Source organism: Rutidosis leptorrhynchoides, chromosome 5, assembly GCF_046630445.1.
Source record: "Rutidosis leptorrhynchoides isolate AG116_Rl617_1_P2 chromosome 5, CSIRO_AGI_Rlap_v1, whole genome shotgun sequence".
Taxonomy (NCBI): domain Eukaryota; kingdom Viridiplantae; phylum Streptophyta; class Magnoliopsida; order Asterales; family Asteraceae; genus Rutidosis; species Rutidosis leptorrhynchoides.
Window position 1 is genome coordinate 40,417,491 of NC_092337.1, and position 72,089 is coordinate 40,489,579.

General features: G+C 32.9%; 2 protein-coding genes across 2 annotated transcripts; both read right to left on the minus strand.

Annotated features, from left to right (window-relative positions):
- Positions 1–599: 599 nt before the first annotated feature.
- Positions 600–2,089, minus strand: LOC139848004 (NAC domain-containing protein 83-like). Its single transcript, XM_071837742.1, has 3 exons — positions 1,815–2,089; positions 1,205–1,512; positions 600–998 (listed from the first exon to the last, which is right to left on the minus strand). Exons 1-3 carry the CDS (start codon positions 2,041–2,043, stop codon positions 723–725), a joined length of 813 nt encoding a protein of 270 aa, XP_071693843.1. The 5' UTR covers positions 2,044–2,089; the 3' UTR covers positions 600–722.
- Positions 2,090–4,156: 2,067 nt separating this feature from the next.
- On the minus strand, positions 4,157–10,058 carry LOC139846597 (probable protein S-acyltransferase 7). Its single transcript, XM_071836073.1, has 5 exons — positions 9,869–10,058; positions 9,374–9,556; positions 6,802–7,098; positions 5,319–5,552; positions 4,157–4,894 (listed from the first exon to the last, which is right to left on the minus strand). Exons 1-5 carry the CDS (start codon positions 9,971–9,973, stop codon positions 4,457–4,459), a joined length of 1,257 nt encoding a protein of 418 aa, XP_071692174.1. The 5' UTR covers positions 9,974–10,058; the 3' UTR covers positions 4,157–4,456.
- Positions 10,059–72,089: the final 62,031 nt, after the last annotated feature.

Sequence of the window (72,089 nt, forward strand, 5' to 3'; positions counted from 1 at the left end):
TACTTACATTATATTTAACTACTAAAAACAAGGTATTTTTACTTTAAATGACAATTTTTTTATTTGATTTAATTAAATATATTGAGAAAAATATTTACATATTCAAAATTTTGGGCCCTTCTAAATTTTGGGCCGTAGGCGGTTAACTATCTTGCCTATGATCAAAGACACCACCGCTGGTGGGCAGTATTATGATTTTAAGCATACTTTAAAAGTAAATTTTTACAAGAGATCTCAATAGGTAAGTAGATGTCATGAGAAACTTTAGAGTTTGATATTGGATTTTTGTATTATTCTCTCCGTCCGAAAAAAAACTGTCTTCACTTTTTAAATTTTTTTTCCTTCAACTTTGATTTACAGTTGGTATGTTTTTATTATAAAATAATTCATAATTCATAAATGTAATAGAATAATAAATACATTTAAAACTCAATTCGTTCATATAATCTTTATCAAATATTATATCATACATATAAAAATATCTAAAGTCAAAGTCAAAGTTAACAAAAAAAAATACCTCAAAAGTTAAACTCATACAGTTTTTTGAGACGGATGAAATATGATTTATCAAACAATATGGAAGCATAGCTTACAGTTAAAACGAATTTATTAATATCTTCTCTAGAAAAAGAGAATATCATCATCTAGAATCTAGAATACCATATGAAATTAACCCCTAAATGCATCAAATTATACAATAAAAACAGCACTGATCGTGTACATTATTCTTGATATACGTCTTCATTATCTAATAACCTTTTACATGAAGAAACCTCTTGAGTCACCGCACTTGAACCACAAGATGACGATGAAGAAGATGATGGTTCATGTGTCGCATTCATCACATCATTTCTCATCATAAAACCATGATGTAGAAGCTGTTTCTGTGGAGTTAAACCACTTGATAATGGCTTCCCATCTTCACCTCCTATTTTTCTACTTCTTGTGTTAAAAAAAATGTGACATAGAACCCAATTTCCCATTTGATTCCAAGCTCTCTGTTAAAACATACCACCAAAACATGAAGAAAACGATTAGAATTACGCGTATCTGGTTCATAAAACTAAGTAGTAAGTACATTCTGAGTGACCATCCTATTCGCGATGAGTATGTGTATTAGCATAATTTCATTTGATATGAAGTAATGAAAAAACGTATTGTTTTTGTCCAAAATGCAGATGCTTAATGACTAAAACACAATTACCTTATCGTTTGAGCTAGATTTTGGCGAGCAAGATGAATGAACAAGGCGATATTCGTGCATAACCCAACACGTTCGTGTGGTTGACTCCCCACGCATGGGCTTTCTTTTGTGGAAAACAAGTGTTTTCTTCATACCTGTTATGATTTCTCTTTTTCTTGAATTCAGATTGTTGTTACAACACCTTGTGATTTGTTTGTCGAAACCAGTTGCTTTCCAGTATCCGTCATCACTTGCTCTATTCGATCTATTTCCATTACCATACTTGGCCTCATTTTTGCTGAAAAAATACCTATCTTGTTCCCAATCTCCTATTTTAACATAAAACTCAACAGTTAAAGATAATAACATGAAAATATGCGGTCTTTTCTCATTTTTCGTTCTGTTTGTTAAACAAATTTTTCTAACACCCCCCCGATTAACGTGCTTAAAATCGTTGTACCGTTCAATAACTGTCACTTTAAAGTCAATGTGTATTTGCTATGTAAATAATTTTAAGCGCGTTAATGATAACCTATAGGGTTGTCGTTAGAAAATTCTAAAAGTACGGAAGCAAATAGCACTCAAAGTTCATTGTATACTAAAATAGAGCCGAAAGTTTAAATGTACTAACCAGGCAAGTCCCACGGGTTAAATTTGCAAATATTGACGATTTCAGGAACAATTGAAGCAGGAAGAGGACACAAGAAGACTTTACGAATCAGATACTGAAATACAATCTCTTGATCAGTTGGCTGAAACCTGAACCCGGGTGGCAACCGAATGGCTCCATCTCTAACAAAATTGAGCTTTGATACATCTATATTAGCCTTTTCTCCATGCTTATTTTGATAAGTTGACATCAAAGCAAAAGGTAGGTAGTTTTATATAAGGAAAAGGAGAAAAATGGTTAAGTCATAAGTTGAAGTAGTGAAGATATATATACTAGTGGTTATTCAGAATCAAACTAAAAGTTTTTTCTTTTTATCAATTTGGAACATATACCATATGGTACGTATCCCTTAAGTTATGTAAGCATAAATTAATATGCATATAGCAAACTATCTCGTAACAATATCTTGAATTATTTTGCAAACTATGTATTGTGGTGTTAAAGTAAAAGTAGAAATGTTTCATTACTTTTAACTTAGCTTTGGGATTATTGTTTCTTTACAAGCATGCTTTGAGTCATTTGCATTAAAAATGTCTCACAAATGCAATTGCCTTAGTCCTAAGTAGCAATAAAGTTATTGTCTTTTTGGCCCCTTGGTTCTTGAATCTCTTTTACATCTTTTGATAATTTATATTGTAAAAGATTTGGCCATGAAAATTGTTAACATTTTGGAAGCAAACGGTTAACATAACTTTAGGACTTGAGTCGAATCTTGTTAGGGTTTATGATACTAATTAACATCATAAAGTCCGAGTCGAATCTTGTTAGGGTTTATGATACTAATTAACATCATAAAGTCCGCAAACGTACATCATTCGTGTAAACTAGTATAGACAATAATATTGTATTTCTTTGGACATTCATTAAACTAGATTTTATTGGTAAGATGTTTGTTGCTTTCAGATTGAACAGGAAGATATAAATTATCATAATCAAGTTTTAATGACTTAGATGAGTGTAAATGTAACGATAAACGAAAAAAGATTAAACCTTTCCAAGTCATGACATGTTAATCACTTCTTTAGATCGTGTTAAGATTTTTTCTCTTTAAATTTGACTTGTATTTGCTTGCTTTTTGATAAAAATGGCTTTCTTACTAATGGATATCTGACATAAAAGAGGGATTAGTCCAACAAAGACTTATTTCCTATTATTATTATTATAATTTAAATTTCAAAATAAAATCTTTTGCAAAGGTTTGATGAATTACGATTTAAATTAATTAATTAAAAAAGAAGGAAAAGTATGAACAACTTTGAAAAAATAGAAAAGAAGCAAAGGTGAAAGGCCTTAAGGGAAAAGCATTGAAGGATTAACAAGTAATAGAAGCATAAGAATTGATATTGTCAATGGTGTTTTTGAGCATAGGTGCTTTCCTTACTCCAGAAGTTGTACCTTTTTTTCTTAGCCTTTTTATCTATTTTTTAATTTGATGCAAGTTTTTTAGGACTTCAAAGCATGACATGTATACTTTTTTGATGAGAACCTTATACTCTCAAAATCAATGTATAATGTATTCATATTCATATTCATATTCATATTCATATTCATACTCATACTCATATATATAATAATAAAGAAAATTGAGTGTTATACTATTGAGTAGGGAGTAACTATAAAATGGGTAAACCACGAATATTTCACTATTCAGTTACTATTCAGGTACGGGTTATCACGTATGATAAACGTAATTAATGCCGCATAATCCTAATTGATTCTATTGGTTATTTTAGGTATATGTTAAATCAGTATCTTGTTCCATATAAAATCAAGACAAATCTCAATGTACTTATCGATCTCTCAAAATTTTATCTTCTTATTCTCTTGTCAAATCAAGAATAAATTACTTTGTTTTACGTGATTTATGTCGAAGAAATATAACCAATTATTTTTAATCAACAAAAACGATTCGGTATCATCTGTTTTACGCATAATAGAAATGCTTGTATTAGAACTATTGACGACTTTTAGAGATTATGTTCGATTATATTATAAACTAGTTTATAATAGAAATGAAATACAATATATGTCAAAAGAATACTTCAATCTCAAGCAACACCAACTTCAAACGCTAATCACTCCCCTTTAAATCTTTCCTTGAAGATTCTTCCCATCACCACCATCCATGCACCATAAATTTTTAGTGATAAACAGATTACATTTTCTTATTCGCAAAAAGCGAGTATTCATTATGTATACAGCCTAACCGGATTATAAAGTAAATTTAAATTTTACAAACATTTCCATGACCATTTAAAAATGTGTTGCAGGTAAGGTTTGAAAAACCAACCACCACTAGACAATGTAAAAAAATATACTCTTTCTAAAAAATTTCATTTGAAAGTATCAAACTATTAGAAACAACTGCGAGTTCGAGTCTCGTGATGGACTATTTGTCTACAACTTGATATGTATTCTGTTTCCTCAAGATAACAGGGTTTTAAGATTAGAAAAGATATTGTTTTAAATAATAAGTTGAATATTACCCATAAAGATTAATGGTTAAAAAGTATACACAATGTATTTGATGTAAAGGCTCCAACTATAGCTATACCCCAGCTTTAAAAGGGTACAAACTCAATTACAGTCAAATCTGATTTTTATCATTTGACTGCCACATCCCAACTGTCACCTAAGCTGCCACTACTTCCAACACTGATTCGGTCTGAGTATCCGACCCCACCTGATGCGATCGAAGCAATTTCATTTTGTAGGTTCCAGCTTCCGCTCCTTCCCCAGCTAGACTGTCGGCCACCACGGGTCCCACCACCAGTGCCACTGTCGTATTCTGTCATGGCCTCGTTTTTCCAGGTGGGTTTCAGACTACCATGTTCAACGTCGCTTGGGATTTTCTCTATGTTTACATAACTACCAGCTGCAACTCTGGTTGGAAGTTGAGGCGCTTTCTGCACAAACGCCCTGAAATTGTTCTTAGAAGGAGGAATGCTGTTCCAGAAAACCTCTTTTAAGTTTCTAAAAATGCCCCTGTTGTATGGATTCTCGGTCCGGTCATATCGGTATCGGAAATTTTCGTATGTCGACTGCAACATCAGACGTAAACAAACAGAGTTTCAAAAAACAATTTTCTGAAAATTCCCATGTTGTATGTGCATCATAAGGGAGGCAATTTCAACCCATTTTAAATGAATCAATTTCGAGAATCTCATCCCTAACGAATCAAAAAGGTAAAATAGGAAAAGAAAAGAAATAAAGTGCAAAACCGGTCAATGGGTTGTATCCGTTATAAGTCACCCCAAGTGTATTATAAAAGTATAACACGTCCTAAATAGCTTGATTTAAAACGGGTCATAAAACAGAGCATATCCTTGATTATGAGAGAATAGAATACGTTTGCAAATCAATCAAACACGGCCCAACCAGTTAAAAAAAATTAACAAACTTGATTTGAATATTTTAAATTCGCCATGTTTTAAAGTAGAAACCTAAAAGGAAACGATTTCGTACCTGGTTTGTGCTGATGAGATATAAATGGAAGATGGTGAGGCCACCAACAAACCAAACTGATAAAAAAGTATAAACTATTAGCACAATTGATGCGGGAGTCTTAATCAATGCTCTCCAAATCGATGTGTTTTCGTTGTGCATGATCCTTAAGACATACACCCAAGAAAAGGAGAACACGTAAATACATAGCAAAGTTGCAGAAAACACGAACATGAAGAAGAACCGGTAGTTACGCTGCACAAAGAAACTTAATTATTACCAAAATGTGTTAATCATAATCAACATCAGAATCAGACTAAGGTGCCGTTTGTTTTTTAAGATGTTTTTGTCTAAAGATCTGCGAACCATGTCTCTAAAGAAGATGTGGCCTAAAGTCGTAAAGGTCTGTATGTATGCTGAATAGTAAAGACAGTTTTTTTATTTTTTTTTTATTTTTTTTTTTTTTTTTCGTTTGCAGCACTTAGAAGCATATTTTTAACTCCGCAAACGTGCAGACAGAATAAGACATTGTTTTATCTTATGTCTTAAGAAAGAAAAAAAAACAGTCTACCGTTGAAACGTCTACGAGCGCGCATACATAACACATACTCCCTCCGTCCCATATTAATAGTCCATAGACAAAACACACACCGTTTAAGGAAATGTCATATAAGTATTGTACTTTCTGTTTACTTTTCAGTTTTACCCTTATTTTTCTTTTTCTTTTAATTCTATCCACATACATTAAGGCATAATAGAACTTTATTTTATTATTCTTATCTATATATGGAAGTGGACTATTGATTTGAGACAACCCAAAATGAAATGCTGGACTATTAATATGGGACTGAGGGAGTAATAAGATCTGCAAACTGAAAAACAAACACCACCTAAGTTGTAGTGTTGAAAAAACTATTCTACTTTAGAAAAAGTGATGTTTGTTAGGCAACTTATAACCCGAGTCGGTCGCCCAGTCAGTGCTCACTACTACTCAGCTTGTAGATGTAGCAATAAGGGAAAACAGGTGATTGGATTTTCACAACATTATTTTAAACACAAATGCACAGTTACAAAAATGTTTGATTGCCGCATTTAAGAGTTGAATTAAAAGGCAACAAACCAGGCCAAAAGTTATTCAAAACGGTCAACAAGTAGGGGTTTCATCATTAGGTGCAAATGTACTCATATTCCTTTGTACAAAGACGGCAATTTCTTCAATGCATTTAGGTCTAAATTAGGTAGTGTATTTATCTCTGAAGTTTCGAGCAAATATATTTACGACAAACGAACAAGGCGTCGTGAGCTGTCCAAAAAATAAATTTATTTTAAAATTTTTATATATAATTCTTACAAGAAACGGATATTTCGTGATGTTAACCCTGGCATATACGAAAAGATTCCAACTTTCACATGTTACCCGTTCATGCGTGACCCACCCATTAGGCCACATCTACAATGAAATCAAATAGAGACAAGTTAAGGATGAATTAAATAGAGTGTTTACCCGTCCAATACATTGGCCGACCCATGGGCAGTGATGATCGAACCTTTCGACACAATTATCACATATTGAACAATGAGAACAGCGTGGGGGTCGATACAACATGCAAGTATCGCAGTATTTGACCTTTACAGTCATCCCGTTGACTATTACTTCTTTAACCCGGGGCAATCGTAATTGTGGAGTTTGACCGGGCCCAACTTCGATACCCTGATCTGTATTTTCTGGTTGTGGAGGATGTGCGTTTCGGGGAATTATACCCGGATCCCTTCCTGATGTCATTAAGAGCAGAACTATTACCTACAAAACCGTAGTACATATACCATTTAAATCATATAATGAATAATAATGATATACTTAAACGTATATTCAAATCATAAAATCATTCTATAGATTATAGGATTTAACACGGATCACAATGGTATGTGTTATGAATTAGGATCTTCTAGAAGACTTTAGCGACTATCAATAAATCAACTAATACTATATAAAAGACAATCAGACAGTAAGCAATAAGAGACGCAACCTAAATGCCTCAATTTTAGCTACAAAATCTAACCAGTTTCCGTAACAATACTAAGCCTCCAGAAAATCTTAACATATATATAAATTGTCTATACACTTAAAGAGATAGAACTTACTTTTGTAAAGATCATGCATGAAAGCCGAAGTCAAACAAATATCTTAGTCACCGTGTATTACCTATGTCCACGAATTTTAGAGATCCATAATTTAAATGTAACAATAAAGCAAACCTAAGAGACAACATAGTGCGACTTTTTTGGTCAAAAGTGAACTTCACTAATCAAATTTAGATTTTTGTCACTTGTCATACTACCGCAGTAACAACACTTTAATTTCCAAAGATACTCTACCTAAATAATATAATAGAATGCTATAGTTATCACATTTTGACTTAATTAAAGGGTTATACTAGTTTCTCTCTCCTGTGAACTTCGTATTTTGACAAAAAGAAAGAGTACCATTCAAAAATTAAGAGACACATAAGCAGTAGCTTAAGTTTATGACGAGGAAAGGGGTGAGTTCAATTGCTTCTAAGTCAACGACTCAAATATAGTTCAACTTTTGACACAATTTATCTATTCATCATAATTGAACTTACACTTCTTTCTTAACAATCATTGAACTTTACAATCTTTCCCATGTTAGAGACTTGGTACATACGAGCCAGAGCTTATAGCAGAGTTTAAGCTTATTTTAGAAGCCGAAAGCTGGAGTTCCTTATTTTTATAGGTGTTTGGTAAAGTAGTTGGATCTTAATATCTTATAGTTGTAAATTGACTAAAATGACAATAATAATATGTTAAATAATATAATAGAGGGCTATTTAGTAATTTTACATTCCATAAGCTCTACGTTTTTCAACAAGCTTGTGAGGACCTTATGTTTTAAGAGATTGTAATTTTCTTAAGCTCTATTTTTTTCTTCTATTTATTACCAAAAAACCTTTTCGGAGCTTATTAAAATCACAAGCTCAATCTACTATAAGTTCTCATGAGCTGCATGTCAAGCATACACTTGAATAAACTTTTTCACATAATTATACCTGATTTTAAGATATCCATTTGTTACGAGTGCCACCTATACCTTTGTCCTCTCTATCACTTAATGTAAGATGCGGTAGAAAAAGGTAACACAATAAAAGGTTGTTAAAGAACACCACACTCTCACCAAAGATCAGCCACAACAGCCAAAAGCTCAAACACAAAGTAATCATAAAATCATTCCCTATTATTTGTTGTTAATTACGTACATCGGTATCGTCAAAATGTATTTTAGAAGTCTAAAGCTAACATACTTAGAGATACTGAAATAGTAAAACCCTTGGTTGATAAATTAAAGCACTAAAGTTACTAAATTTACCTGTTAGAGCTTAAAATTCCTGAATATAAATACATATCTATATCTAAATTAGTTCAAAAATGTAGCCCACAAAATCCTAACCATATTGCCAAAGCCCCGACCTAGCATACTGCATATACTTGATGCTTAAACCCTTCTGTGTGCAAAACCAGAATCAAGATCAAGATCAAGATCCATATAAAATTTTAAGTACATACAATACCCAACTTCTCCTGAACATAGTTCCTAACATACAATAACAAGTCCAATAATTTGCGATGTGGTGAACTAATAAGCAAGAAAAATGTATGCTTTTCCTAAAGGTGTTTAGTAAGCACGAGTCATACGCTATTCAACCTAGTCACAACACATAAGCCTAACCCAAAGGTTCCATACAAATATTTATTTTTAACAGCAGTACAGGATCACCCAGGGAGACTTAACCACTCATGCGTTCATCTCCTGCAGTTGCATAACCCGCCTTCAACTGCTGCCCAGGAAGAAGCCCGGCCCAAACCGAGGGCATGCCCCCCCCCCCCCAAATAACGCAATGTGCGGAAGGCACCCTTGGGTGGAAGAATTCAAGGGTAAAGGGGCAACCTTGTGTGCAATGCTGCATCCCACAGGAGTCGAACTCCTGACCTCTCGCTAAAAAGGTTCCATACAAATATTGGCATAACAATTCATAGGTTTTTAGTTAAAGAAAACTTACATAGCATGTGAATACTATCGCCACGCCCATAATCAACTCTCCAAAATGATGGGGAAAATCGTCAATCAGCTTGCTTGCAACAAATGCACAGAAAACCGAAACAGGTGCAACTATCAGGAATATTGATAAGAATACAGATCTAACATCTGGTCCAAATATAATCCTTCCACCAAGAAAAAATATCTGCACAGGATAAAAAAAAATAAAAAAAATAAAAAAAATCAGAAAAACAAAAATCATGAGGCTAAAAAATTGCCAAAAATACAGGTCATACATAAAAACTTATTCTCCACATTTATCAATCTATAATTTTACTAGCCTACAATCATCAACTTCTCCATTCAACAACTAAAACCCTAGATTTGAAATTGAAAAAAGGATAAATTTTAAAGGAACAAATCAGTCAATTGCAAGTCATACTTTAAATTACACAATCACATCACAATATCAATTAAGAAAACCTAATTTTGGGAAAATTGAAGTGATTGAACATACGTTGCTTCCTTTCCAAGTCTGGTATGATCGGAGAAGCTCAGGCGAATCATCGTCGTCGTCAGCAGCGGCGGAATCAGACGGCTTTGGCGGATGTACCACGTGCATGTTTATTTTTATGTATGTATAGGTTTCTCTCTCTCTTGTTTATGAGTGTTGTTTTGTTTCTCTCTCTAAAAGGGAAAGAATGAGAAGGAGGTCAATGGGGACGGCTTACCGGTGGAAGATGTTTGACTCCAATAACGTGATCAAATGAAAACGTCAAATGAAACGGCCGACAAAATTAGTTAATTTTTTATTAATTAATTAATTAAGTAATTAATCGGAGGTAATTAACTATTTTTCGTTTAATTATTATCTTCCTTAATGATAATGAATTAATTAATTGTAAAAATTTAACACACCATAGACTCATAATCAAATAGTAGTATTTTTTATTCTTTATTCGTTTATTAATTAATACATCCACACATGTGTTCACACAAAAGTAAATGGGCATATTAAAATTGTTACTCCCGTCCCATAAATTATTCAATAGTGTTATAAAATAAAAATAACTAATAAATTAATAGGTTTTTAGGGTTGTCTTTAAGGAATTTATATACAAAAATAGTAGAACATTTGTAAATTAGAGAGTAATTGTTTATAGTAAAATGAGTGATTATTTAAAATGTACAATAAAGCATGTTCAAACTTTTTAATGATAATTCTTAAAATTGTCATTAAAAATTTCTTAAATTAATTGTTATATTTTATGTTAAATTTTCAATACTAAAAATGACATATTTAGAACTTTGATATAGTAATTTGATATAGTAATTTTTTTTTATTGTTATTTAGAGTAAGTCAAATAATTGTGGGCTAAACAAAAATTGTAAAATGAACTATTTTTATGGGACGAATAAATTATTTGTTTTTCTCTTATTACTGTTAATTAGTATACACACCAATTTAAAGAGAAACCGACGAAGACCACCAGAAGTAGAGTCACTCACCGGATCATATCAGTGTCACGTGTTGGGAGAAAATAACATGACCCACACCCAGAAGGTAACACTGCCAATTAGGAAAATTCTCATGAGGTTCGAACGCAAGACGTTACGCAATCAGTTCCGGAGCTTAGTCATGCCCAAAGGGGGTATACACCCCACCTGAATTTAACGAAAAAAAATTTACACTAAAAAAATTTATTACCAAAAAATAAGGGTTTTTTAGTGTTTACCACTTATCACTAATTTCATCCCCTCTGTAGTTGGACTGAAGTTCCGCCACTGTACGCAACCTCAATATACCATTGTGTTAGACACACAAGTAGTAACAATTTTGGTCCACGACGAAACTTGAAATCATAACTTCAAAGTTAATGAGCCTCCGTGACGCCCTAAAGCCACAGAGCATAACATGAAAATTGGGGGCGTGGGATATGCGACATCAACAACCCATGGTGTGGGTTCTTTGAAAGGACCCGTTCATATACATTATAAACGATTCACAATAGTTGATTACATTGCGAGGTATTTAACCTCTATATGATACATTTTACAAACATTGCATTCGTTTTTAAAAGACAAACTTTCTTTACATTGAAAATTGACAGGCATGCATACCATTTCATAATATCCACTATCCAACTATAAATTGATTTAATAATAATCTTTGATGAACTCAATGACTCGAATGCAACGTTCTTCGAAATATGCTATGAAAGACTCCAAGTAATATCTTTAAAATGAGCAAATGCACAGCGAAAGATTTCTTTAACACCTGAGAATAAACATGCTTTAAAGTGTCAACCAAAAGGTTGGTGAGTTCATTAGTTTATCATAATCATTTATTTCCATCATTTTAATAGACCACAAGAATTTCATTTCCAGTTCTCATAAATATACGTCCCATGCATAGAGACATAAATAATCATTCATATGGTGAACACCTGGTAACCGACATTAACTAGATACATATAAGAATATCCCCTATCATTCCGGGATCCTCCTTCGGACATGATATAAATTTCGAAGTACTAAAGCATCCGGTACTTTGGATGGGGTTTGTTAGGCCCAATAGATCTATCCTTAGGATTCGCGTCAATTAGGGTGTCTGTTCCCTAATTCTTAGATTACCAGACTTTAATAAAAAGGGGCATATTCGATTTCGATAATTCAACCATAGAATGTAGTTTCAATTACTTGTGTCTATTTCGTCAAACATTTATAAAATCGCATGTATTCTCAGTCCCAAAAATATAAAGGGTAAAAAGGCAAATGAAACTCACCATACTGTATTTCGTAGTAAAAATACATATAACGTCATTGAACAAGTGCAAGGTTGGCCTCGGATTCACGAACCTAAATTAATTATATATAATTATGTGTTTGTCAATATTTGTCTAACAAATTAGGTCAAGTCATAGTGTACCACAATCCTAATGCTCGAGACTAATATGCAAAAGTCAACAAAAGTAAATTTGACTCAAAATAATTTCCAAAAATCTATACATGATTAATATATAGTTTAAATATCGTCATTTTATATTTTTAAATATTTTTAAAAGATTTATTAGAGTAATAATATAATTTATTTATTAATAAATAAAATTTTATATTTAATTTATGTAATAAAATATACTTTTATATATATTAAGTAATAAAATTTATAGGGTTCATTTAATATCATAAAGATAATATGATATGTATTATTAAAGTAAGTTATTACACGTAGTAAAATATGTTTGTATCACATATTTATTTGATAAAATAATATCTATAATGATAGTAAGTAAAAGTTGTATTATTTTGTAATAATAATAATTATTATAAAAATATCAATATTTATAATTACTAAGATGACATTATGATAAAACGATAATTCTAATTATGATAACTTTAATATTTACGATAATTTTTAATATTATCTTTAAAATAATAATTCTATTTAAAATAATAATAATAATGATATTTTATAGTAACAATGACATTTCTATTAAAATGATAATTTTTGTTAAAATGATAGTTTTAATACTAACGATACTTTTAATAATAATAGTAATGATAAAAATAATAAGAACGATAATTTTATCTAAATCAATATCTTATAATATTTTAATTTCATCATGATACTCTTACTCATTATTTCCTAATCGTTTCGTTTCGTTTAATAGCTTTTAATCGTCTTTTATATCGTGTTCATAATAATGATAATAATAGTAATCAAAATAATTAGGTGTTACAAATATTTGTTTTAATTACACTAATATTAATAATGATAGTTACTATAACATTATTAACGATAATACTAATAATTATCTTAATGATAATATAGTAATAATAATAATAACAATAACAATAACAATAACTATTTTTAAATAATGATATATATATATTAATAATGATAATAATAATAATACTAATAATAATTATAATAATAATAATAATAATAATAATAATTGGATAATAATAATAATACTAATTATAACTTTAACAATAATAACGATAGTAATAATAAAAAAAATAATAACAATTTTTAATGATAAATCCCTTTTATTGATAAAGATAATAATAATGATAAAATAAGATAAAACTAGAACGACGATAAAAACGACGATAATAATAATCATTTTTAATAAAAATATCGAAAATTCAATTGATTATAACTTCTAATCCGTTCATCGAAACCATTCGATATCTAAAGGAAAAGTTCTTAATTTTTCGCTAGCTTTCCAAGGACATGCATATCTTATACCTTATCTCAACCGCAAGTGTAACTAATTCAATATTCAACCTAACCTGTCTAAGGGCAATATCAAAAGTACAAACATGCATAATCCTAAATACTCGAGCACTAGTCGGGGATACACTATTAGTATGTAAAAGTTAAATTATGAATACTCACGTATCAATATTGAGATTCAATATTGCAGGAAAGGTACGCAGACGCAACGGAAATGATAAACACTATATTGACCTCACGAGCATACCCATGAACCATACTCAATCACCTCCATAGCTATAACTCATAATTTCCTTAATCCTATCCTACTCGAAAAACAATTTCGAAATCACTTGGACAGCACTCCGTCGTAATATTTTATGTATACTAATAATATCTTGAAATAATACGGAGTAAATATATATATATGTAAATCGATTGAGAGAGTTTAGAGAAAAATATTTTCAAGTTTCTATGAAATAATGAAACCTATTGAATTCTATTTATAATAGATTTTTGAATTATTAAAGTGAATTATTAAAGTATAAATTATTAAAGTGAATTATTAAAGTATGAATTATTAAAGTGAATTATTAAAGTATGAATTATTAAAGTGAATTATTAAAGTATGAATTATTAAAGTATGAATTATTAAAGTATGAATTATTAAAGTGAATTATTAAAGTTAAAGTAAAGTAAAAATAAAGTAAAGGTAAAGTTCAAGTATAGTAAAAGTATAAAACTATGTACGTATAATACGCGTATAAATATATATAATATTAATTTAAATCGTTATATATATTTAATAAAATAAAATATAAATATCGTTATCTTTATCATACTAGTTAAGTAATGAGTTGTCAAAAGTGGTTCTAGATATTTATAAAAGTTATATACGTTTTAATAATAAAGTTCTTTTTAAACTGAAAATGTTTTTTTGTACGTTTGAAACTAAATAGATCAATCGAGTCTTTATGAGATTCAATCTTCCACTATCCTTTGTCTAGTTCTCAATGATTGACAATTTGTTCTTATTTATAAATCATTTTACCATTTTCCGAATATTGTTAAAATGGAAAGATTTCTCAAATCAACGTGGGCCTTTCAACAGAGACTTGTAATCATAATTCAATATATCTGATAATTCAATCATTTGATCTTATCTTCTAATTCCATTGATAAACATTTTGAAATAGATACAATCATATAAAGTATTTAATCTAATATTTTGTTTACGTTTCAAGTTATAATATATATACACATATACATATATAATCATGTTCGTTTAATAGTTCGTGAATCGTTGGAACTTGGTCGAGGTTGAATGAATGTATGAACATAGTTTAAAATTCTTGTAATTTAACTTAACAAATATTGCTTATCGTGTCGGAAACATATAAAGATTAAAGTTTAAATTTGGTTGAAAATTTCCGGGTTGTCACAGTACCTACCCGTTAAAGAAATTTCGTCCCGAAATTTGAGTGGAAAGGTCGTGAATGATAATAAGTATTTTTCATGATGCATACGGGCTGAAAATTAGAGTTTTATCATCAGCGAATAATTTGGATAAACAATCCATTTATATGAAGAGTACGAATGAAGCTAACATAGAAGAGTGAAATGAGTAAGTGTAGATTCATCTTATCATTTGACGTAGATATGATTGATTCCCAGATTTTAAGGGATTTGAAGAAAATCTTCTTAATAAGATTTGACTCTCCGGTAATCAAGGGAATTAGGATCCGCTTTAAATGCGATCGTCCATTTTAATTGTTCTGTAGAAGATTTTCTTATAAATTCACCTCCTTCATTTCCTTACAACTCACACCTTATGTTGATGCATTTTATGCAACTCCCTAGACATCTACCCACGTCCATTGCAGGTACAACAGTTTACAGGCCACCATGATTGCTCGTTATTATCCTATCCGTGTTTGTATGTGGTTACAGGAACTGCAGGAACGAGATTTAGATGTTTGACTATATTAGACTTAGTCAGACGTACGAGTGAAGCCTCACTAGTACGGCTGACAGGCTCATACGCACGGTTGATACTGAGCTAAGTCACAATTACAACCTAAATGAGAAGACACTAGCGAGTGATCACCCGTACGGTTGATGAAGCCAACTCGTACGTGTGATGAATGAATCGTATGGGTGAGTCAACAGTAGGGGTATATAAAGTCTTATATTCTTCATTTTAGGTTAAGCCTCTCATTTGTTACACACACTCAGATCTAGTGAGCTCCTCCGATTCTCTCTCAGTCCAAATCACCCAGGTGGTGAATAATAGCTCTAGGTGTTGATCTAATCACACTTGATTTAGTTGTGGTTTGACTAAATTAATCAAAAAAAAAAAACTTAACCTATTCACTAGAGGGTTTGATTCACTTATTCCGCCATTGTGTGAGTTAAATCTGTTGATTTCTAAGTTCCTAGTCATGTTTCATCACCTTCTATTCTTTCCCCCTCAACTCATATTTTAAAGTATTCATCAATATGCTCCATCCAGTTCTGATTCTCGATATACTTCTAACTTTCATATCGGTCATTCTTCTTTTTCATCTACCGCCGGAAGAATCTATTTACTTCTACTATACTCTTGGGTTTATAGTGTTTCTAGTTCTCCCGTGTCTTTATATTGCTATATGCATCGATATATATGGTTTATAATTTCTGGTTTGTCGTTGGGATTTATATGTTCCCTTATATTTTAAAGTCTCTGCTTCTGTCTTCTATAATCATTATCATTCACAGTTAATGCTCTCTTTTATTTGCTGCAATTTATACCCCAATTTCTATTTCGGAGTTTTGTCCTTTCGTTTCTTCTTCTTGCGATTAAGCACCGCTTGTAATGGTCCAGAATTCACAGATATGAATTTCGGAATGAACATTGTTAATATTCTAGGAAGGAAATTGTGATGGCACGATCTTGACTTGTCAAATCACTAGAATACCTTGGAAAAGGCCGAATCATCAAGAAATATTTTCTTCATATTTTAGAGGTTAAATAGAATACAAGAGTCGTATAACATGGCACATGATGATGTTATGATCTGTGAATCATCACGTTCCATTTAGAAACTCAGCATGACTTACTGTAATATAATCACATTGATCAAGTGTCATTATATTATACTAATTCATGCTTCAGTTCCCAACATTACTTCAAAATATTCCTATTTTAAACTTGAATGTTTCAGAATTTAGAAACTAAAATAGTTTCTTTTATGATGTAATACAGATAGCGCGAAGAGGTAAATGATTTCAAATAAGAAAAATTAAGAAAATATCTTCAGAAATATGGAGGATATTTATAATGAAAGATATGATGATATTTTAGAATTTCTAATATCAAAGGATGATGAAGAATATTGTCCGCAGGGGTTTAGAGTCAGGAGCAAGGTATTCGTTAATGACTTCAGCAGGTACTGAATCATTTGGATCCTTTGAAGTCAGGTTCAGTCTTTGTAATTTGTCCACAGCCTCCTTCCTACTTTGCTCAATCCGTTTTCCAGTTCCAAAACTTCTATTTTTCTGCGCTTTGCCAGTACACTTCATCATTATAATCCAGCTTTTACCATTTAAAGTCGTTTATAGTTTTTGCTGCTTCATCTGCATTTTTTTTTCTTCCATTTTCGGAGAACCAATTCGTAGTTCGGAGTGTTTTTCAGAAACTTCACATTCAAATTAAGTCCAGAAGATAGACGTTATATATACACATATAACTGTTGGCGTAGACATCCTGCGAGATTTCAAAATACTGATTGCTAATTCCCAATGATTCGTATGACAATTCTCATTACAAGATGCGAATGAGTAAATGATAGGGTTTCAATGAATAATTATAATGACTTTTTGGAGAGGCTAAAGTCAAAGGGTAATGAAGTTGTTGGTACATCTGCTAATAATGTGGTGGAATGTAAAAGGTTCCCTAGTAACGATGGTGTATATCTCAAGGTTATAATAAGGTTAGTCTGACTGAAAAGTCGAAGTTGACTTGCTGGAGCTGTGACAAAACTGGCTACTTTGAATAGGAGTCGCAAAGTTATTTTTACTAATAAATGCCAAAGAATCTGACGCGGATACGTTGTTTAAACTTTTACTTTGGTTTCAAGAGTTTTTCGGGTACATAACTGTGGGTAACATGTGGTTGGATCACCATCTCGATTGCTCATCATTCGAAGTGTCTTCAGAAATTTTCGAAGGGTTTGAACACATATTGTAATCGTTAACATACATTTGATGTTCTAACACAGTTTTGAAGTCAAAATATAGCTTGTGAAAGATGTAAGGATCTAAGAGTGATGATTTTGGTCATATCTCAAGTTGAATTTTGAGATTTCAAAATCAAAATATGTAATTAAATTTTGAATGAGTATGGTTGTTTTGATTTCTATAAAAGAATGTATTTTGTTGTGAAAGTAGGGAGTATAATGGATGATTTGCTGAATCAGATTCGAAGAATGTAACATATTAATTGTGAATTTATATATCTCTCGGGTATTACCTACCCGTTAAAAAAAATTCACAATTAATATTTTGTACAAAAGAATTTTATTACAGTCTTTATGAAAATATATATATGTATATTTTCTTCAGATGTAACATAGATTTAATGAGTTAATGTTAAATTAAACTCATTTGATTTACGGTTGAAACTAGAATTGAATAATCCCTAAAGGCTTTAAAAAGTACATAACTTTTACGCAGTATTTCTTTAATGACATTGAAATTATGAATCAATACTTCGTTATTTATTGATGTATGATGTTCGGTTCGTGGAATTCTTGTGAATTTCGCAAAGTACGAATGATGTTATCTGAAAAGTTTCGGGTACATCGATGATGAAAGTGTAAAATCAAATATATACTTGATTTATTATGAATTGAAATTTGTTGAATTGCGACTGAGATTGTAGTTAACGCTGGTTAAGTTGCGGCCGAAGGACGTACATTATTGCATATTTGTAATATGAATTAACCGAGTAGTTAAGATTCACACACAATAGCTTAGCACGGAAAGATTTATTTCAATATATATATATATATATATATATAATTTCTTCGGAGGGAATGAGTTAATTATTCATAACTCATTGATACAATATACACGTTATTGATTCGTAATGATGTCCACAGTGATTCTTGAACTGACGGAGTTTGTGATGTTATCGGTGTTGTTGATTCGGATGTTGACTGTACTGACGATGCTGGTAACGCTGACGGTACTGTTGATGCTGTTGGTAAAGCAAGTTTAGCTTGTTAATCACACACCATTTTTGTCAGGGTGTCTACTCTTTCTTCTATCATTTTGGTTCGTTTAACTGATTTATGGTTAGGGCTAGATTAGATAATCTCTAAGACTTTAGAGATTACATAATCGTCGCGGAATGTTTCTCCAATGAAGTTATGAATTAATACTTCGTCAGTTATTGTTGTTGGTACTCCTTGGTATCTATGGTGCGTATGACGTTGATGCTCGTGGGACAGATTGTGAAGTTGAGGTTTTCGACGCGGTTGTGGTTGGAGGTGGTAATGGTACTATTGGCGTTGATGATGGTGGTACTGGTTATGCTGCTGGTGTTTGTAATCTTTGCACCATATTCTCCAAAGCCACTACCCGAGCGCGAAGCTCGTTGACTTCTTCTATTATACCGGGGTGATTGTCGGTTCGGATGAGCGGATAAATATAATCTAGAATTTGATGTAGTATATAATCGTGACGAGATACTCTGGAAATGAGAGAGAAAATGGTGTTTCGGATTGGTTCACCGGTAAGTGCTTCAGGTTCTTCGTTAAGAGGGCAATGGGGTGGATGGAAGGGATCACCTTCTTCTTGTCTCCAATGATTGAGGAGGCTACGAACCCATCCCCAATTCATCCAGAATAGTTGATGGCTGATTGGTTGATCCATTCCAGTCACACTGCTTTCAGAGCTGGAGTGGGATTCCATTTCGGAATCCAAGGAACTTGAATTAATGATGAATTCCATTTCGTACGATTGAATAAGGATTTTTCGATATGAAATGATTTTCGATTATCGGATGGTATTCTAATTACATAGAATATCCATAGATATAGAACAAAAGATTTCGTAGATTACGGAGGAATTTGCGGGATATGTCAAGTAAAGTTTAAAGTAACAGATACGATAAGATATGATTTAGCAGATACGCTAAGATATGAATTTTGTCTATGCACTACTCATGCAATTAATGTAGCAAGACGTGTCTAGACTAGTAATGATAAGCAGGTAATTTCCTAAGAATGATAAGCAGATGATTTCCGACTAAAAATGATAAGCAAAACTTTTGACATGCAGACACGGTCGAAGTCCAGACTCACTAATGCATCCTAACGACTTATCAGTCAGACACACTAATGCAGACATGGTTCGCTAAGACCACCGCTCTGATACCAACTGAAAGGACCCGTTCATATACATTATAAACGATTCACAATAGTTGATTACATTGCGAGGTATTTAACCTCTATATGATACATTTTACAAACATTGCATTCGTTTTTAAAAGACAAACTTTCTTTACATTGAAAATTGACAGGCATGCATACCATTTCATAATATCCACTATCCAACTATAAATTGATTTAATAATAATCTTTGATGAACTCAATGACTCGAATGCAACGTTCTTCGAAATATGCTATGAAAGACTCCAAGTAATATCTTTAAAATGAGCAAATGCACAGCGGAAGATTTCTTTAACACCTGAGAATAAACATGCTTTAAAGTGTCAACCAAAAGGTTGGTGAGTTCATTAGTTTATCATAATCATTTATTTCCATCATTTTAATAGACCACAAGAATTTCATTTCCAGTTCTCATAAATATACGTCCCATGCATAGAGACATAAATAATCATTCATATGGTGAACACCTGGTAACCGACATTAACTAGATACATATAAGAATATCCCCTATCATTCCGGGATCCTCCTTCGGACATGATATAAATTTCGAAGTACTAAAGCATCCGGTACTTTGGATGGGGTTTGTTAGGCCCAATAGATCTATCCTTAGGATTCGCGTCAATTAGGGTGTCTGTTCCCTAATTCTTAGATTACCAGACTTTAATAAAAAGGGGCATATTCGATTTCGATAATTCAACCATAGAATGTAGTTTCAATTACTTGTGTCTATTTCGTCAAACATTTATAAAAGCGCATGTATTCTCAGTCCCAAAAATATAAAGGGTAAAAAGGCAAATGAAACTCACCATACTGTATTTCGTAGTAAAAATACATATAACGTCATTGAACAAGTGCAAGGTTGGCCTCGGATTCACGAACCTAAATTAATTATATATAATTATGTGTTTGTCAATATTTGTCTAACAAATTAGGTCAAGTCATAGTGTACCACAATCCTAATGCTCGAGACTAATATGCAAAAGTCAACAAAAGTAAATTTGACTCAAAATAATTTTCAAAAATCTATACATGATTAATATATAGTTTAAATATCGTCATTTTATATTTTTAAATATTTTTAAAAGATTTATTAGAGTAATAATATAATTTATTTATTAATAAATAAAATTTTATATTTAATTTATGTAATAAAATATACTTTTATATATATTAAGTAATAAAATTTATAGGGTTCATTTAATATCATAAAGATAATATGATATGTATTATTAAAGTAAGTTATTACACGTAGTAAAATATGTTTGTATCACATATTTATTTGATAAAATAATATCTATAATGATAGTAAGTAAAAGTTGTATTATTTTGTAATAATAATAATTATTATAAAAATATCAATATTTATAATTACTAAGATGACATTATGATAAAACGATAATTCTAATTATGATAACTTTAATATTTACGATAATTTTTAATATTATCTTTAAAATAATAATTCTATTTAAAATAATAATAATAATGATATTTTATAGTAACAATGACATTTCTATTAAAATGATAATTTTTGTTAAAATGATAGTTTTAATACTAACGATACTTTTAATAATAATAGTAATGATAAAAATAATAAGAACGATAATTTTATCTAAATCAATATCTTATAATATTTTAATTTCATCATGATACTCTTACTCATTATTTCCTAATCGTTTCGTTTCGTTTAATAGCTTTTAATCGTCTTTTATATCGTGTTCATAATAATGATAATAATAGTAATCAAAATAATTAGGTGTTACAAATATTTGTTTTAATTACACTAATATTAATAATGATAGTTACTATAACATTATTAACGATAATACTAATAATTATCTTAATGATAATATAGTAATAATAATAATAACAATAACAATAACAATAACTATTTTTAAATAATGATATATATATATTAATAATGATAATAATAATAATACTAATAATAATTATAATAATAATAATAATAATAATAATTGGATAATAATAATAATACTAATTATAACTTTAACAATAATAACGATAGTAATAATAAAAAAAATAATAACAATTTTTAATGATAAATCCCTTTTATTGATAAAGATAATAATAATGATAAAATAAGATAAAACTAGAACGACGATAAAAACGACGATAATAATAATCATTTTTAATAAAAATATCGAAAATTCAATTGATTATAACTTCTAATCCGTTCATCGAAACCATTCGATATCTAAAGGAAAAGTTCTTAATTTTTCGCTAGCTTTCCAAGGACATGCATATCTTATACCTTATCTCAACCGCAAATGTAACTAATTCAATATTCAACCTAACCTGTCTAAGGGCAATATCAAAAGTATAAACATGCATAATCCTAAATACTCGAGCACTAGTCGGGGATACACTATTAGTATGTAAAAGTTAAATTATGAATACTCACGTATCAATATTGAGATTCAATATTGCAGGAAAGGTACGCAGACGCAACGGAAATGATAAACACTATATTGACCTCACGAGCATACCCATGAACCATACTCAATCACCTCCATAGCTATAACTCATAATTTTCTTAATCCTATCCTACTCGAAAAACAATTTCGAAATCACTTGGACAGCACTCCGTCGTAATATTTTATGTATACTAATAATATCTTGAAATAATACGGAGTAAATATATATATATGTAAATCGATTGAGAGAGTTTAGAGAAAAATATTTTCAAGTTTCTATGAAATAATGAAACCTATTGAATTCTATTTATAATAGATTTTTGAATTATTAAAGTGAATTATTAAAGTATAAATTATTAAAGTGAATTATTAAAGTATGAATTATTAAAGTGAATTATTAAAGTATGAATTATTAAAGTGAATTATTAAAGTATGAATTATTAAAGTGAATTATTAAAGTATGAATTATTAAAGTATGAATTATTAAAGTGAATTATTAAAGTTAAAGTAAAGTAAAAATAAAGTAAAGGTAAAGTTCAAGTATAGTAAAAGTATAAAACTATGTACGTATAATACGCGTATAAATATATATAATATTAATTTAAATCGTTATATATATTTAATAAAATAAAATATAAATATCGTTATCTTTATCATACTAGTTAAGTAATGAGTTGTCAAAAGTGGTTCTAGATATTTATAAAAGTTATATACGTTTTAATAATAAAGTTCTTTTTAAACTGAAAATGTTTTTTTGTACGTTTGAAACTAAATAGATCAATCGAGTCTTTATGAGATTCAATCTTCCACTATCCTTTGTCTAGTTCTCAATGATTGACAATTTGTTCTTATTTATAAATCATTTTACCATTTTTCGAATATTGTTAAAATGGAAAGATTTCTCAAATCAACGTGGGCCTTTCAACAGAGACTTGTAATCATAATTCAATATATCTGATAATTCAATCATTTGATCTTATCTTCTAATTCCATTGATAAACATTTTGAAACAGATACAATCATATAAAGTATTTAATCTAATATTTTGTTTACGTTTCAAGTTATAATATATATACACATATACATATATAATCATGTTCGTTTAATAGTTCGTGAATCGTTGGAACTTGGTCGAGGTTGAATGAATGTATGAACATAGTTTAAAATTCTTGTAATTTAACTTAACAAATATTGCTTATCGTGTCGGAAACATATAAAGATTAAAGTTTAAATTTGGTTGAAAATTTCCGGGTTGTCACATTCTTCCCCATAACAAACAACCTTACGACATCCACATTAGAGGTTTGGGTTGTCTATATGGGTTGTTCAAATTAGGTCCATATATTAGTTTTCTCTTTGTGTGTTTATTACTTATAAGTTTATTCATATTTGTCAGTTTTATTCAGTATTTCATATTGTTATAAGATATATGTATGCAAATATGCATATTATTCCTTCTTGACATTTTGGATGTTAGGACATTTACATTAGAGGTCCGGGTTGACTATATGGGTTGTTCAGATTAGGTCTATTAGAGCGCTCTCAATTATGAAGTCCTTTCTCAAATTAACACACTGTTACATCCGTGCCACATCACCATTTTTCCCCTATTTAATTCTCATCACTAACCCATCAAAATCTTTCTTAACCAATATGAATTAATTAAATAAACCATAGTACACATCTTAAAGCCAAACCAAACCAATAAAGTTCGTGATGATTTATACTATTATTCACAAAATCATTGCCTAGTTAAGATTGACGTCACTTTAACACTTTGCTCCCAATGGTGCTAATTATTGGATAGATGATTGGCAACACTTTAACATCTCCATTGGGAGTGCTCTTATACTCCAACAACAAGGTCATTATCTGGCCCAATCACTTATACAACGCTCTATGTACACCATGCACTTTAGATGAGACCATGCCACAACATTAAGTCCAAAAGTTTAGATTTAATCTTGTACTTTCAGCTCTCCATATAGTATCAATTTATGTTTTAACTTTCACAAAATTGTGTCGTCGGTCTTCAAACTTTGTATCAAACAACATAGGTGACCTTTATTTATTTTTGACTCTATTAACCTCCATTTATCAATTCATTTTACGAATGACCCTGAAACTAACAGCCGTTAAATATTTCCGCTAAAATTGGTCACATATCTAGCACAAGATAGTAGTTTTGTCATCTTATTCTTTTCTTTTATTCTTACTTTTTTATTGTAGTTACCGATGCACAAGTTCCATCACAGTTCAAATGAAACCACCGTCATTTGTCCTCACTGCGATGACAGTTTCATTGGAGTCACTTAATTCGGTTATTATTCTTTGTGGTGTTTCCGACAGTGCGAACGACGATTCCAGAATTGGAGATATAGGTTTTGAATTGTATTAGTCGTTACCGCGTGATGATGTCAGAGTTTCTAATGGGATCAGGATACGATCGGATGCTTAAACAGTTATCGCAAATCAATATAAACAGATTAAATCGTCCAGAATAGCTGTCAGCGTCTAAATCTGTTGTGGAATAGGTAAGTAATCTACACGTCAGGGAAGAATCACACTGTGCAATTTGTATCGAATCCTTTGATTTGAGCGTTGAAGTACGTGAGATGCCTTGTAAATATATATATCATTTCGATTTTATCGTTCCGTGGTTAAATATTCGAAACTCGTGTCATGTATACCATACTTCATGCAGAATCCATTGTATCACAAACATATTTCGTTACAACATAATCGAGTAATAATGTAACAACCCGTCCCACATCGGCGGTCCTTTATAAGCTTAAAGTGGTGACTAATTAATATCTCCAACCATGGTTTTTAATTGAAACCTGGAGATACCTAGTTATTCCACTAGTTAAGCTTATGAGGGACGATTGTCTCTCGGGTAATGACGGGCACTCACCTCTTGCATCTCTTGGAGTCGATTTGAGGGTCACAAATATAAAAGTAGGATTAATGATGTGATGACCCGGGAATTTTCGACCAAATTTAAACTTAAATCTTTATATTTTTTCGACACGATAAGCAAAGTCTGTAAAGTTGAGTGTCAAAGATTTTGAACTATTTCTATGAATGCAATTACCCTTTGACTGTTCTCGACGATTCACGAACCATTATTTGTAACTAAATGTGTATATATAATTAGAAAATTTTAAAATATAAACATTAGAAATAAATATGTAAATGAAATGCAGAATAATTAAGTGTAACTTAAAATGAGTCTACAAAACTAACTATGATTCTATATATATATATATATATATATATATATATATATATATATATATATATATATATATATATATATATATATATACATTATTATAAAGCGCGTGCCAATAATCCTACGTGTCATTCTGTTATTAATTCTGGTTAAATTTGCTTGTGTGGCGGTTTGTGATTAACTTATAATTTATAGTAATTATCATATGCACTATATTTAAGGAGATTCTAAATCAATCAAAACTTATCCATACATTTATTTATTATTATATATAAATACTAGAAGTTTGTTACATATGTATTATATAGTTCTGGTAAATCTAATCATTATCTTCTATAGAGCTTATCCAATTTTAAACTTAATAGTAATCTTGCCAAATTTCATCTACGAAAGTCTTTTAAATGTGTAGAAAGAATAATTACTTTTAAGACTTATAACAATATGAATATATAAATAAATAAGTATTTGTAAAACTTTTAACCTAACTTGAGTTCTCGTGTCTTATAAATACAAAATACCTGTTGAGATAAATGAAGGAATTTTTAATAAATCACTCACTATAATTATGATTAAAATTATTTGAATTATTTATTTGAATTATGATTCTGATCTATTAATACCAAATTAAATACCTCTATTTTAGTAACTGATTGCAACATAAATATTATACCTTTTACTTTTTAGTTGGCGACAAACATATAGTTGTTATGGGGTCATGGTGTCTTACGATTATTTGTTTTAAAATTCTATGCATTAGTATTCAATACAAATATTTTCAATACAAATATTATTAGTAATAAAGAGTTTTTCATTGTAATTGTATTATACATTATCAATACGAATATTATCGAACACTAATTTATATAATTATCGTGCAACGCAAGGGCTCATAAAACTAGTATACATATATAGTGTGTAAATATTCAAATATATATTTTATAATTAGTAAACAATGCATATATAATGAAATGTAGAATTTAGATATTAAAATATAATTACCAGTTTAATTATAGTTGTTACATTATTATAACAGTTGTTATCATTGCTAGTATTAATAATATATGTACTGTTATTATCATTAATGAAAATTGTTACATTTATTTTGATTAATATTATTGTTATTATTAATAATATTAGTGTAATTAGTATTATTGTTAATAACAAAATTATTGTTATACAGTTATGATAATTGTTATCATTATCATTAGTAATATTATCATTACTATTATATCATTATAAATTTATATTATTATTATGTAAAATATTAAGAGTACTACTATTATAGTTATATTTTCTTTTATTAATAATATTAATTATAATCTATAAAATAAAAAAATAAAAAAATAAAACATAAATATAAAAGATAAACAAGTATAAAGATAGATATATACAAATACATATAATATATACGACATAAACAGTTAGTTATAGTAGGAAATCAGTAATATTATTTATTATTATTATTAATATAATTATTAATTAGTAATATTAATTAAATATAAATTAAATTAAATAAAAGGACATATTACGCATTACCATTTATCAGTATCTTCTTTTTCTACTTTTCTGTTTCACTCGTGATATTGCTAACAACTACATGAAGACTTTGAGCAATAAGTTTTGGAAAAACGTACCATTCAATCCTCCTCAGCGATTTTATTATTTTGGATTCTTTATTTATTTCTTTTCTCTCTTTCTTCATCCTGTCATATGTTCCGAAAGCCATTTGATCATAATTTTGATTTCAAATAAATTGAAGGAAAGTGGATATGCAGAAACCTTCTAATTTATTACTTGAAGCTTTCTTCAAAATATCAAATCCAAATTTTTCTTATCGAGTTAGAATTTAGGAGTCAAAGGTTTTTGAAATAAAAGTCAACAAAATCGTTCTTGAGGAAATTCGAACTCGTTATGATGATTCAAGTTCAATTGACGATTTCTTTAGTTTCTACAGATGTTTAGAAAATTATTTCATGTTATGATCATAACCTATAATGGCCTACAAATCGAATTTAATTTTTTTTTTGAAGACCTGCGTCGAACAGCATGGTCTGTGTTGATTTTTTTTTTATTTTTTTATTTTTTTTTGTTTTCATTTAATATAACGAATGATGTTGATTATTATTATTAATTTGAGGTATCTAAAAATCCTTGTTGGATGATGGTTGAGGTTACTAGTCGATTGGTATAGAAGATGAACATGAAAATATAAACTGGTTAAATAAAGTTAGAGTGGGTATAATTTCAGAAATGGGGCAACAACCCAGCTGGTTAACGAGTTAAGGAGTTACCGAGAGGTTGCTGGTTCGATACTCGTCTCTGTCAGTTTATTTTTTTGATGCTCATCTCATTAAGGTAGCCTTTCAAGTATTTTATTAGTATGTTATTATTATTATTATTATTATTATTATTATTATTATTATTATTATTATTATTATTATTATTATTATTATTATTATTATTATTATTATTATTATTGTTATTAATATTATGATAATTATAATTATTATTATTATCATTGTTTTTATTATTAATTGTTATTGTTGATATTAATTATTATTATCATTGCAAGTATTATAATAATTATTGGTATTATTGTTATTAAAATAAGTATATCTATAAAAGCTATTATTTATTATCATTAATAAAATATTAGATACAATATTGAATGTTATTAGTATTATTATGAAAATAATAAATGTATTGTTTTTCATTAATATTGATATTAATATCATTTCTAGTAATTTAGTAACACATTTAAAAATTTGTATTGTCATTATTATCATTATCATTGTTATAAGTACTATCTTAACATTATCATTATTATCATTATTAGTATTATTATTATTATATTTTTTAACAGTGCTAATATTGTTATTAAAACTTATTATCATTAATAATCATTTATTTAAAGTTACCATTTTAAAACGACAAGAATTATGATTATTAGTAATAACAATATTATTATTAATAGAAGTATTGTGAATTTAAAAATAAAAGATTTTAAAATATTATTATAAGTATATATTAACTATATTAACAAATTATGTTAGAAATACTCATATATAACAAGTTAGGCATTTTTACTATAACACTAAACAGATATACCTATATATATAACTATAATAATATTAAACATTTTGAATATATACACAAACTAAATAAGTATAATATATAATCCAGGATATAATATATAAACTTACTCGATTACAAATATGTGTATTAATAAATATACAAATGTTATAGGTTCGTGAATCCGAGGCCAACCCTGCATTGTTCAGTTGTTCAATATAGTCATATATATTTTTACTACAAAATACATTAGGTGAGTTTTCATTTACCTTTTTACCCTTTATATTTTTGGGCTGAGAATACATGCGCAATTTTTATAAATGTTTTTTGAAATAGACATAAGTAATCGAAACTACATTATATGGTTGAATTATCGAAATCGAATATGCCCCTTTTTATATAGTCTGGTAATCTAAGAATTAGGGAACAGACACCCTAATTGATGCGAACTCTAAAGATAGATCTATCGGGCCCAACAAGCCCCATCCAAAGTACCGGATGCTTTAGTACTTCGAAATTTATATCATGTCCGAAGGAGGATCCCGGAATGATGGGGATATTCTTATATGTACATTGTGAATGTCGGTTACCAGGTGTTCAATCCATATGAATGATTTTTATCTCTATGTATGGGATGTGTATTGAAATATGAAATCTTGTGGTCTATTAAAATATTGAAATGATTGTTATGATAAACTAATGAACTCACCAACCTTTTGGTTGACACTTTAAAGCATGTTTATTCTCAGATACGAAAGAAGTCTTCCGCTGTGCATTTGCTCATTTTAGAGATATTACTTGGAGTCATTCATGACATATTTCAAAAGACGTTGCATTCGAGTCGTTGAGTTCATCAAGATTATTATTAAGTCAATTATAGTTAGATATATTATACAATGGTATGCATACCGTCAACTTTCGAAATAAAGAAAGATTGTCTTTTCAAAAACGAATGCAATGTTTGTAAAATGTATCATATAGAGGTCAAGTACCTCGCGATGTAATCAACTATTGTGAATCGTTTATAATCGATATGGACTTCGTCCGAATGGATTAGGACGGGTCATGAAAGTTGGTATCAGAGCGGTGGTCTTTGTGAACCAGGTCTTGCATTAGTGTATCTAACTGATAGTTGTTTAGATGCATTAGTGGGTCTGGACTTTGACCGTGTCTGCATGTCAAAAGTTTTGCTTATCATTTCGTATCGAAAATTATTTGCTTATCATCCTTAAAGTCTAGACACGTCTTACTGCCTCTATTGCATAGACAGTGTATAGATAAATTCATATCTTAGCGTACCTGTTGTTGTTACCTTTACCTGACAGCTTTCGTAGATTCCTCCATAACTTATGTGATTTTAGTATTATATATGCATATGTAAATTATGTATTGCAGGGTACTAATCTACATCCTATAATCTATTTCTTATCGAAAATCCTTCTTCCAATCGTACGAGATGAATCCCTCAACCAGTTCGAGTCCCTCAGATTCCGATAGCTATTCCGATAGTTATTCCGACAGCTATTCCGATATGGAGTTTCACCTAAGCTCCGAAAGCAGTGTCACCAGAATGAATCAAACAATCATCCATCTTCAATTCATCTGATGAGTTCGTAGTCGACCTAATCAATAGAGACGCGAAAAAGGCGATCCCTTCCATCAACCGAATTCACCTCTTGATAATGAAACTAAAACGTTTACCGGCGAATCTATCCGAAACACCATTTTTAGCCTCATTTCAGAGTAGTTGACACGATTATATTCTATCCACAAATTCTAAACCTTATTTATCTACTTGTTCCGACCGACAATCATCCTGGAGTAATACAAGAAGTCAACGAACTTCGCACTCGAGTAATCAATTTGGAAAATATGGTGCAAAATGTACCAGCTTCAACAACATCACTGGCACCAACAGTACCATCAGTAATAGCACCATTACCATCAACAATCCATGCCTCAACATCTCATTCTGTACCTCGAGTATAATTATCGTTCTACGAATTTTTCTACATCAGTTATCTTCGTTCGACATGGCGATTATGTAATCTCTAATATTTTAGAGATTATATATTCTTATTCTAACGGTAAATCAAATGAGTTTAATATCATATTAACTCATTAAATCCATGATTACATCTGAAGAAAATATATATGTATGTATGTTTTCATAAAGATTGTAATTAATAATTCTTTTGTACAAACTGTTAATGGTGAAAATATTTTAACGGGTAGGTAACACCCGAGGAGTATTCGGATTTCACATTAATAAATTACACTGTACATTCTTCGAAGCTGATTCAACAGTCGTTTACTATCCTACTTACGTCCACTGATATACAAATCCGTTCACCACAGAATAACCATATTCATCCAATTTCATATTTGGATTTTGATTTATCAAAAATCAAGTGGCATAATGAAGGAAACATTTGACAAAATAAAATTTGTTAGAAACAAACAAATTAACTATGAGAAATTTTGTTAATGATCCACGCTAACTGTTCCTAGCTAATTGTTCCCAGCTAACTGATTACACTTTATTTATCGCAATTTACATTCTCGCAATTTTATTTATCGTCATTTAATTCCTGTTATTTACTTTACGCACTTTATTTATCGTCATTTAATTTCTGTTATTTATTTTACGCACTTTAAATATCGGGACATGTATACAAGGTTTTGACATATCATATCGACCCATCTATATATATTATTTGGAATAACCATAGACACTCTATATGCAGTAATGCGGGAGTTAGCTATACAGGGTTGTGGTTGATTCTATAATAATATATATAGTTTGAGTTGTGATCGAGTCTGAGACGAATACGGGTCACGATACATATTAATTAATTCGAATATTATATATTAAACTATATATGAATTATTGAATTACTAACTGTGGACTATCGAATGTAGACTATCAAGATTGGACAATTAAAAATGAATTAAAATATTGATTATAACATATGAAACTAAACAATTCTTCAAGTTTGCCACTTGATTTCATCTTAAACCTCAGTTGTATCTTGACGATTACATTCTGCGTTCAACCCTTTCTTGATTCTTGAAAACACCTCAATCGAGAGGATGAACCAACCGCACTTTATTTACGGGAGAAAAGATTGATGCATATAGTTATACACCTGAAAACACTCGGAACCTAAGTAAACGTTTAACACGTAGCTGTGCTAATTCTTTTAGCATTTTTATTACCGAAAATAACTTTGCATCTGCTGTTCGAGATAGCCAATTTTGTCACAGCTCCAGCAAGACAACTTCGACTTTTCGTACGAAACAACCTTATTATAATGTTGATATATACGCGTGCTCTTTTATTGTTACCAGGGAACCTTTCACATTCCACCATATTACCATCAGCGTTTAATCATCTAAAAACACAATTTTCCTGAAACCACCTCAGATTAATAACAGATGATTCAGATATCATAGCATTAAATGCAGAGGAAACAGAAAAATGGTAGATGGTTTAAATGACCAAAAGTTTGATGATAAAGAAAGGAGTGTTAGGAACGCTCGATAAAAAATTGGGTATTGAAAAACAGATTGAGCTACCCATGAAGGAGACCAAGGACAAATACAAGGACCAAACCCTATATTCAAAGGATTCAGGTAATTCTGGATCCGTTGAAATCTTTAGAGAATATCTTGCTCCGAAGTCATGTTAAAATCTTGCGGAAAATCTTTCTCCATCAACCATCGAACTTAGAAATTCCAAAAATATCATCATCAATATCTTTGATATTTCTGAGGATATTTTCATAAATATTCTCGTCTGAAATTATATACCTCCTCGTGCTTCTTGTGTATCATTATATTGGAAACATTTAATAGAAAATTTAGTACCGAAAAGCAGATTATGCGAAACTATGAAGGAAGCCGTGGACAAATCACAAAGAATAAGTTTGACTTCAAAGAATCCAAATGATTCTGTTTCTGATGAAATCTTTAGCGAATACCTTGCTTCCGAATCTAAACCCTTACGGATAAATCTTCTTCATCATCCATCGATATTAGAAATTCCAAGATATCATCGTATCTTTCATTATAAATATCCTCCATATTTCTGAAGATATTTTCATAACTATTCTTATTTGAAATCAATAATCTCTTCGTGCTATCAGTATTACATCATATAGAAACTGTTGGTTTCTATATTCTGTAAACTTTCGAGCTTAAAAAAATAAAAAAATGAATGTTTTTGAAGTAGTGTTGGGAACTGATGCATGAGTTAGTATAATATAATGACACTTGATCAACGTGATTATATTATAGTAAGTCATGCTGAGTTTCTAATGAGACGTGATGATTCACAGATCATAACGTCATCACGTGTCATGTTACATAACTCTTTCATTTCGCTTAACTTTTAAACATATCAAGAAAATGTATTCTTGATGATTCTATCTTCCGTGAGGTTGATAAATTTGAAAATCAAATTGTGCTATCACGTTCTTAAAACATTATAATCATTCGAAACTCTATATCTACAAATTCTGGACCATTATTCGCTTGATTTAAAGTCGGGAAGAGAAAACAAGAGCATGAAGCTCCGATATATAAGGAAAATATAAAGCCAACAACAGCACCGAAATTACAAACTGTGGATATCAGTGCGTATAGCAATATAAAGACACGGGAGGATTATAAATACAATAATCCCTAGACCATAGTAGAAATAAACAGATTCTTCTAGTGGGAGTTGGAAAAGAAGAACGATCATTGCGATAGTCAGAATAAGAACAAGGATTAGAACCGGATTAAGCATTATTATAATCTTTTAGATATATGAACTGAGAAAGAAGGTATAGAAGTGGTGGAAACTAATGGAACGAAAAAGATAAATTTATAGTGGAAATATCAGACTGAGCAATCAAGGCAGATCATCGCATTTAATTAAAGAGATCCTAATTTCCTCATTTACCGAAGAATCATATCTTTTAGATTTCGAAGATTTTCTTTGAAATCCCTTGAATTCCGGAATTCAACCAAGACAACGTCAAAATTTAAGACGCACTTTATCTTCTAAATTCAACCATGACTACGTCACAAGTTAAAACAAAACTTCATTTATTCATTTCACTCCTTTGCGATAGCTTCATTCGTACTCTTCGAATAATCAAATTATTTTATCCGTATTATTCAAATAATGATAAAACTTTATTTATCAGCTCATATTCGTCAGGAAAACATTCTTATTGTTAGCTATGGCGACCTCACTCAAATTTCTGGACGAAATTTCTTTAACGGGTAGGTACTGTGATGACCGGAATTTTCGACCAAATTTAAACTTAAATCTTTATATGATTTCGACACGATAAGCAAAGTCTGTAAAGTTGAGTGTCAAAGATTTTGAACTATTTCTATGAATGCAATTACCCTTCGACTGTTCTCGACGATTCACGAACCATTATTTGCAACTAAATGTGTATATATAATTAGAAAATTTTAAAATATAAACATTAGAAATAAATATGTAAATGAAATGCAGAATAATTAAGTGTAACTTAAAATGAGTCTACAAAACTAACTATGATTCTAAATGTAAATCGTATTATATATATATATATATATATATATATATATATATATATATATATATATATATATATATATATATATATATATATATATATATATATACATATATAGTGTGTAAATATTCAAATATATATTTTATAATTAGTAAACATTGCATATATAATGAAATGTAGAATTTAGATATTAAAATATAATTACGAGTTTAATTATAGTTGTTACATTATTATAACAGTTGTTATCATTGCTAGTATTAATAATATATGTACTGTTATTATCATTAATGAAAATTGTTACATTTATTTTGATTAATATTATTGTTATTATTAATAATATTAGTGTAATTAGTATTATTGTTAATAACAAAATTATTGTTATACAGTTATGATAATTGTTATCATTATCATTAGTAATATTATCATTACTATTATATCATTATAAATTTATATTATTATTATGTAAAATATTAAGAGTACTACTATTATAGTTATATTTTTTTATTAATAATATTAATTATAATCTATAAAAAAAATAAAAAAAATAAATACATAAATATAAAAGATAAACAAGTATAAAGATAGATATATAAAAATATATATAATATATACGACATAAACAGTTAGTTATAGTAGGAAATCAGTAATATTATTTATTATTATTATTATTAATATAATTATTAATTAGTAATATTAATTAAATATAAATTAAATTAAATAAAAGGACATATTACGCATTACCATTTATCAGTATCTTCTTTTTCTACTTTTCTGTTTCACTCGTGATATTGCTAACAACTACATGAAGACTTTGAGCAATAAGTTTTGGAATTTAACATACAAAACGTACCATTCAATCCTCCTCGGCGATTTTATTATTTTGGATTCTTTATTTATTTTTTTTCTCTCTTTCTTCATCCTGTCATACGTTCCGAAAGCCATTTGATCATAATTTTGATTTCAAACAAATTGAAGGAAAGTGGATATGCAGAAACCTTCTAATTTATTACTTGAAGCTTTCTTCAAAATATCAAATCCAAATTTTTCTTATCGAGTTAGAATTTAGGAGTCAAAGGTTTTTGAAATAAAAGTCAACAGAATCGTTCTTGAGGAAATTCGAACTCGTTATGATGATTCAAGTTCAATTGATGATTTCTTTAGTTTCTACAAATGTTTAGAAAATTATTTCATGTTATGATCATAACCTATAACGGCCTACAAATCGAATTTAATTTTTTTTTGAAGACCTGCGTCGAAAAGCATGGTCTGTGTTGATTTTTTTTTATTTTTTTTCTTTTTTTTTGTTTTCATTTAATATAACGAATGATGTTGATTATTATTATTAATTTGAGGTATCTAAAAATCCTTGTTGGATGATGGTTGAGGTTACTAGTCGATTGGTATAGAAGATGAACATGAAAATATAAACTGGTTAAATAAAGTTAGAGTGGGTATAATTTCAGAAATGGGGCAACAGCCCAGCTAGTTAACGAGTTAAGGAGTTACCGAGAGGTTGCTGGTTCGATACTCGTCTCTGTCAGTTTATTTTTTTGAGGCTCATCTCATTAAGGTAGCCTTTCAAGTATTTTATTAGTATGTTATTATTATTATTATTATTATTATTATTATTATTATTATTATTATTATTATTATTATTATTATTATTATTATTATTATTATTATTATTATTATTATTATTGTTATTAATATTATGATAATTATAATTATTATTATTATCATTGTTTTTATTATTAATTGTTATTGTTGATATTAATTATTATTATCATTGCAAGTATTATAATAATTATTGGTATTATTGTTATTAAAATAAGTATATCTATAAAAGCTATTATTTATTATCATTAATAAAATATTAGATACAATATTGAATGTTATTAGTATTATTATGAAAATAATAAATGTATCGTTTTTCATTAATATTGATATTAATATCATTTCTAGTAATTTAGTAACACATTTAAAAATTCGTAATATCATTATTATCATTATCATTGTTATAAGTACTATCTTAACATTATCATTATTATCATTATTATCATTATTATTATTATTATTATTATTATTATTATTATTATTATTATTATTATTATTATTATTATTATTATTATTATTATTATTATTATTATTATTATTATTATTATTATTATTATTATTATTATTATTATTATTATATTTTTTTAACAGTGCTAATATTGTTATTAAAACTTATTATCATTAATAATCATTTATTTAAAGTTACCATTTTAAAACGACAAGAATTATGATTATTAGTAATAACAATATTATTATTAATAGAAGTATTGTGAATTTAAAAATAAAAGATTTTAAAATATTATTATAAGTATATATTAACTATATTAACAAATTATGTTAGAAATACTCATATATAACAAGTTAGGCATTTTTACTATAACACTAAACAGATATACCTATATATATAACTATAATAATATTAAACATTTTGAATATATACACAAACTAAATAAGTATAATATATAATCCAGGATATAATATATAAACTTATTCGATTACAAATATGTGTATTAATAAATATACAAATGTTATAGGTTCGTGAATCCGAGGCCAACCCTGCATTGTTCAGTTGTTCAATATAGTCATATGTATTTTTATTACAAAATACATTAGGTGAGTTTTCATTTACCTGTTTACTCTTTATATTTTTGGGCTGAGAATACATGCGCAATTTTTATAAATGTTTTACGAAATAGACACAAGTAATCGAAACTACATTATATGGTTGAATTATAGAAATCGAAATCGAATATGCCCCTTTTTATATAGTCTGGTAATCTAAGAATTAGGGAACAGACACCCTAATTGACGCGAACTCTAAAGATAGATCTATCGGGCCCAACAAGCCCCATCCAAAGTACCGGATGCTTTAGTACTTCGAAATTTATATCATGTCCGAAGGAGGATCTCGGAATGATGGGGATATTCTTATATGTGCATTGTGAATGTCGGTTACCAGGTGTTCAATCCATATGAATGATTTTTATCTCTATGTATGGGATGTGTATTGAAATATGAAATCTTGTGGTCTATTAAAATATTGAAATGATTGTTATGATAAACTAATGAACTCACCAACCTTTTGGTTGACACTTTAAAGCATGTTTATTCTCAGGTACGAAAGAAGTCTTCCGCTATGCATTTGCTCATTTTAGAGATATTACTTGGAGTCATTCATGACATATTTCAAAAGACGTTGCATTCGAGTCGTTGAGTTCATCAAGATTATTATTAAGTCAATTATAGTTAGATATATTATACAATGGTATGCATACCGTCAACTTTCGAAATAAAGAAAGATTGTCTTTTCAAAAACGAATGCAATGTTTGTAAAATGTATCATATAGAGGTCAAGTACCTCGCGATGTAATCAACTATTGTGAATTGTTTATAATCGATATGGACTTCGTCCGGATGGATTAGGACGGGTCATGAAAAATGATATGGAGATGACATGTTGGTGGAAATGCGTTTTTATGTTAGAGAATATATTTTTTGGTCAAAATCAATTAATTGACGATGAAGTTTCATGTCTAGAATGAAAGAAGGTGGGTGAATTTAGAAAATAGGAAGAAAATAATAAAAAGACGAAATGCCCTCTAGTGCCAGACATGTGACCAATTTTAACGAAAATATTTAACGAATTTTAGTTTTAAGGATCAACCGTGAAACAAATTAATGATTTAAGGTCAACTGAGTAAAAAAAAAGGTCACATATGTTGTTTGGTACAAAGTTTAGGAACCAGCTGTATAATTTTGTCTTTAACCGGTGCTGCACTGGTGTTGACGTAATGAAATAAGAGGGAGAGTTCATCATGAGCATGCAAAAATTGAAGATATCTTGGCCAATTGTACCATACTCACTTCGGACGAAGATTCCTGTATTCGGAAGCTAAGCGAAAAGGGTGTATTCTTGGTATAAAAAAAAAAGCTCACATCCTTAATTGATAATGAAAAATTGGGAGGCAACACTTGTTTTATAGTTTAAATACCATGGTTGGCATGCTTACCAAAAAAAGATTAACATTCTAGCATAGAGGTCATTATATAACGGTCTTGCTACTCGAAACAACTTGGCGAAACGAGGTATGGTGCTTCCATCAACTCTCTGCCCACTACGTAATGACGTGGAGGAGGACATAGAACACCTCTTTGTAAAAAGCAAATATGTAATTTCATTATGGAAGAGCATTTTGTCATGGTGGAATTCTAGTGACCCTATCTTAAATGGTTTGAATAACGCGTCGATATCAGCAAATTTTCAGTTGGGATCCTTCGGTGCTTGTAAGGCTTTTTACGCAACGAGACTGATTCTCACGTGGTTGATTTGGAAATGGCGAAACACATTGGTCGATCAACTCTCCGTTGGATAAAAGGCAATCAATTCTTAACGAAGATATTTTGGCGAATCTTAAAGCTCTCTCATTCATGTGACTCAAAAACAGGTCGAAGATGGTACATGGTGATTTTGAAACTTGGAGTTGTAATCCAATTAGTATTATCGTTTAAAATATAGCTCGGTGATCGTATTTTGGGAGTTAGGCATCATTTTGGGCCTTGCGGATTAGCAGACCTGTATTGATTTTGCTAGCTCCTTGCATGCTAGTAATATTGTCTTTAACTTTTCATTTTTAATTTTAATTACGTTTGATAAATGTGCATAACAAAAAGTGAAAAATGACTTAATTGCAAGTTATCTTCTAGTTTCATGATCTTAAGTAAGTGGAATATCTATCAAAAACCATCATTTTATTGATTTTCCAATTGAGAATATAACGCTTTGGTAACAAAGTTTGTGATTCCTTAGGAAATAGCTAGAGGCGTTGTAACAACCCAACTTTTTTCGTTACTTGTCCGTTAAGTATTTAACGGTGAATACTCAGACTTTGTGTATTTAACAGTATTAAATGCATACTTGATCCTAGTGGATTAGTTGAATTAATATGTTATATTAATTTATGAACTTGTTTCGGATAACGAATGTAACACTCGCGTTTTGGGCCTAGTTGAAATGACCATTGTACCTTTGGGTATGGCGTAATTAGTGATTTTAATAATTATATGTTTATAATTATTTAGTTGTTTAGTTGAGACCAGTTTGTAACAAGGGTCACAGAACAGGTTCATTTGTTTAATTTGGACTCCGTTAGGGCCGCCTAATGAAGTACGAAAGATATCAGATAACTGATAAATACCCGTGTGTTGCACAGTGTGGGAATTAAAACCCATTTATATGACTAGTGCAGTTCACTTCTTGCATTTTCTAGAAAATTCACCAAACACCTCGTTCTTCATCTTTCACCTACATCAAAACCCTAACTTGATCCAAGCTTGAAATTGGTTTATGGAGCTTTAGAAACTGATTTATATCATCTTTGTAATCATCAAACCAGGTTAGCATGCTTGAATCATTGCTTGAATCTTGTGTAATTTGGGTTTTTGTGTTCTTGAGAAAAAGTGAGTTTTGATGCTTGAATCTTGATGAATTGTGTTTGTTAGTGATTATTGTTGTTAGATATATGTTCTATAGTTGTTATATGATGTTTTTGAAGTGGTTTCATGATCAGATTGAGTAAAAATCATGTTTTGGGGTCAAAAAAACGCGAAAACAGCGAGCTGTAGGTGTTCATCAGCACTCACACTTTTGACAGGTCACTCGTACGAGTGACCACACTTTTGAGGGTCAACCACACATGTGAGGACTCACTCGCACGAGTGAGACCTCGGTCACAACTGTGTGCACAGGGTCAGTTTTTTGGAAACTTGTTTTGGTCATAACTTTCAAACCGTAACTCCATTTTTGATGAATCAAGTATCGTTGGAATCGTAATGAAAAATTCTTTCAAATGGTAAGTTTTTGAGAATCTGGATCAAACTTGATTTTGGTCAGAAAAAGAGGTTTTAGGGTGTATGCCTTGTTCTACACGCTTTAGAGTGTCGTTATGGGTTGAAATTATGATGTAGACTTATCATATAGTGATTAAATGTTTGTAGGTGTTGATTTAGTGTATGTATTGATGTTTGATGTTGTGATTTTGGGTTGAAACCCATATAATTAGTTGTTGCTACTGTTCTTCATCACTCGCACGAGTGAGCCTTCACTCGTACGGTTGAGGTAGTCAACCGTGTGGTGAACCGTGCGAGTGAATGGTGATGGGAACTTATGTTTTGATTGTGATGATATGTACGGTTGAGATGTGACTCGTACGAGTCACTGGTCACTCGTGTAGTGAACCGTACGGATCAGGTGAGTCATTGTTGGATGTTTGGTCATAGACCAAACGTACGAGTGAGTTGTCAACCTCACGGTTGAGTGTTCTCAAACGTGCGTGTGATGGTGTTACTCGTACGGTTGACTGAGCATGTATGATTGTTTTGTTTCTATCTCGTTTTTGTGTCTGTCTTGTTGATAGAATATTATCAGGATATAATTACTGACTTTATTTGTATCTTTTCCAGGTAATCAGGAGAAGTGAAGACTCAGAAATATAAGACCTCTGAGTTCTTCTCATGCTGGTATTCAGTGAGCGAGTTAATCTAGCGGTTAAGGCATATAGTGACATGACCTAGACCGTTGACCTAGTTTCTATTCTTAGAACCTTTGTTGTTGTGTGATGTGGACTATGACCTCGTGCGTTTATTGGACTGACCTTGCTTCTGATCAGGTCGGGAGAGATCAACCTTGCTTCTGATCAGGTTGGGCTCATTGATGTTGTATGATTAATATAAGTCGGAATCACGCGTCCGTCGCATGTGGAAGACTTATACTAGTGATACAGAGTTATGAGTTTTCGTTAGACTCTAGAGTGATCAACTGGGGTCGTTGGCTCGGCCAGGCCGCCGAGTCTCTCAATGGGTTGCTTCGGATTACCCAGATGATTGCTTCTGATTGACCATTGCTTGTAGTTATCACGGTTGCTTTGGATTGACCGTTGCTGAAGATGCGTTTATGCCTTAGTGGTCTTTGGATTTAATTGATTGTTGGATATTGTATTTGTATTGCTTTTATGTTGTATGTTAATGGTAGATTGCTATGTTTCTGCATGTTCTAGTAGTTATGTGATTAACTGTCTGATTAATTTGTTGCTGCATGTTATTGTGATTGTACCTATGTGTTTTAGCTGTTAGATTAGTCCATTCACTTAGCTTCGTGCTAACCCCTCCACCTTCCCCCTTGCAGGTTATATGTCTTTTGCTTTTGTGGACATGGGAGAAGATGGGCACGTTGAGTTGTGCTCGACAAGTCTAGAACTCTGATGTTGTCTATATAAAATCGAATATTAACGTAACACCAGTTGTTTGATAAAAATGTATTTATGTATGAAGTGTAACTTCATACATTTTGTCAGTATAACTTCCGTTGTGTTAATTAAAAAAAATACGGTGTTACAAGTTGGTATCAGAGCATAGGTTTGGCCACATCGACATTGTACTTGAATGTCATGTTCCTAAACCTTGAGAGGATCTTGTCGAACATAACACAAAGGGGACGGGTTAAGTGAATGTAAGAGCTTGTGTGAGATGTTGTGGTAGTGCAGATATGTCAGGTAATCAAGACGCTGCCCCCAATGCCTCCGGAACCTTTAGAGCTCCTGATGAAGACGGTCATGTATCAGAAGAAGAAGTATCAGAAGAAGTGTTAGAGCTTCAGAGTTAGTTGAAAGATGCTTAAGATAGGATTAAAGAGCTTGAACAACAAGTGATATCGCATTCTAACACCACAGCAATAAATCAAAGCTTTCCTCCAAGTGCTTACCCACAGTTTGGAAATATTTCTCAACAACAGTATGTGCCACCTCAGTACCAGATACCATCTCAGTTCAATCCACTACTTCTGAATCAAGTGATGTACCCGCTTCAGACACCATTCTTCCAACCACCGATGTTTGAAAAGAAGAAGTGCTCGTATAAGGACTTTCTTAATTGTCAACCTTCAGAGTATATTGGTAAAACCGACCCGACTGAGACTCTAAATTGGCTCAGGGAAGTGGAAAGAGCATTAGATGCTTGTCAGTGCGAGCCAGAGTTGAGAGTGTTATATGCTAGTCGATTGTTCAAGGGACGAGCTATGGAGTGGTGGGACTCCATCACAGGTCATTTATCAAAAGAACAACTAAGTCAAGTGTCATGGGAGTAGTTTCATGCCAAGGATCGCGGGCAGTATTGTTCAGAATATGATTTGGAGAAATTGAAAACCGAGTTCTTTGGGATGAGAATGACTGATGATATGACGATTGATGATGTTATTTTGGACTTTACCTCTAAGTTAAGGTTTTGTCAACAGTGGGTACCGCATGAGAAAGATAAAATTTAGCACTTTATTAGAGTTATTAAGCCGGAGTATCAGTCAATGGTTAGATTTGCTTCTTCTTTATCGCAAGCTTTTGAGATGGCCAAAGCGACAGAAGGTGATGTTAAAGCCGTAAGGAGTACGGGAGTGGGGAGTGGTCCTTATGGGAAGAGGTCGAAAGGTCAATCTAGTTATCAGTCCAGTCCGAAATCAAGAAAGTCAACCGGGTCCAGTGCGAGAGAAGTTTCGAGTACAAGTGGGTCGGGTTCCGTACAGAAAGAATGGTGTAACTCGTGCAGATCTTACCATAGTGGACAGTGTTCTCCAAGTACGAAAAGGTATCTAAGGTGTGGTATAGTGGGACATGATGTTCAACAATGTTCTTTCGGAAGCAATGTATGTTGGAATTGTCATAAAGAAGGTCATATGTCAGCACAGTGTCCGGCAGCGGGTAGAGGTGGTTCCGGGGCAAGGTTCGGGGTGCAGTCGGCGTTTGTTGGTGGATCTACCGCATCAGTAGGATAGAAGAGAAAAGGTCCTCCCACGACTATAGCTAGAGCTTATCAGATGGTAGCAGATACTGATGTTGTATCAGAAGACTTAAATACTGGTATGTTCAGACTAACCTTGTTATTGCTTTTGATTTTAGGATCACGTATTTAGTATGTTATGTAGATGATGTAATCTGTTTAGTAATAGGTACTTTGAGATAGCGTTGGTTGTAGTGATAGAGATGATTTGGATTTAGGTTTCTCGAATTTTCTTAACTGAAATGGAGACGTGATTTATGATAATGTATTATGTCTGGCCAACGTAAGCACATTTTGGTAGATCATGCGGAAGTTTCAGTAAGTTAAGAAGAGAAGTAGGATAGTTTATTGCTTAAATTGTTGTTAATATGTGTTGCTTGATGAATAGTTGATGATATTTTGTTATCGTGACTTTTGACTTTGACCAGATTTCGAGGACGGAATCTCTTTAAGGAGGGTAGATTTGTAACACCCACGTTTTGGGCCTAGTTGAAATGACCATTGTACCCTTGGGTATGGCGTAATTAGTGATTTTAATAATTATATGTTTATAATTACTTGGTTGTTTAGTTGAGACCAGTTTGTGACAAGGGTCACAGAACAGGTTCATTTGTTTAATTTGGACTCCGTTAGGGCCGCCTAACGAAGTACGAAAGATATCAGATAACTGATAAATACATGTGTGTTGCACAGTGTGGGAATTAAAACCCATTTATATGACTAGTGCAGTTCACTTCTTGCATTTTCTAGAAAATTCACCAAACACCTCGTTCTTCATCTTTCACCTACATCAAAACCCTAACTTGATCCAAGCTTGAAATTGGTTTGTGGAGCTTTAGAAACTGATTTATATCATCTTTGTAATCATCAAACCAGGTTAGCATGCTTGAATCATTGCTTGAATCTTGTGTAATTTGGGTTTTTGTGTTCTTGAGAAAAAGTGAGTTTTGATGCTTGAATCTTGATGAATTGTGTTTGTTAGTGATTATTGTTGTTAGATATATGTTCTATAGTTGTTATATGATGTTTTTGAAGTGGTTTCATGATCAGATTGAGTAAAAATCATGTTTTGGGGTCAAAAAATGCGAAAACAACGAGCTGTAGGTGTTCATCAGCACCCACACTTTTGACAGGTCACTCGTATAAGTGACCACACTTTTGAAGGTCAACCACATGTGTGAGGACTCACTCGCACGAGTGAGACCTCGGTCACAACTGTGTGCACAGGGTCAGTTTTGTGGAAACTTGTTTTGGTCATAACTTTCAAACCGTAACTCCGTTTTTGATGAATCAAGTATCGTTGGAATCGTAATGAAAAATACTTTCAAATGGTAAGCTTTTGAGAATCTGGATCAAACTTGATTTTGGTCAGAAAAAGGGGTTTTAGGGTGTATGCCTTGTTCTACACGCTTTAGAGTGTCGTTATGGGTTGAAATTATGATGTAGACTTATCATATAGTGATTAAATGTTTGTAGGTGTTGATTTAGTGTATGTATTGATGTTTGATGTTGTGATTTTGGGTTGAAACCCATATAATTAGTTGTTGCTACTGTTCTTCATCACTCGCACGAGTGAGCCTTCACTCGTACGGTTGAGGTAGTCAACCGTGTGGTGAACCGTGCGAGTGAGTGGTGATGGGAACTTATGTTTTGATTGTGATGATATGTACGGTTGAGATGTGACTCGTACGAGTCACTGGTCACTCGTGTAGTGAACCGTACGGATCAGGTGAGTCATTGTTGGATGTTTGGTCATAGACCAAACGTACGAGTGAGTTGTCAACCTCACGGTTGAGTGTTCTCAAACGTACGTGTGATGGTGTTACTCATACGGTTGACTGAGCATGTATGATTCTTTTGTTTCTATCTCATTTTTGTGTCTGTCTTGTTGATAGAATATTATCAGGATATAATTACTGACTTTATTTGTATCTTTTCCAGGTGATCAGGAGAAGTGAAGACTCAAAAATATAAGACCTCTGAGTTCTTCTCGTGCTGGTATTCGGTGAGTGGGTTAATCTAGCCGTTAAGGCATATAGTGACATGACCTAGATCGTTGACCTAGTTTCTATGCTTAGAACCTTTGTTGTTGTGTGATGTGGACTATGGCCTCGCGCGTTTATTGGACCGACCTTGCTTCTGATCAGGTCAAGAGAGATAAACCTTGCTTCTGATCAGGTTGGGCTCATTGATGTTGTATGATTAATATAAGTCAGAATCACGCGTCCGTCGTGTGTGGAAGACTTATACTAGTGATACAGAGTTATGAGTTTTCGGTAGACTCTAGAGTGATCAACTGGGGTTGTTGGCCCGGCCAGGCCACCGAGTCTCTCAATGGGTTGCTTCGGATTACCCAGTTGGTTGCTTCTGATTGACCATTGCTTGTAGTTATCACGGTTGCTTTAGATTGACCGTTGCTGAAGATGTGTTTATGCCTTAGTAGTCTTTGGATTTAATTGATTATTTAATTGATTGTTGGATATTGTATTTGTATTGCTTTTATGTTGTATGTTAATGGTAGATTGCTATGTTTCTGCATGTTCTAGTAGTTGTGTGATTAACTGTCTGATTAATTTGTTGCTGCATGTTCTAGTGATTGTACCCATGGTTGCAAAAATCGGTAGAACTCGACGAGAACTCGGCGAGAACTCGGAATTTCATTCCTGGCGAGAACTCGTTTTGAAATCGGTCAAAAAATCGGTCAACGACCAAAAATCGGTCAAATCTCGGCAAAATCGGTCAAATCTCGGAAAAATCGGCCAAATCTAAGAAAAATGGGTCAAATCTCGGTAAAATCGGTCAAATCTCGGAAAAAACTCGATAAAATCTCAAAAGTCAATGAAAGTCAACGAAAGTCAACCGCCGATAACTCCCCGAGTTCTTCCCGAGTTCTCCGAGTTCTCGTTTTGGAGACCCAGCCGAGAACTCCCCGAGAACCGATTTCTGCAACCTTGATTGTACCTATGTGTTTTAGCTGTTAGATTAGTCCATTCACTTAGCTTCATGCTAACCCCTCCACCTTCCCCCTTGCAGGTTATAGGTCTTTTGCTTTTGTGGACATGGGAGAAGATGGGCTCGTTGAGTTGTGTTCGACAAGTCTAGAACTCTGATGTTGTCAATATAAAATCGAATATTAACGTAACACCAGTTGTTTGATAAAAATGTATTTATGTATGAAGTGTAACTTCATACATTTTGTCAGTATAACTTCCGCTGTGTTAATTAAAAAAAATAAAAAAAAATACGGTGTTACAACGAAATACCTAGAAAATGACACGATTAAGTTAATCGCCTAGAAAGCTTTTCAGTTTACGGAACTCAGAAAAACGATAAAATAATTATTTCTAATAATTATTGACTTTATGAAAAACTTATTTAATTTATTATTTATTTAGTAAATTAAACTCGGTGAATTCGTTTCAACGACTAGTTAACGTTCCGGAGATCCGGTACGGTTAACGGCACTCGAAACGGACCACGCGCATACAAGAAAATAACGAAACAAATAGTATTTCACTTTTAATAATTATTTTATGTAATTATTATGTTTTAAACTTACTTTCAATTTATTAGAGTTTATATAGATTAAGAACGCGAGAAATTAACGTTTATCGATCCGATTTGCGTTTTCGGCTAACGACACTTAGTGGATACACTTAGGGAATTTATCTAGCAACATTGGTGAGCCCAATAACTCCCTTTTTACATCCCTTGGCTGAAATCCACAAGAAGGGGGCTTCATTTGGTTTATTTTGGGCTATTACTTCTCCTAGTGTCCATTTAACCTTAATTAGGGCCCAAAAGCAAACCCTTAAAACCCCTAATTAGGGAAATACAATCAGTTATTCCCCATTACCCTAGAGCCACGAAATTTACAGCCACATATGATCATCTTCATCGTCGATCATCATCCATATCATAACTCCATTCAATTTTGATTATTTGCTCTTGCGTTCTACACGAAAGTGATAGCCTTGATCGTCATCTACGCATTGATATAAGTTAATTGTCCTCTGGAGGTATAATTGATAACCCTAATTATTTTAGATATGATTTTTATTTAATTACATAGTATAATCAAGTCTAGTGCTCAATTAATGATGTCTTGTATTATCGTTTATCGTTTAATTGCTCGATTGACGTTGTTTGCATGAAAAACGAATTTGTATTTTAATGATCTAATAAAATTGACTTGTGGACTGATCATATAATGTGTATATATGGAAAGGTATCAAAAAACTATTGAATTTGGACTTTGATTTTGCTTGATTTCGTTATCGTATGCTCAAGTTATGGTTAATCGAAGTTTCGTTAGGGTTTCACATGTAATCCGAATTTTCTGAGTTGTATGCTTTATGATTTGGCTAATGAAAAGTTTACTACTGTAATCTTTGTGAAAAATCATGCATGTTAGACTTAAGATTTACTTTAAACGCTTTCGTAATGCTTCCGTTATGTCAAAACAAAGATTTGGTTCTTAAAGTGAGCTGAATCAGTTTTTAAAGTTACATAAAAATTGCTAGAGTGAACTAGGAGTTAATTGAGACTTTGATCTTCTGGAATACGTTAGCTTATATGTTACTTGACATATTTCATTTGTATGAAAACTTACGAAAACATGATTTTCCATGAGATATATGCTCGTCTAAATGATATGTCTGTTTGATGAACAAAACTGGAAGGTCTGTAAAGATTGATTAAACTGTACGAATTGACTAAAGAGATGTCTTTGATTATTTTACCACTAAAATTTTGGAATGTTTTGAGATAACACCAATTGGCTGTTCATCAAAATCTATTTTCTATATTTTTTGAGAAATGTTTCGAAACTGATGCATGTGCTGAAACTGATTTAGTAAAACCGTAACTAGACTCCTTCTGACTTCTAACTTTTAATTGTCGTATGAGGCTTTGGCCGGACTTTTTGGAATCAATTTTAAGTATAGATGTGATCTGGAGTTGGTCATAATTTTATGATTTATGTGCTATGAGTTATAGATAAATCTTTCTACGATGTACGTATTTCGAAGGCATGCTTTAAACTGCGAATGTGCAATTTGCTTAACGATGAGTTGTAAAGTGATACTTGACCTAGGTTTGACATGTTGACCATGTTTTCATGACCTACTGAGATATTTTACTTTAGTTGACCACTTTTACCGAGTTGACTTTTGGTTTGACTTTGGTTGACTTGCTTGGATTAGTTGACTTTTACTTGCTTGTTGAGTCAGTCTGAGCACTAGGACTTTGCGTACACTATGGGTTGACATAGTATAACCTATATGTGTATACTTAAGATGACTTACATGATTAGATTGCATTGTTCGGTCGAGATTGTTCGACTACTGTACGTTTTGCTAAGATATTTCAGTGCTTTTGCTAAGGTGAGTCTCCTGTCCCTTTTTCAGCAACATTTTTGGGATGAGATACATGCTGCTTTTGAAAATGTTTCTTAAACTGTTTTTACAACTATTTTACATATTAGGCACGAGTAACTTACCAGAATATACATATGAGTTCAGATCAAAAATCCCTTAGCTTGATTATATTAGTTACTTTGTAAGCTTGACTTATAGGGACGGTACCGTTAGGTTTGACAAACCTCACCTCAACATAATTGGTGCTTATTTTGTTGTTACTCATACACTTGGTCGGTGTAGTGCCATGATAGGGTAAACTAAAGACATGGGCTCGGCCTACGCAAAGGTTAAAGCTTTATAATCAAGTGCTCATGATAAGTGTATATTATTACAAAGCTTTTCAGAAATCTCGTGGCCTAACTTACGATGAATGTTACTTAAACATGATGTTTACAAACTTGAAACTAGACATGGTTATGTCTACAAACAGATGAAACAAAAAGAACTTTTTGATTTCACTCACAGTTGAAACTTGACATCTTACAAACAGTTTATTACATAGCATTTGCTATATACAAACTTTTGAGATTAAACCTTAGAAGTTTATTCAGATAAACGATTTTGAGAAATGATTTTCGACAAACGATTTATGGAAACTGTTTTATGAACATACGAGAACTATTTACTCAAACCTGTAGATTCATTCAACTTTATGTTGATCCGTTTTACATGTTTTATCTCAGGTATTAGTTGCTTCTGCTATAGAACATTGTTGTTATGTAGAAGTCAAGCCAAGCATTGGGACCAGAGTTAATACGCCATTAGTGGATTCTGATGGGGTATTACATTTGGTATCAGAGCTTTGGCTATAGGGAACTAGGATACATTAGTGTGTCTAACCGTAGGGCGAATTAGTGGGTCTAGTCTATAGCCGTGTACTTAGAATGACTGTTATAAGCCATGCTTGCACTGTTTGATCTATTATGTTACACGTAGGGCTACATAATATATATCACATGCATATATGCATCTAAACCCATAATGATATGGACTTGGACTAGATATATGATATCATGAATCAAATACGTACACACGATGCAACACTTAAGAGAATTAAGTTGACCACGCTATCTTGAACTTATGGAGTAATGTCGAATAGATATGTGAGATAGCGTAATGTAATGACCGGGATTATATTACGGTAACTCATATAGAAGTTCCGACATCGTAAAGTAAGGAATTCGGACCGAGTCAAGTAGGTTACTAGGATAAACACCATTTAGAACATGAACCGTATAATCTTAAATATGTGTAGAAGTTTACACTGTACGAATTAATTGCTATTATAACCTATAAGAAGCGTGTAATCACGTCACAACTCGTCACTACTTGACACTGTCCATCACCACCGAACACAACTTGAAACTACGAAGACACTGCTTGGAACATACTCATCATCTCATACCACTACTTATCGTTGCTTACTACTACACAACGCCGCCTCTCACTGCTAGTCTCGACCCATCACCTACTTCTCACCGCTTATCATCACTAGTTACTACTTGATGCCACCCAATGCTACTTACGACTACTAAATACTACTCATCACTACTAGCACCTTCATGATTCACTACTAGCTATTATGCATCACGACTCATTTCTGATATATCTTTAGAGGATGGATTCCCTGTAACAGCTCACGTAATCTGAAGTAGATATTGTCTACTTGACTTCCGACTTACCTATCATTTCGCCACCCGCAGTTTCATAATTTTGCTTTCCAATATGAGTCTACCGGAAGAGGTATTCACACCTTCCCTCATAAAGGGTATTCCGTTCTTCTCCCCCACCGACATGGGACAAGTCTGATAACTCACCCTGCTATCAACATCAACATCAATGAAGTTCATCACGAGTTTATTCTTACTCAACAATCATAATGTTTATATCCTACTGACACCGGTGCTAATAGAAACTTTATCGCTAGAGCATTCTGTCACAACATTTGGAATCCAATATCTGCCTTAGACAACGTGAACCCTATGGAACTATTAACTGGGAATAAAACGCATCATGATTGATGTCATTTTAGTTTAAGGAGGTCCTGCTTTAAGAAGTTTGATCGTACACTTCCATCGTAAACGTCTCTCGCCCGAAACTCAACCTAAACTTTAATCGACGATTGCTCCTAATCCTTTGCAAATTATAAGCTAAGACCCATACTGTTAAGCTCATAACAATCATCCGTACCGAACAATACCTTTCCCGATGATTGGCGAGCTATTACAATAGAACCTTATGGTTGGAATGGACTGGTTATCTGACAACACAACTGAGGATGTTGCGACCAGAAGGCCATTTGAATTCCTTTTACTGAAGAAGAATCAATGATGGTGTACGGAGAGAAGATCAGTACACCGTTGCGTTACATTAATTGCTTGAAGGTCCAGAAGTAAATGAGATAAGGATGTCTCGCAATTCTGGCACATGTGAGCAAAGTTGAATCAGTAGTTAAGAGACCCGAAGATGTCCCAACCATTAGAATTTTTCCTTAAGGTCCTTCCGATAGAATTACCATGTCATCCGCCGCATAGAGACGTAGAATTTCAGATTGACTTAATGCCAGGAGTGGCGCATGTAGCCCATGCACCGAATAGACTTGCACCTTCAGAATTGCAAGAGTTGTCTAGTCAGTTACAAGAGCTTTTAGATAAAGGATTCATTCGACCGAGCTCTTCACCATGGAGAGCACCTGTGCTCTTTGTTAGGAAGAAGGATGGATCTATGAAACCTTGTATTAAGAATAGATACCCGCTACCGAGAATCAATAATCTGTTAGATCAATTGCAAGGATCTAGATGTTACTCTAAGATGATCTGAGGTCAGGTTACTATTAGATGAGAGTAAAAGAGACAGATATACCAAAGACAGCGTTTAGAACACGCTATAGACATCATGAATTTACCGTAATGCCGTTTGGATTGACGAACGCACCGGCAGTGTTCATGGATTTCATGAACTGTGTATGTAAGTCATATCTAGACAAGTTTGTTATTGTGTTATTGATGATATTCTGGTATATTCTAAGAACGAGGAAGAACATGAACAACATCTCCGTTTAATACTAGAGATGCTCAAGAAGGAGCAGATGTATGTGAAGCTTTCAAAGTGTGACTTTTGGTTACAAGAATTTCAATTTTTTGGTCATATCGTAAGTGTCAATGGTATTCATGTTGATACTGCGAAGATAGAAACGGTCAAGAAGTGGGAGACTCCTAAGTCGCCAACGCATGTTCGGCAATTCTTAGGTCTTGCCGGTTATTATAGAAGATTCATTGTGGAATTTTCTAATATTGCCCGGCCGTTGACAACAATGACTCACACGGGTAAAAAGTATGAGTGGACTAAGCAACATTAGTCTGCATTTTAGTTGTTATAACAGAAATTGAGTACTGCTCCGATTTCATCCGTACCCGAAAGGAATGAAGATTTCATGATTTACTGTGATGCTTCACAACAGGGTTTTGGTTGCATGTTGATGCAACAGAAGAAAGTGATTGCTTACGGATCATGACAACTAAAGATACACGAACAGAACTATACGACTCATGATTTGGAACTTGGTGTTGTGGTCTTTACACTGAAGATGTAGAGACATTACTTGTATGGTACTAAGTTTACTATTTTCACGGATCACAAGAGTTTACAATATATCTTTGACCAGAAACAGCTTAATATGAGGCAGAGACGTTGGATAGAGCGATTGAATGACTACGACTGTGACATTTGCTATCATCCTGGCAAGGCTAATGTAGTTGCAGATGCCTTGAGTAGGAAGGAAAGGTTAAGCCTATTCGAGTTAGAGCGTTGAATATGACTGTTCGAAGGAACCTTACTTCTCAGATATGCGATGCACAACTAGAGGCATTGAAAGAAGAGATCGTTGCTAATGAGTCAATTCAAAGAATCGATAAGAAGTTCGATGTTAGAGAAGATGGAACCCGATATTTCATCGACAGAATTTGGGTACCGAAGTTTAGAGGATTAAGGGAACTAGTGCTAGATGAGGCACACAAGACAAGGTTTTCTATTCACCCTGGATCCTACAAGATGTACCAAGAACTTAAGGCACTATATTGGTGGCCTAATATGAAAGAAGATATAGCAACCTATGTTAGTAAGTGCTCAATGTGTGCTTAAGTAGAAGCAGAGCATCAGAAGCCGTCAGGACTGTTGACATAGCCAGAGATTCCCGAATGGAAGTGGGAGAATATTACAATGGATTTTATCACTAAGTTGCCTAAAACTGTAGGAGGTTATGATACGATTTAGGTTATCGTTGATCGTCTCAAAAAATCTTTTCATTTTCTACCGATCACGAAAACGGATAATATGGAGAAGTTGGCACAGATCTACATAAAGGAAGTGGTTTGTCGACATGGAGTGCCGATATCCATTATTTCTGATAGAGACAGCAAATTTACGTCTAGATTCTGGCAAGCATTGCAAGAGGCAATGGGAACTTGTTTAGATATAAGTACAGTATATCACCCGCAAACCGATGTACAAAGCGAGAGAACCATCCAAACACTAGAAGACATGTCAAGAGTATGTGTTATTGATTTTGCAAATGGATGGGATAAACATCTACCGTTAGCAGAGTTTTCCCTATAACAATAGTTATCACACAAGTATAAAGACAGCGCCTTTCAAAGCACTGTATGTCAGAAAGTGCAGATCACCTGTATGTTGGACTGAGTTAGGAGATATTTAATTGACTGGTCCTTAGATCATACATGAAACAATCGAGAAGATCGCACAGATACAAGAGAAACTGAAAACGGCGCGAAGTCATCAAAAGAGTTACGGCGAAGTTAGCAGGCGAGATTTAGAATTTCAGGTTGGAGATAAAGTTATACTCAAAGTATCACCCTGGAAGGGTGTAGTGCCTTTTGGTAAAAGAGTCAAGCTAAGTCTGATATATATTGGACCGTTTGAGATTACTGAAAGAATTGGACTGGTAGCGTACAGATGAAACTACCACAAGAACTCAACGAAATTCATGACACGTTTCATGTGTCGAACTTGAAGAAGAGTTTGACCGATGAGAATATGAGAATCCGTTGGAAGGAATACAAGTTGATAGTAGACTTCATTTCATGGAGGAATCTGTTGAGATCATGGACCGTGAGGTCAAGCGGTTAAACCAAAGTAGAATCCCGATAGTTAAAGTTCGATGGAACGCACACGGAGGACTAGAATTCACGTAGGAATGTGAAGATCAGATGAAGCAAAAGTATCCGCAACTGTTTCCTGAGGAGACGACTATGGTGGACGTGCACTAAAATTTCGGGACGAAATTTTTCATAACAGGTGGGTAATGTAACAACCCGACTTTTTCCATTACTATCGTTACTTGTCCGTTAAGTATTTAACGGTGAATACTCAGACTTTGTTTATTTAACAGTATTAAATGCATACTTGATCCTAGTGGATTAGTTGAATTAATATGTTATATTAATTTATGAACTTGTTTCGGATAACGAAATACCTAGAAAACGACACGATTAAGTTAATCGCCTAGAAAGCTTTTCAGTTTACGGAACTCAGAAAAACGATAAAATAATTATTTCTAATAATTATTGACTTTATGAAAAACTTATTTAATTTATTATTTATTTAATAAATTAAACTCGGTGAATTCGTTTCAACGACTAATTAACGTTCCGGAGATCCGGTACGGTTAACGGCACTCGAAACGGACCATGCGCATACAAGAAAATAACGAAACGAATAGTATTTCACTTTTAACAATTATTTTATGTAATTATTATGTTTTAAACATACTTTCAATTTATTAGAATTTATATAGATTAAGAACGCGAGAAATTAACGTTTATCGATCCGGTTTGCGTTTTCGGCTAACGACACTTAGTGGATACACTTAGGGAATTTATCTAGCAACATTGGTGAGCCCAATAACTCCCTTTTTACTGCCCTTGGCCGAAATCCACAAGAAGGGGGCCTCATTTGGTTTATTTTTGGCTATTACTTCTCCTAGTGTCCATTTAACCTTAATTAGGGCCCAACAGCTAACCCTTGAAACCCCTAATTAGGGAAATACAATCATTTATTCCCCATTACCCTAGAGCCACGAAATTTATAGCCACATATCATCATCTACATCATAGATCATCATCCATATCATAACTCCATTCAATTTTGATTATTTGCTCTTGCGTTCTACACGAAAGATATAGCCTTGATCGTCATCTACGCATTGATATAAGTTAATTGTTCTCTAGAGGTATAATTGATAACCCTAATTATTTTAGATATGATTTTTATTCAATTACATAGTATAATCAAGTCTAGTGCTCAATTAATGATGTCTTGTATTATCGTTTATCGTTTAATTGCTCGATTGACGTTGTTTGCATGAAAAGCGAATTTGTATTTTAATGATCTGATAAAATTGACTTGTGGAATGATCATATAATGTGTATATATGGAAAGTTATCGAAAAACTATTGAATTTGGACTTTGATTTTGCTTGATTTCATTATCGTATGCTCAAGTTATGGTTAATCGAAGTTTCGTTAGGGTTTCACATGTAATCCGAATTTTCCGAGTCGTGTGCTTTATGATTTGGCTAATGAAAAGTGTACTACTGTAATCATTGTGAAAAATCATGCATGTTAGACTTAAGATTTAAGTTAAACGCTTTTGTAATGCTTCCGTTATGTCAAAAAGAAGATTTGGTTCTTAAAGTGAGCTGAATCAGTTTTCAAAGTTACATAAAAATTGCTAGAGTGAACTAGGAGTTGATTGAGACTTTTACCTTCTGAAATATGTTAGTTTATATGTTACTTGACATATTTCATTTGTATGCGAACTTTCAAAAACATGATTTTCCATGAGATATATGCTCGTCTAAGTGATATGTCTGTTTGATGAACAAAACTGGAAGGTCTGTAAAGATTGATTAAACTGTACGAATTGGCTAAAGAGATGTCTTTGATTATTTTACCACTAAAATTTTGGAATGTTTTGAGATAATTCCAATTATCCATTCATCAAAATCTATTTTCTATATTTTTTTGAGAAATGTTTCGAAACTGATGCACGTGCTGAAACTGATTTAGTAAACAATAATTCGACTCCTTCTGACTTCTAACTTTTAATTGTCGTATGAGGCTTTGGCTGGACTTTTTGGAATCGATTTTAAGTATATATGTGATCTGGAGTTGGTCATAATTTTATGATTTATGTGCTATGAGCTATAGATGAATCTTTCTACGATGTACGTATTTCGAAGGCATGCTTTAAACTGCGAATGTGCAATTTTCTTAACGATGAGCTGTAAAGTGATACTTGACCTAGGTTTGACATGTTGACCATGTTTGCATGACCTACTGAGATGTTTGACTTTAGTTGACCACTTTGACCGAGTTGACTTTTGGTTTGAGTTTGGTTGACTTGCTTGGATTAGTTGACTTTTACTTGCTTGTTGAGTCAGTCTGAGCACTAGGACTTTGCGTACACTACGGGTTAACATAGTATGACCTATATGTGTATACTTAAGATGACTTAAATGATTAGGTTGCGTTGTTCGGTCGAGATTGTTCGACTACTGTACGTTTTGCTAAGATATTTCAGTGCTTTTGCTAAGGTGAGTCTACTGTCCCTTTTTCAGCAACATTTTTTGGATGAGATACATGCTGCTTTTGAAAATGTTTCTTAAACTGTTTTTACAACTATTTTACATATTAGGCACGAGTAACTTACCAGAATATACATATGAGTTCAGATCAAAAATCCATTAGCTGGATTATATTAGTTACTTTGTACGCTCGACTTATAGGGACGGTACCGTTAGGTTTGACAAACCTCACCTCAACATAACTGGTGCATATTTTGTTGTTACTCCTACACTTGATCGGTGTAGCGCCATGATAGGGTAAACTAAAGACGTGGGCTCGGCCTACGCAAAGGTTAAAGCTTTATAATCAAGTGCTCATGATAAGTGTATATTATTACGAAGCTTTTCAGAAATCTCGTGGCCTAACTTACGATGAATGTTACTTAAACATGATGTTTACAAACTTGAAACTAGACATGGTTATGTCTACAAACAGATGAAACAAAAAGAACTTTTTGATGTCACTCACAGTTGAAACTTGACATCTTACAAATAGTTTATTACTTAGCATTTGCTATATGCAAACTTTTGAGATTAAACCTTAGCGGTTTATTCAGATAAACGATTTTGAGAAATGATTTTTGACAAACGATTTATGGAAACTATTTTATGAACATACGAGAACTATTTACTCAAACCTGTAGATTCACTCAACTTTATGTTGATCCGTTTTGCATGTTTTATCTCAGGTATTAGTTGCTTCCGCTGTAGAACATTGCTGTTATGTAGAAGTCAAGCCAAGCATTGGTACCAGAGTTAATACGCCGTTAGTGGATTCTGACGGGGTATTACAGGCGTCGAGGTCTGGCGTATGGAAGTGGGGACGTCAATCATTACTTCTCATCGTCAATTCGTCGTTATCTTATTTTCACTGCGTAATTATATTTTTCTTGATTAATTAATGGAATTTTTTAAACGTACTTTAAAAATTTCCTATATCTTTAATTCATTTGTACATCAATGATATCTACTCGCTAACTTACAAATAATAACCCATCAAGTATAATAATCGTATCGTGAACGTTTCTACAAATTTTTAGGTCGTAATTCCTTCGTTTGATCGTTAATTCGTGAGTCAAAGTTTAAAACTAAAAAGTCAAAATGAGTTTTTTTAATCAAATTAGAGTCTGTTCATAGGAGAAAATAGCAATAGTTTTCCTATCCTTTTGTTTACTAAATCATAACAACAACATCAGATAACAAGTCATATAACTAGACCTGTGTGATAATCTTGAAAATGCCTGTCTGTGTATGTGGAACGAGTATGAATCTGGAACAAGTCATAAATCACAACAACAACGAAAATGAATCTGGAACGATATGAGGAATGAATTCCATTTTAAATCACCACCAATCGTGCGAGCACTTTAAACCTCCGGAATCTGGAACTGAATTGGAGGTGATTTAAGGTTCTCGGCGGCGGCAGAAGTTTGGTTTAAATGTTTTCAAATTGTTGTTTTAAATTGATTTAAAGCTTTGATTTTTGCTGGGTTTGTGTTTATGAATTTATTTGTTTATTTTTTATTTTATGTTTGGTAGAAATGAATTGAAGATGAAAGGAATTGAAGAGGAAAGTAACAGATGTCTTTTAACGATAGGGTTTAACGATATCTTTTAACGTACATCAGAAATAGGAACGAAATCAGCAACATTAACATATCACGAGGATGAAGTCCGTAAAAAAAAATCACAAGGACTAAATCAGCATTTTGGTATAAACCACAGTGACCATTTCCGCAATTTTGTCTATTCAGAACTTCCCCTTGATATAGTGATCATGTACAATATACAAATACTCCATCCGTCCCATTACAAGTGTTCACTTACTTTTTACACACAGTTTAAGGAAATTCCACTAACTTCATTCTTCACCAATCAAAAATCTTCTCTCTCCAGAATAACATCTTCTCAATGGTTGAAACACAAAGTTAACACATGAAATGGGATATTCCAAAATGGAAATGTGAACACTTGTGGTGGGACGGATGTAATAGTACAATAGTACAAGTGAGTTAAGTGTGTTCTGGAAATTTAAAACAACCCCCAGCTCTACAAAATTCATTTTTTAAATTATGGTCCATTATCTTCTATATATATCCATCTATTTAACAACTCGTTGTACATCTCGTGTATCTACTCCCACTTAACTTCCGATTGTTGCAACCATAGAATCGAACAAACAATTTTTTAATTGATTGATCGAAGATAGAGATGGCGATGAAGGAGTTGGTGACCGGTGGAGCCAATTGTAACCCTTGGTCTTCTTCTTCGTTATATCCTCTAGGTGCTCTTACTAATGCCCTAATTGGTTCTTCATCTCAAAAGGTACTTCCTTCATCTTATAGTTTGATTATTACACTATAATTTTTGTTACTGTACTTGCCCTGCTACAACCTATCTATTTGTACATCTATCTGTATCATTGCTGCTTCTTTAGCTGACATTCATAACATATGAAAAAAATGTTTGATATATGTTGAATTCATATATATATATATATATATATATATATATATATATATATATATATATATATATATATATATATATATATATATATATATATATATATATATATATATATATATATTGGAGTGGTGAAGAAGATTGAAACAAAAAGAAGAATTTCCTAATTTTCGATTCTTGCGACCAGAGTAGGGTGACTCGCGGTCACCAAGCAGTCACCAAATTCCTTTCGCAACAGGATAAAATTGAGCTATGTTCGCGAAAAGATCATCAGAAGATCAGTTAGCTAGTTGTGACCATAACTTTTCTATCGCAGTCATGAAGTGGGTCCTGACTGGAGAAAATTCTAGAAACGAGTTTTTCTTGCTCGTTAAGTTGTTTCCTTGTATTGTGTTGCCTATATAAACACCCTAATGTAACCCATACAATGTATCATGAAAATTATCAATAAAATCTCTCTAGTTTGGTCCGTGGATTAAAGTAATGAATCCGTTGATTACATATAACCATGTTAAATCTTCGCATTCTTGTTTTCTTTATTTTTGTCTTCGTTTATCTATTGTGGGTGGGTGATTTCTGCAAATCACTCTTATTGTTGGGTCCAATAATCCTAACAATTGGTATATTCAGAGCTCAAGGTTTTCGAATTGGGAAGATGGCGGAAGACAAAAAATTTAGAATCGATAGGTTTGATGGAAAAGACTTCGACTTTTAGAAGATGCAAATCGAAGATTACTTGTATCAAAAGAAGCTACACCAACCCTTGTTGGAGGTCAAACCCGAAGGCATGGATGATGCCGATTGGTCTCTTTTGGATCGTCAAGCTTTGGGTGCGATTCATCTCTCTCTCTCTCTCTCTCTCTCGCCAAGAACGTTGCATATAACGTTGTGAACGAGAAAACAACGTTTGCATGTTTGAAGGCTCTCTCTAACATGTATGAAAAACCTACGACAGTGAATAAGGTTTTTCTTATGTGACAATTGTTCAATACGAAGATGAGGGAAGGTTTGAGTGCAACGGATCACATCAATGAATTCAACAATATAATATCAAGGCTTGAATCGGTAGATCTCAAGTTTGATGATGAACTAAAAGCACTAATCTTGCTTTCATCATTACCGGAGAGTTGGTCGGGTACGGTTACCGCGGTTAGTAGCTCTACGGGAACTACTAAGCTAGTGTTTGAAGGTATTAGGGATTTGATTCTCGGTGAAGACACTCGTAGGAGAAACTCAGGGGGAATCGTCATCCAGATCCTTGTTAAGTGCCGACAACCGGGGTAGGAAAATTGATTGTGGTGGTGAGAAGAAGGGTAGGAAGAAGTCAAAGAAGCGGTATCCATCAAAGGACCGAAGATAAGCTATTTGTTGGGGTTGCAATCAAAAGGGACACTTTCATAGGAATTGTAAAAATTCTCCGGCGAAAGGTGTTAACTTTACCGCGGAAGATACGAATGATGCACTTTTGTGTAGTGTTGAAGATTCGACGGAGTCTTGGATTTTGGATTCGGGAGCTTCGTTTCATGCCTCACCCACTAGGAGTTTGATGACGAATATTCGACCGTATCAAGGTAAGGATAGATTGGAAAACAATAAAAAACTTGAAATTGAAGGTTTAGGAGATGTTGTATTGAAGACTACTCTTGGTTCTAATTGGACTTTGAAAGACGTGAGGTTAATTCCTAAGTTGAAAAGGAAGCTTATCTCGGTTGGTCAATTAGATGAGGAAGGTAACGCGGTTACTTTTGAAAATCGCCAATGGAAGGTGGTTAAGGGTAGTAGGGTCGTGGCATGTGTAGGGATGGCAATGGATCTAAAAGAATCCGAGATCCGCGGGTACCCCGTACCCGCACCCGTGATGGGCGGATAAAATCAAAAAATTGTACCTGCAGGTGGGAGATGGATGTAATCTTATACCCGCTGACGGGTCGCAGGTGGGTGATGGATGTAATAGATCTGTTGCGGGTAAAATTCGATCCAAAAATCCGTATACCCTTTGAATAATCCGCGGATATACCTATACATGGTTCGCAAAACCCAAGCTCCGCTTTCTTCAAATCCAAAATTCTCCACTCGAAACAAGCATCTTCATACCCTTTTCACTCATATGCCCGAGCCTTTGGTGCCATAGAGTAGAACTGTCTCCAACATTAACCGTAGCAACCACCGTGTTTTCATCAAACACCTCAACCATATAAAGCGTTCCCCTTTTTTGTCCACGTATGGGAAGCAAAAGAAGGTGACTTTTGGGAAATCGGGGAATACGCCCAAGCTGGAGAAATTGGAGCTAGTTCATACGGATGTATTTGGTCCAACGAATGTAGTATCACATGGAGGTTCTCGTTATTATGTCACCTTAATTGATGATTCTACTCTAAAGGTATGAGTTTATTTTCTTAAAGCTAAATCCCATGTATTTGATACTTTTGTGAAGTGGAAAGCTATGGTAGAGAATGAAACTAACTTAAAGGTGAAGTGCTTAAAGTCAGATAATGGAGGAGAATATGGTAGTCTTGAGTTTAAAAACCATTGTGCAAAGCTCGGTATTAAGATGTTAAAGATGGTACCGGAGACACCGCAACACAATGGGGTTGCCGAACGTATGAATCGTACGTTGAATGAAAGGGCTAAGAGTATGAGACTACATGCCAGTTTGCCTAAGATGTTTTGGGCGGATGCGGTTAGTACGGTGGCTTATTTGATTAATAGGGGACCCTCAACACCATTGAGTTTCTGAATTCCCGAGGAAGAATGGCAAGGTAAGAAGATGAATTATGGTCATCTTAAAATCTTTGGGTGCAATGCATATGTAAAGACCAAGGATACAGATAGAGACAAGCTTGAGGCTAAGTCAAAGAGATGCACTTTCAATGGTTACGGTTCGAATGAGATGGGTTATCGATGTTGGGATAACGAAGCTAGAAAAGTGATTCGTTCGTGTGATGTTACCTTTGATGAAGATTCGGTGTATGGCAAACCGGAAACGGGGAGTCCTAAACCGAATTTTGTTACTTTTGAAAATGTTTCTATTGATGATCTTGCAGGTTCTAGTGGGAGTTCGGGTAACAATGAATTGCCGAATAATGGTGAGGAGTCACAAAGTGCTAATGATGAAGATGGTTCAGAAAGCGGTGAAAGTTCCGAACATAGTGGGAGTTCTAGTGATGAGGAGGATGATGATGGACCGGTCCAACCATACCGGTTGCTCCTATACTAAGATGTTCTACTAGAGTGTCCAAGCCTAATCCTAGGTATTCTTCATCAACAAACTACTTGCTCTATACCGAGAATGGTGAACTCGAAAGTTAATTTGAGGCGAGAAAATCAAAAGAATCCATATAATGGAAGCTTGCCATGAAGGAAGAGATGGGGTCACTTGAGAAGAATAAAAGTTGGTCACTAGTGAAATTACCTCATGATAAAAGGGCGTTGCAAAATAAATGGGTGTATCGGCTAAAGAATGAGTTGGATGGCAAGAAGAGGTACAATGCTCGGTTGGTGGTCAAAGGATTTCAACAAAAAGGAGTTGATTACAACGAGATTTATTCACCGGTAGTTAAGATGACTACTATTCGGTTGGTACTTGCTATAGTTGCATCCGAAGAGTTTCATTTAGAGCAATTAGATGTGAAGACCGCATTCTTACACGTAAATCTTCATGAAGAGATCTACATGAAACAACCCGAGGGCTTTGAGGTAAAGGGTAAAGAGAAGTGGGTTTGTAAGCTAAGCAAAAGTTTGTATGGATTAAAGCAAGCACCTCGGCAATGGTACTTCAAGTTTGATGAGTTTATGAAGAAGATTAATTTCTTAGGATGTGAAGCCGATCATTATTGCTACTTGAAGAAATTCATTTCTTCTTATATCATCTTGTTATTGTATGTTGATGACATGTTGATTGAGGTTTCTAACATGTCCGAAATCAACAAGTTGAAGAGATTACTTTTCCATGAGTTTGAGATGAAAGACCTTGGTGGAGCTAGGCAAATACTTGGGATGAGTATTGTGCGTGATCGTGTGAAAGGAACTCTATACTTGTCTCAAACTAAATACATTGAGAAAGTAGTAGAGAGGTTCAACATGGAGAATTCAAAGGCCCGTTCTATGCCTTTGGGAAGCTCAATAAGGCTATCAAAACGTCAATCACCTAAAACGGAAGAAGACAAAGCGGAGATGGAAAAGGTTCGGTATGCATCGGCCGTGGGTAGTGTTATGTATGCCATGGTTTGTACGAGACTGGATATTGCCCATGCAGCGGGAGTAATAAGTCGTTATATGTTTAAACCGGGGAAAGAGCATTGGGAAGCGGTCAAATGGTTGCTTCGTTACTTGAAAGGTACTTCTAATATGGGATTGCGTTTCACTAAAAACAATGTCATACTTAGAGGTTATGCGGATGCTAATTTGGGTGGATGTGATGATTCGGGGAAAAGCACTACGGGTTATGTTTTCACATTAGGGAAGACGGTGATTAGTTGGATGTCTCAACTACAAAGAAGTGTTGCTTTATCTACAACGGATTCTGAATACATGGCTATCGCGGAAGCTACTAAAGAGCTTGTGTGGTTGAAGGACTTCTTGAGTGAGTTGGGTAAAAGACAAGACTATTGCGTCTTGTATTGTATTAGACACAACTTTGTAAATGAAATCATACAATGTATTGTAACCCTATTTCATAATCAGCAATACAATTACAATTACAATTACAATTACAATTACAATTACGTGGTTTATTTTGGTATCAGACCAGACCAACTAAACCCTAACTGCCGCAATAAAAAAAAAAGTCGGTCATTTTTTTTTCTGATCAAAATCTGAATACAACCAGATCACACATGGCTCTTCTTGTTGCTTTCACCTCTGTCGAAAAGACTGCACACAACTCCCACAAGTTTGGTTTCACTCTATCTCCCACCAGCTATGGTTATTGGAAAGCTATGCTTCAGCTATTCCTGATTACAAACAACCTATTCGGTTATGTTGATGGTACCATTCCCTGCCCATCACAGACAATTACTTCCGAGGCTGACAAAGATGGCACCAATCCTAACCGCATTACAAACAACCCTAACAATCCAACATGGATCGCCAATGATGCCTATGTTTGGATGCTTATTGTCTCCACTATATCTGAGACATCCTTTCAACATGCTCAAGGTAACACTTCTCATGAAGTTTGGCTATCCCTAGAATGCGCATATGCTCCTCACACCTCATCAAGGGAATACACCCTAAAAACAAAGCTCCTTCGATTAGAGATGAAGGCGGGTGAAACATCTTCTGCCTACCTTACAAGAGCTCAAGAGTATGCCAATGTACTTGCAAATATCGGTGAACCAATGAAAGATAAGGACCTAGTCGTGATCGTGATCTCTGGACTCCGAGAAGAATACAATGGATAAAATCCACACTCCTACGCCAACTTTCAACCGCTATTACTGAACTTCACGGTCTTCTAGCTGATCATGACTACATGATCACAAAAAATACATCAGACTTGGGTCCTGTTCAAGCCTTCACCACTGATACAAAACAGCAGACTCATGGTGTACATCAGACTCATGGTGTACATCAGACTCATGGTGTGTCTAACACCATCGCGTCTCAATCGGACCAACTACATGTCATTCAACAGCTTCTTTCTCAACTTGGCTTACAAGTCCAGTCGCCTAATACACCAGTGGCCCAAGCCCTCTTCACAAATCGCTCAGGAAACAATCGGGGCCGTGGTCGTAACTCTCGCCAAGGACGTGGCTACAACAACAATAATAGACATCCATGTGGTGGAAGTCATAGCTCTTTCAGCTGGGCATCCACACAAAATATGGTCTACAGAACTTGCTACCGGTGTGGTATAGGTCACATCCCCTCTGACTGTACCAATCGTGACCCGAAAAATATTCGGACTACACCACATTCAGCTAATTTTGATGAACACATGCCACTGGCTTCTTCATCTTCGTCTTGGCTTCCGGATACGGGCTCCAGTCATCACGTTGTTCCTGATTTATCCACCTTTGATTACTCCGAGGCATATTACGGTAATGATAATCTCCACGTTGGCAATGGTAAGGGTCTCCCTGTCTTACATATTGGCTCGTCTAAATTCTTCTCACCCACCAAAACGTTCTCTCTCAAAGAAATTCTACATGTTCCTGATATTAAACATAACCTGTTATCTGTTCAAAAATTTTGTCGTGATAACCATGTTTACTTTGAATTTCACACTTCTTATTTTGTTGTGAAGGACGCAACCAATCACGCAACCCTTCTCACTGGTCCAAGTAATGATGGACTCTACTCGTTCAATCTTCCTCGTGCTCGTTCGTCTCCAAAAGTAGCTTGCTCCAGTGTTCGTGCTTCCGCTTCCATCTGGCATCAAACACTGGGACACCCTCATCCTCAGCTTTTGAAGTCAATTTTATCTAAATATAATTTATCTTTACAAAATAAGTGTACTCACACAGTGTGTGATGCCTGTTCTGTTGGAAAATTGTCAAAATTACATTTATTACCGTCTACTTATAAAAGTTCTCGTATTTTGAATTTAGTTTTTTGTGATGTATGGGGTTCAGCACCCGTCCCTTCTTTTAATGGTCATATGTATTTTTTACTTTGTGTTGATCACTTCTCTAAATACATGTGGAGTTTCCCTTTACGCTTAAAATCTGATGTTTATACTGTGTTTAAGCAATTCTTAGCAGTAGTTGAACGTCAATTTCAGACCAAAATCAAATCTGTACAAACCGATTGGGGGGGCGAATTCCGTAACCTATCTCAATTTTTCTCATCTATTGGTATTACACACCGTTTGTCGTGTCTACATACAAGTGAACAAAACGGCCTTGTTGAGCGTCATCATCGCCATGTTGTTGAAACTGGTCTCACTCTCCTCGCTCAATCTCATGTTCCCCAATAGTTCTGGCACTTTGCTTTTGATACCGTGGTTTACCTTATCAATCGCATGTTCCCGCACAAACTCCAACACTTCCCCTTTTGAACATGTATTTCGCCACCAACCTGATTTCTCCTTTCTCCGAGTATTCGGGTGCCGTTGTAACCCACATCTCTGTCCATATAACAAACACAAAATGGACTTTCGTTCCACTCCGTGTGTGTTCCTTGGCTACAGCACCGCACACCATGGTTATCGATGTTACGATCCACTTTCGGACCGTATCTATATAGTTCGACATGTTCGTTTTCATGAACACGTTTTTCCATTCCACATATCAGGCTCTTCCACATCTACTCCTTCCACTACTACCAATCCAAACCTGTACGTATCTTCTTACCCTGACCCAATTCCACTACCCACTCACGACACACCTCCGGTAACTCCGTCAACTTACACATATTCGCAACCCGCTAATAATACAATAATCGACTCTATTACCGACCCACCTATCATTCACACCTACCAATGATGTCCCAAAGTAAATGCCACCGTTGATCCATCAAGCCCGCCACATCCTACTGATCCACCATAACCTGATCTACCCTCACAATCTACTACTACAACTACACGCCCTCGCCAACAACCTGATCTAGCCTCACAATCTACTACTACGACCACGCGCCCTCACCCAGCCAACCTTCGCTAAAATCCCAAACAAACCAAACCATACAATGCCACATCCTATCACACTCGCTTTCCTCTTTCTGAACTGGTCACTTTTACCATTGCCAACAAAGATCTTAAATGGCGCGATGCTATGGCCTAAGAGTACTCAGCATTGGTGCTAAATGGCACTTGGTCTCTTGTACCCCGAACTCAAAACGTCAACGTTGTCGGTTGCAAATGGGTTTACAAAATCAAACGTGATCATAATGGGGTCATCACATGAAAGGCACAATTAGTTGCCCACGGGTTTAGACAACAACCAGGCATTGATTATCAAGAAACTTTTAGTCCAGTGGTTAAGTCCACTACCATCAGAATTGTGCTCTCTCTTGTGGTCTCTCACAAATGGCCTCTCCGAAAACTTGATGTTCAGAATGCTTTTCTTTATGGTGACCTTGATGAGACTGTGTACCTCGAACAACCCCAGGTTTTGTTGACCCCTCCAAACCAGATCACGTATGTCTACTCCATAAGTCCTTGTATGGGCTAAAGCAGGCACCTCGAGCATGGTTCTGGCATTTATCACATGCGCTTGTATCTCTTGGTTTTCATGGCTCGAAGACAGACCCATCACTATTTATTTATTCCTCGGGTACTACACTTTTATATATGCTCGTCTATGTAGATGATATTGTTTTGACAGGTAATAGCCAGGAAGCCATCAATAATGTTGTGCATAGTCTTAGACGTACTTTTGCAATCAAGTACATAGGCAATCTCTCTTATTTCCTTGGGTTTGAAGTGACTAGGATAGGTGCTGATGTTATTCTCTCCCAACGAAAGTACATTCATGAGCTCCTTAAACGTGATAACCTTTCAGATATCAAACCGGTCTCATCTCCTATGGCTCCCAACACGCATCTTGCTCTGGGAGATAGTGCTCCATTTGATAACCCGGTCAAATATCGTCAAGTGGTTGGAGCTCTTCAGTATGTTACTCTATCACGTCCTGACATCACGTTTGCAGTCAACAAAGTGTGTCAGTACATGCACTCTCCAACCGAAAATTATTGGGCGCTGTTAAACGTATTCTTCAGTATCTACAAGGCACCGCTGATTTTGGTTTACGTCTCCAACATAACTCTGGCACATGTCTTCATGCCTATACAGATTCCACCTACAACTCCTTGACAGGGTTTTCTGATGCTTATTGGGCTGGTTTCCCTGATGACCGTCGATCCACGGGGGGCTATGCTATATACTTGGGATCAAATCTTGTTTCTTGGTCTATTCGAATATAAAAGACTGTATCTCGTTCATCAACGGAATCAGAATATAAAGCCTTAGCTGACACAGTAGCTGAGCTTAAATGGGTGCAAGACTTATTACGTGAACTTTGCGTTGCGAGTAACAAAGCTCCTACATTATGGTGTGATAATCTTGGTGCTACATATCTATCCGCGAATCCTATTTTTCACGCATGTACAAAACATGTAGAAGTGGATTTTCACTTTATTCGAGAGAGGGCTGCTCAACAGAAGTTGTCTGTACAGCTTATAACTACAGATGATCAGATTGCAGATATCTTCACTAAGCCACTAGCGTCACCAAGATTTCTTCTTCTTCGATCCAAGCTGCGGGTCGTTTCTCGGCCTTAACTTGCGGGAGAATATTAGACACAACTTTGTAAATGAAATTATAGTTTAGGGACTAGAGTGTAAATATAAACTCTATATATACAATGCATTGTAACCCTATTTCATAATCAGTAATACAATTACAATTACAATTACAATTACAATTACGTGGTTTATTTTATTGTGATAATCAAAGTATAGTTCATCTTAGGAAGAATCCGGTGTTTCATAGTTGTACGAAACACATCAAGTTGAGGTATCATTTCATTCGACATCATATAAGAGATGGTACTTTAATTTTGAAGAAAGTCCTTGGTAAAGAAAATCCTGCGGATATGTTTACTAAGGTGGTGATGACGGACAAGTTGAGGTTTTGCATTGCCTCAACCGGTCTTCTCATGAATTTATGAGAGAAGATGACCTACTAGAGAGATAGAGAGATGATGGTTCGAGTTTAACAAGAAGTGTTGAAGACCTTGTATCAAAAGTCTACTCATTCGACGTATGTGATGAGTGTGTGTGTCTTAAATGGCATTTTGGCGGTATGTATGGTGGTTTGACTATCTTGGTTAGTTTGTTGATGTGTTGGGTTGACGAAGATTGGGTTTGTCTAAATACTCCTTTAAGTGGGAGATTGTTGGAGTGGTGAAGAAGATTGAAATAAAAAAAAAAAGAATTTCCTGATTTCTGATTCTTGCGACAATAGGAGGGTGACTCGCGGTCACCAAGCAGTCATCAAGTTCCTTTCGCGATAGGATAAAAGTGAGCTATGGTCGCGAAAAGATCATCAGAAGATCAGTTAGCTAGTTGCGACCATAACTTTTCTATCGCGATCGCGAAGTGGGTCCCGATGGGAGAAAATTCTAGAAACGAGTTTTTCTTGCTCGTTAAGTTGTTTCCTTGTATTGTTTTGCCTATATAAACACCCTAATGTAACCCATACAACGTATCACGAAAATTATCAATAAAATCTCTAGTTTGCTCCGTGGATTAAAGTAATCAATCCGTTGATTACGTATAACCACGTTAAATCTTCGCGTTCTTGTTTTCTTTATTTTTGTCTTCGTTTATCTATTGTAGGTGGGTGATTTCTGCAAATCACTCTTATTGTTGGGTCCAATAATCTTAACAATATATATATATATATATATATATATATATATATATATATATATATATATATATATATATATATATATATATATATGTGTGTGTGTGTGTGTGTTTGTGTGTATTGGTAGCTTAATTATATCTTCCTCATGTTTGGTGTTCTTGCTACTTCATCTGAAATCTATATTCTTTATTGTTTAGAGTTGGTAGCTTTAAAGTTGGTAACCAGAGTTGGATCATTCTTTACATTATGACAATTTAGGTTTTGTGAACGGTTTTTGTGCTGCAAATTACAACAGACTTTATAAAGTTGGGGACGGGATACCAAAATCCTCAGATTTCTCATTTCCATCTAGGGCAACTACAGCTTCAACCAGAATTAAATGGTAAAGTTATCGTGTCTACTTAGTGAAGCTAAACTTTTCTCAGTTGTATGTATACACTTTTAATCTCGTTGATTAGAGATGTATGAGGCGTTACTCATTTTAAGTTTGAGGCTTTTGAGAGTTCACCGTATTGTTGTGTTTATTGTGATGTAGGTCTACTTCAAAGAGTGTTGGCTAAGTTTTTTGCATTCATTTGTTAATAGCAGTCATGGTGGTGTTCCTTTTGGTCCAACTCAACCGCCGGTGTTAGGGTTGTTCGAAGGGGACAAACGGTGCATACGTGACCAAAGTAGTATTATGGTTTAACATATCTTTGCTGACAAGCCCGAGGAATTCATCAATAGCCAGGTCCTATTTCTTAAAATACACATCATGTTTAAACTTATTATCACACGATTACTATTTTTCAAGATATAAACTAGTTGTATGTTGTGACGACCCAGAAATTTTCGACCAAATTTAAACTCAATCTTTATATGATTTCGACACGATAAGTAAAGTCTGTAATGTTGAGTCTCAAAAGTTTTGAACTATTTCATATATCCATTTAACCTTTGACTATTCCCGACGATTCACGAACACGTGTTGTAAAAACATATAAATATATATATATCTAAATAAATATAAATGAGGGTATTGAAAATAATAAAATATAAACGAATCATTAGAATTAAAATGTAGAAATAATAAATAAAATAATTAAGTTCTATTAGGATAAATATATACATAAATATATATATATATGATATAAATCTATATATGAATATATATATATGATTTCTATTTATAAATATTATATTGTAAAATATATGAAATATATAAATATTAAATATTCAATAAATATTATCATATCATATATAATATAATTATTACATAATTAATAAATTAAATATAGTTACAAGTTGAATTATAGTTGTTATATTATTATTACATTCATTATTATTATTAATATCAATATTAGTACTATAAATATCAATAAAGATTATAATATGAAATTTGATACATTGATTTGTTATAGTATCATTATTATTAATGTTATTGTTATCATTATTAATAACATTACTAATATAACTAATAGTGAAATTATACTTTTAGTTATTGTGATTAAAATCAGTATTATCAATATTATTGAAATTATAAATTATTATTATTATCATTATTATAGTTACTAGAAAATAACACAAATTAATTATTATTATCATTAAGAATATTATTAATATCATTTGTATGATTAGTAATAATATTATTATTATACTTGTATTATTATTAGTTAAAATATTAAGAGTATTATTATTATCCTATTTATTAAAAGATTAACTATAATCTATAAATATAAATATATAAATATAAGAGGAATACATATAAATATATAAATGCAGATATATAAAAAAATACTGAAATATAATCAGATATACAAAGATACCTATACATATATGAATTTCAGTATATACGTATAAGTAAATACAAGTATACAGATTACAGATACATGATTACATGGATACGGTATATATTAATATTAATAACAGAAAAATCAAGAAAAGGGATTGGATTCAGTTGATCGTACCCATCATCAATCTGTATATATTTTGTTCCTATCTCCAATTTGTTATAAATCAAAGTCATCAATCGTACGTTCAGATTCCTTTCACTGTTTTTTTTTTAGTTTCCCTGCTCCTGATTGAAGAAATTGGCGATTACTTCTGCTATAAAACAAACAATTAATCAGTATTATTAGGAAAATCATTCAGTACATTATTACTCCTATCAATTACAACCACTACCAAATTTCTTTTATATGTCAAATTAAACAGAAAAGGGCAAGAACTCAGCTTGACCTCTGTTCGTGTATCATTTTCCAAAAACTTCAAAATTTTGTTTTATTTAAAAATCTATTAATGCAGTTTGGTGCTAAATCTTCCATTTAAACTTCCTGGGAAGTTTCCAATCCCAATTTTTGGTATCGAATAAGAATTTTCGAGTCAAAGTATTTTTCAAAAAGTCAACCGATCGGTTCATGAAGAAATTTGAATTAGTTACGATGTGTTAAGTTTAATTGATGATTCAGATAGTTTTTGATAACCATTTAGAACTTTTTTCATGTTATGATCGGGGTCTGAAACATTCTACAATTTTGAATTCGATTTGGAGTTATAGGTGTTCTTCAAAACCATCTGTTTCAACTTATTTGGTTTTTAATTTCTGTTGTAAATTAATTTGATCAATAAGTAATCATTTCTGTATCCATTCTAAATCCTAATAAATTAGTTATTAACTGGATTGATCCCTGGTCGATTGGGATTATGAAATTGAAGAAGAAGGGGTTTATAGAAAATGGGTTAAATCAATTAAGTTATAGAGTTTAGTCAGAATTATAGGCAGCAGCTCAATGGTTGGGTGTTGGTGCGGGTTAGCGGGAGGTCACGAGTTCGAGCCCGGTTCGGGTCATTTCTTTTTAGAAAAACTTCTAAAGGTAGTTTTCATACTAAAATTATTTTTATTATTAATTTCATTATTATGATTATTATTGCTATTACTATTATTATTATTATTATTATTATTATTATTATTATTATTATTATTATTATTATTATTATTATTATTATTATTATTATTATTATTATTATTATTATTATTATTATTATTATTATTATTATTATTATTATTTTGTTTAGGATTTAAAAAAATGCTT

Coding starts and splice junctions, on each gene's coding strand:
- LOC139848004 (XM_071837742.1), bottom strand. CDS start 2,043: ATGTCAACTTATCAAAATAAGCATGGAGAAAAGGCTAATATAGATGTA. Junction 1,513..1,814: donor TAACCCGTGGGACTTGCCTG/GTTAGTACATTT, acceptor ATGTTAAAATAG/GAGATTGGGAACAAGATAGG. Junction 999..1,204: donor AATCTAGCTCAAACGATAAG/GTAATTGTGTTT, acceptor ATGTTTTAACAG/AGAGCTTGGAATCAAATGGG.
- LOC139846597 (XM_071836073.1), bottom strand. CDS start 9,973: ATGCACGTGGTACATCCGCCAAAGCCGTCTGATTCCGCCGCTGCTGAC. Junction 5,553..6,801: donor TCGGCCAATGTATTGGACGG/GTAAACACTCTA, acceptor TTCTTTGTGCAG/CGTAACTACCGGTTCTTCTT. Junction 4,895..5,318: donor ATCTCATCAGCACAAACCAG/GTACGAAATCGT, acceptor CTGATGTTGCAG/TCGACATACGAAAATTTCCG.